Here is a 50,848-nt window from a genome sequence, read left to right as displayed (position 1 = left end):
CCCCAGCTTTATTGAGGTAGTATTGACAAATTAAAATTATATATATTTAAGGTGTACAACATAATGTTTTTGTATATTTACACACTGTGAAATGATAACCACAATCAAGCTAATTAACATATCCATCACCTCACATAGTTACCATTTGTGTGTACTACATTTTATCATCAATATGATTAACAATCACTCGCTATTTCCCCCCAACCACTCCAGGCCCTGGCAACCGCTAATCTACTTTTTGCTTCTATGAATTTGACTATCCTGGACATAAATGGAATTATACAATATGTTGTGTTTTATGACTGACTTCTTTCCATTAGCATAATGTTTTCAAAATCCATGTTGTAGCATGTATCAGTACTTCATTCTCCTTTTTAAAAATTAGACTTTATGTTTTAGAGAAGTTTTAGGTTCACATCAAAATTGAGTGAAAGGTACAGAGATTTTTTTCATATGACCCCCACCCCCACACATGCTTAGCTTCCCCCATTATCAACATTCCCCACTAGAGTGGTACATTTGTTATAGGTGATGAACCTACTTTGGCGTATTATCACCCAAAGTCCAGAGTTTACATTGAGTTTACTCTTGGTATTGTGTATTGTATGTGTTTGGATAACGTTATGATGACACAAATCCACCATTATAATATACAGAATAGTATCACTGCCCCGAAATTCCCTGTGTTCCATTTATTTATCCCTGCCCACTAACCACTGGCAACAATAAATTTTTTGTTGTGTCCTTCGTTTTGCCTTTTCCAGAATGTTATATGGTTGATATCATTCTGTATGTAGCATTTTCAGACTGCTTTCATTTAGTAATATGAATTTAAATTTCTTTCACGTCTTTGCATAACTTGATAACCAATTTCTTCTTAGCACTGAATAATATTCCATTGGCAGGATGTACCACAGTTTGTTTATTCATTCACCCACCAAAAGACATCTTTGTTGCTTCCAAGTTTTGGCAATTATGAATAAAGCTGCTCTAAATATCTATGAGCAGGTTTTTGTGTGTACATAAGTTTTCAAATCCTTTGGGTAAATACCAAGGAACCCAATTACTGAATCATATGGTAAGAACTTCATTCCCTTTTATTGCCCCAAATCTTCCACTTTATGGTTTTGCCACTTTTTTTAATCCATTCATCAGTGGGTGGACGTTTGGATTGTTTCCACATTTTGACTATTACGAATATTATTGCTCTGAACATTGTGTACAAGTTTTGTGTGGACATACATTTTTATTTCTTTTGGATATATAACTAGGAGTGGAATTCCTAGATCATATGGTAATTCTGTTTTTAAAATTAATTAATTAATTAATTTATTCATTTTGGGCCACGCCGAGTGGCATGCAGGATCTTAGTTCCTCAAACAGGGATCAAACCAGTGCCCCCCGCAGTGGAAGCGTGGAGTCTTAACCACTGGACCGCCAGGGAAGTCCCATAGATCATATGGTAATTCTACGTCTGACTTTTTTAGGAACTACCAAAATGTTTTCCAGTTACCACATCATTCTCAGTGCCAATGTATGAGGGTTTCAATTTCCCCACATCTAAACCAACACTTATTATTGTTCATCATTTAGATTATAACCATGCCGGTGGGTGTGAAGTGGTACTTATTACCTATGGTTTTGATTTGCCTTTCCTTAATGATGTTGAGCATCCTTTCATGTTTATTTGCCATTTGTATATCTTTGGAGAAATGTCTATGCAAATCCTTTTCAAATTTTTAAATTGGTGTCTTAGTTCAGGATGCTATAACAGAATACCATAAATTGGGTGACTTAAACAACAAACATTTATTTCTCATAGCTCTGGAAGCTAGAAGTCAAAGATTAAGGCACTGGTAGATCTGATGTCTGGTACGGACAGTCTTCCTGGTTTGCAGATGGCCACCTTCTCATTATATCTTCACATAACCAAGAGGAAACTCATCTCTTTGTTTCTTTTTTTTGACAGCACTAATGCCATTCATGAGAACTACACCCTCATGACCTAATTACCTCCCAAAGGCTGCACCTTCCAGTTGTGGGTTAGGAATACAACATATGCATCTGGTGGGGTGGGGGACACACTCAGTCCATAACAGTGGGGTTCTTTTTATTGTTGAACTGTAAGAGTGCTTCATATATTCTAAATACAAATTCTGCTATGGTCTGAATGTTGGTGTGTCCCCCACCCAAAATTCACATGTCAAACCCTAATGACAAATGTAATGGTATTTGGAGGTGGGGCCTTTGGAAGATGATTATGTCATGAGGGCAGAGTCCTCACAAATGGGATTAGTGCCCTTATAAAAGAGCCCAGAGAGCTCACTTGCCCCTTCTGCCATGTGAGGACACAGTGAAAATACATCCATCTAAGAACCAGAAAGTGGACCCTCACCAGGCATGGAATCTGCCAGCACCTTGATCTTGTACTTTCCAGCCTCAAGAACTGTGAGAAATACATTTCTGTTGTGTAAAAGCCACTCAGCTATGGAATTCCTTATAGCAAAAGGACTCAGACAAGTTACTTATCAGATATGTTATTTATAAACATATTCTCCCATTTTGTAGATGTCTTTTTACTTTCTTGGTGGCACCCTTTGAAGCAAAACAGTTTTTAATTTTGAAGAATTCCCATTTGCCTATTTTTTCTACTATTGCTATACTTTTGGTATCATATCAAAGAAACCATTAATCTAAGGTCACAAAGATTTACACCTATGTTTTGTTCTAAGAGATTTATAGTTTTAACTCAGACATATTTCTGCATCAATTGATATGATTATTCAGATTTTCCTCTTCATTCTATTAATGTAGCACATTACATTGGTTTTCATATATTGAAACACCCTCACAGGACTGGGATAAATTCCACTTGGCCACGGTGTATAACTAGCATATTATCGCTAGTGTTGTGTTGAGGATATTTGCATCTATATTCATAAGGGATACCAGCTTTTAGGAGTTTTTTCTGGTTTTGTTTTTTGTTTTTGGCTTTGATATCAAGCTATTGTTGACCTCATAGGATGAGTTTGGAAGTTTTCCCTTAAATTCAATTTTCAATGTTTGGGAAGACTTTAAGAAGTGTTGGTGTTCATTCTAGAATTCGTTAGTGAAGCCACCTGGTCCTGAGCTTATCTTTGTTGGGAGGTTTGTGATTATTGATTTAATTTCCTTTTTTGTTATAAGTCTGTTAAGATCTTCTATTTCTTCTTTAGCTGGTTTTTGTCTTTGTGTATTTCTAGGAGTTTGCCCATTTCATCAAGGTTATCCCTTGTTTGGCCAACAACTGTTTGTATTATTCTCTTATAATCCATTTTATTTATGTAAAATCGATAGTAACATCTCTACTTTCACTTCTGAAAGTGATTTAGTGATCTAATTCTTCTGTCTCTCTCTTTATACTCATAGACAAACGTTTATCAATTTTGCTGTCATTTTCAAAGAACCAACTTCTGGGTTTGTTGATTATTTTTACATAGAATTCTCTATTTAGTTTATCTCTGCTCTAACATTTAGTATTTTTATTCTTCTGATAGCTTTGGGTTTAGCTTGTTCTTTTTCTAGTTCCACATGGTGTAAAGTTAAGTTATTATTTTATTTTATTTATTTATTTTTGGCTGCAGTTGGGTCTTTGTTGCTGCACATGGGCTCTCTGTGGTGAGCAGGGGCTACTCTGTTGCAGTGCACAGGCTTCTCATTGTGGTGGCCTCTCATTGCAGTGGCTTCTCTTGTTGTGGAGCAGAGGCTCTCAGTTACGCGGGCTTCAGTAGTTGTGGCACACAGACTCAGTAGTTGTGGCTCATGGGCTCTAGAGCGCAGCCTCAGTAGTTGTGGCACATGGGCTTAGTTGCTCCACAGCATGTGGGATCTTCCCAGACCAGGGCTCGAACCTTTGTCCCCTGCATCGGCAGGCGGATTCCTAACTACTGTGTCACCAGAGAAGTCCCTAAAGTTAGGTTACTGATTTGAGTTTTTCTTCTTTTTTTAATGTAAATATTTATAGCTATAACTTCCCCTCTGATTTGGATGCATCCCATAAGTTTTTGTATCTTGTGTTTTTATTTCAATTAGTCTCAAGATATTTTCTAATTTCCCTTGTGATTTCTTCTCTGATACATTGGTTAAGAGTGTGTTTAATTTCCACATTTTTTGTGGATTTCCCACTTGCCTACTGCTACTGTTATTTCTAGTTTCATTCCATTGTGATTGGTAAATATACCTAGTATATTTTCAGTCTTTTAAATTTTACTAAGACTTGTTTTGTGGCTTACTATATATCTATCCTGGAGAATGTTCCATGTGCACTTGAGAAAAAATGAGTTTTCTGCAGTTATTTGGTATGTACTGTATATGTCTGTTGGTTTAAAGTGTTGTTCAAGTTCTCTATTTCCTTACTGATCTTCTGTCTCATTGTTCTGTTCATTACTGAAAGTGAAGTATTGAAGTCTCCAACTACTATCGTGTAAAATTTTCTACCTTCAATCATGTCATTTTTTGCTTCATATAATTTGCAGCTCTGTTTGTAGGAGCATATTATGAACAGAATGTTCGTGTGACCTCTAAATTCATATGTTGAAGTCCTAACCTCTAATGTGATAGTATTTGGAGATGGGGCCTTTGGGAGGTGATTAGGGTCAGATGAGGTCATGATGCTGGATACCTCGTGATGGAATTAGTGCTTTTATAAGAAGAGACACCAGAGAGGTTGGTCACTCTATTTCTCTGTGCTTGGACAAAGAAGTGACCATACTGACACCCTGATCTCTGAATTTCTGCCCCCAGAACTATAAGAAAATTAATTTCTGTTTCTTAAGTCACCCAATTTATGGAATTTTGTTATGGCACCCCAGGCTAAGACAGTGCATATATGTTTATAATTGTTATATTTACTTGATAGATTGAATCTTTAATCAATATCTCTGCCTGACCTCAGAGATAATGGGACAGAAACTTTAGCGACCATACACAACATGGAACACACACTTTTCAAAAAGAGTTTGGAGAAGTCACTAAACAAATGGATGGCTGCAGTCCTCAACAAAAAAATCAGCAATCCCTGAGGAGGAGAAGAATCTGATTTCCACAGTTACAATGTTATTTTATTCAAAATGTCCACCTCTCAACAAAAAATTACAAGGCATATAAAGACAAAGGAAAAGTATGTCCCATTAATATGTTAAAAAAGAATTTGACAGGAACTATCACTGAGGAAACCCAGACATTGGGTTTACTAGTCAAATACATTAAGCCAACTATCTCAAATATACTCAATGAGCTAAAGAAAACCATGGACAAAAAAAACTAAAAGAAATTTTTAAAATATGTGAACAAAAATGAATGTCAGTCAAAAGACAGAAATTATAAAAAGGAACTAAAAAGAAATTCTGGAACTGAAAAGTACAATAACTGAAATGAAAAATTCACTAGAGGAGTTCAATGGCAGATCTGAGGGAGGCAGGAAACTTAGTGAACTTGAAGATAAGGCAATTAAAATGATCTAGTCTGAAGAGTACAAAGAAAAAAGAGTGAAGAAAAATGAAGAAAGCCTGCGAGACCTGTGTGACAACATCAAGCATACCAATATATGTATAATAGAAGTCCAGAAAGAGGAGAGAGAAAAGAACAGGAAAAATATTTGAAGAAATGACTGCCAAAATCTCCCCAAACATGATGAAGAAATGAAATATATACATCCAAGACTCTCAATAAGCTGCAAGCAGGATAAGCTCAAAGGGGTCCACACTGAGACATGTAATATTTAAATTACTGAAAAGCGAAGAAAAGACAGAACATTGAAAGCAGCGAGAGGTAATCAATTTGTCACATACCAGGGAGCTTCAATAAGATTAACAGCTCGTTTCTTATCAGAAACCGTGAAAGACAGTGAGATGGTATAGTTAACATCCTGAAAGAGAAAAACAAAAACAAAATATTGACAAGTTGTTCTATAGCTAGCAAAATTATTTTTCAAGAATGAAGAAGAGGGGACTTCCCTGGTAGTCCAGTGGCTAAGACTCTGTGCTCCCAATGCAGAGGGCCCAGGTTCGATCTCTGATCAAGGAACTACATACCGCATGCTACAACTAAGAGCCACGTACTGCAACGATGATCCCGCATGCCTCAGCTAAGACCCAGAGCAGTGAAGTAAATAAATAAGTAAATATTTTTAAAAAGAATGAAGAAGAAATTAAGATATTCCCAGATAAAAACTGAAGGAGTTTACTAGCAGACCTTCTGTTGTGAGTTCGTTAAATTAACGTTTGGGGCTACTTAAGAGCCCCAGGGTGTTGGATGGTGAACTGCAGTTGAAAAAAAGGTCACAAAGGAATTGAAATAGAGAAGTTTATTACTCACAGGTCCTGGAGGAGGTACACAGCACACCTCAAGGGGCCATGCGGGGAGGTCAAGGGTGCAGGCAGAGAGCACAGCAGGATGTAGGGCACATGCCTTTATTATGGTCTATGGGTACAGTATTTTGGGGTTCCCATGCTAAGGCCAGATTGGTTGATTCAAACCAAAAAGAATGGAGTTTCAGTAAGCTTTGTGGAGGTCTTATCAAAGGAGAACACAAGGGGAAGGCCCTAGGAGGCAGGGGAGTCTGTTTATTACATAGGCCATGGGGGGGGTGGTCCTACCAGGAACTTACATTTACTTCTGACTTTCTGGGTACTTATGGCATGTGCTTGGTGGGAGAGCTAGTGTTAATTCAAGGCCCTTGCAGGTCACTTGACTACACAAAATGGATGCCAAGGCAGCAATATTATGAAATAGTTTAGCTAAACTCTCAATACCTTCCTTATAAGAAATGCTTTAGTCTAAAATGAAAGGACAGTAGATAGTAACTTGAAGTCATAAATACATAGGAAAATATAAAAACCAGTATTATTGTACTTGGTTGGAACCCCTATTTTTTCTCTATGACTTAACAGCAAAGCATAAAAAAGAATAAATTTATGTTAATGGATACACAATGTATAAAGGTATAACCTGTGACAATAATATAAAGAGGGGGAAAAGAGATGTACAGGAGCAGACTGTATACTAGTGAGACTAAATTGGTATTATTCAAACTATGTTGTAAAATTTAAGTTGTTAATTGTAATCCCCAAGGCCAACACTAAGAAAGTAACTAAAAATATACAGAAATGGAAAAAAGAGAATCAGTCATATACTACTAAAAATTAAACTAAATACAAAGCAGATGCACACTGCACATTATGGAGGGGGGAAGATGGCCCAAATGGACAGAGAGAGAAAGAATTTTTTGTTTAAAATTTCTTCTCCTGCCTTAAAATATAAATTTTATTTCATCAAATACATTCTTTTTTTTCTTTTTCTTTTGGCTCTGCCGTGTGGCTGGTGGGATCTTAGTTCCCTGACCAGGGATCAAACTCAGACCCACATCAATGAAAGCACTGAGTCCTAACCACTGGACTGCCAGGGATTTCCCATCAAATACATTCTTAAATACGTTTTTATAATAAATTCTTATTTACCAATGGAAATTGCCTTTTTATATATTTAATTCTAGAGATACATATATTTTTAAATTTCAAAGAATTAGCAAAGTTTTAAGAAATATCTCTCCACACACCATTAACATGTATCATTTTTTTTAATGGGAGATATTTTTTTTAAAAATATTTATTTATTTATTTTGGCTGCGCCAGGTCTTAAGTTGCGGCACGCAGAGTTGCAGATTTCTTAGTTGTGGCTGGCATGTGGGATCTAGTTCCCTGACCAGGGATCGAACCCAGGCCCCCTGAACTGGGAGCGCAGAGTCTTACCCACTGAACCACTGAGGAAGTCCCAACTTGTATCTTTTTTAAAAACGTATTTATTTGGATTGAGTAAAACAATATTGGCTACATTTTTTTTTTGGTACCAGATATTATGACCAGCAGTATGGAAAGAGAGATAAAAGATATGAATTAGTTCTAAAGCATATCATAGTTTAATTGGTGAGGCCAGAAGAGTGTAAAATGTAAAAATATAAAATAGTGAAACTAGGGAATTCCCTGGCTGTCCAGTGGTTAGAACTCCATGCTTCCACTGCAGGGGGCCTGGGTTTGATCCTTGGTTGGGGAACTAAGATCCTGCATGCCTCGCAGTGAGGCCAAAAATAAATAGATACATAAAATAAAATAGTGAAACTAGTTAGAAATGTAAAGCAAATATTCTCAAAATTCTAGCATAATCATAGGTTTTTATTAGTTTCTCCATTTGGGAGGAGAGGGTAGTGACATTACACTTCTCGAAAACTAAAAAGAAATGCAAAGATGGGACAAAATTTTTTAAAAACTCAAGAGGTAGTGTGGACCAAGGATTTTGTATCCAGCCAAGTTTTCCTTCCAGTACAAGGCCATAGAAAAATAGTTTTCAATATGTATGCATTCCCATAATCCTTCTGGAGGAATCTAGGAGAGGGTAAGCTACATCCAATCAGGAGTTTACTGGGAGGGTTTCCCTGGTGGCACAGTGGTTAAGCATCTGCCTGCCAATGCAGAGGACATGGGTTGGAGCCCTGGTCAGGGAAGATACCACATGCCGTGGGGCAAATAAGCCAGTGCGCCACAACTACTGAGCCTGTGCTCTAGAGTGCACGAGCCACAACTACTGAAGCCCCTGCGCCTAGAGCCCGAGCTCCGCAACAAGAGAAGCCACTGCAGTGAGATGCCTGCGCACCACAACAAAGAGTAGCTCCCACTCGCCGCAAGTAGAGAAAGCCCGCGCGCAGTAGCAAAGACCAAATGCAGCCAAAAATAAATAATAAATAAATAAATAAATAAATTTATATTTTAAAAAAGTTTACTGGGAAAACTTCAGTAAAATGACTGAAAGTCAGCATTTAATATACTTATTATATATTATTACATATTATACATATCCAATGGTTTACCCAATTTTCCTCAAAATAACATCTTGCAAAATTATAAGGCAATATCACAACCAGGATATTGACATTGATATAATCTGATGATATTTAGATTTTCTCAGTTTTACTTGTACTCATTTGTGTGTGTATCTACATGTCTCTGTGTGTTTAGTTCTATACAATTTTATCACATGTAGGTTTGTGTATCCACCAAGTTTGTCAAAATATAGAAGAGTTCATCACAAGAATCTATTGCATTGTCCTTTTATAACCACCCACATCCCTCCTGTTCTTTCATTCCCCCATCCTTAATCTCTGGCACCCACTAATCTTTTCTACATCATATAATTTTAGTATTTCAAGTATGTTATATAAATGGAATCATATGTTACCTATTGAGATTGTTTTTTTCTTTCCAATCAGCATAATTCCCTGGAGATTCATCCAAGTTGCTGTGTGTGTCAATAGTTCATTCTTTGTTTTAAAGTTTTAATTGTTGATTATTATTCCATGGTGTAGATGTACCATGTTTTTTTTAACCAGTCACTTGCTAAAGGACATCTGAATTGTTTTCAGTTTTTGGCTATTTCAAACAAAGCTGATATGAATATTTGTGGACTTTCAATTTTACGGTTCAATACATTTTTTATTTCCCTTGAAACTTCCTCTTTGACCCATGAATTATTTAAGTCTGTGGATTAATTTCCAAGTGTTTGATGTTTTCTTATTGTTTTGTTTTTATTGATTCTAGTTTGATTCCATTATGGTCAGAGAACATATCTATATGATTTCAATTCTTTTAAATCTTTTGATGTTTTTTTATGACCCAGCATACAATCTATCTTGGTGAATGCTCTGAGTCCTTAAAATAATGTATATTATGCTGTTAGTGGGTAGAATGTTATATAGTTCTAAGACTAAAATAAAAGTAAAATGAACAATGTCACTAGGACCATACTTGTATTTACATTCTGGTATATCTGTGTAAGTTTTCTATAGGGGATATATCTACTCTATATCTATATGCTTAATATGTCTATATACTAAGTCATTGGGCATATGCATCTTTAAAGCTAATAGGTATTACCTATGTTTCCAAAGTAGTTATGATTTTCACTCTCACCAGCAGATGAAATTACCATTTCTCCAAATCCTCACCAACTCTTGACATTTGCCAACTTTATTTTTGCCAATAGACATTTGTGAGCAGGTGTCTGTGTAGTTCTGGTTCACATCCCTGATTACTAATGAGGAGGAACAATTTTTCTTATGTTTATTGATAATTTAGGTTTTCTTTTCTGTAAAATGCGTATGGATTTTTACACTTTTCAACTCACTTATTTGAGTTTTTCTGACTGAAAGGAGTTTGCATTTTGGAGATATTCATCCACCCTTGTGCCAGTTATCAATTTATTGCCTCACAGCTCCAAATTTAACTTTCAGTACCTGCTGTACTATAATGGACTGGCTTCTAAGCATTTTCTCGTTTAGAGTGAGCATGATGTTGAGCTTTTCAATAGGCTTCTCTTACTGGACCTGGTGTGCAGTGTTTTGCTTTTTCTTGCCCCTCCTGTATGAGTGTTTAGTAGTGTGGGTATGTGAGAACATTCAGTGCTGTTCTGCCCCAGCCATGTACCTAGAGAGCATAGTCTCTTGGAACTCTGCAGCCCAGCCAAGGCCAACAGACTAACTTCCTGATGCAGATAATGTGAACTGTAGTCCTTGGGCCACAGCAGCTTCTGACTCTCCCTAGGTGCCCACACACAAGCTGTGGGTCACTTATGCCCCGGCAGTTTCCCATGGCCCTTTCAATGCAGACACCGTGTTCTCAAAATCTTGTACCAGCACCTCAACTATACCAGTTGCAATTCAGTTGTGTCCCAAAGGTTTGTTTCCTGTTTGTTCAATGACTATAGATCAGCTCTGGCCCTGGAAACCCACCAAAATTCTCCACCATCCAGTGGGCTGAAACCACACCTTCTGTGAAACTTGAACTGAACCCCAGAGTTAGAGATGGGGCCCACCTTCAAAATTTATCTTTTCTTTGATATTCTCGCTCAGCCTTTGGGTACTCTTCAGAGTTCTTTTACATCTTGCGGTTACTCTTCTACCACAGTTTGATATTTCTTTATACTCCATCTTGATCTAGAACTGGAAGTAAAATATATCCTTTAATAGCCACATTAAATATTTACCTTAACTGGAATTAATGATGCATTAGGATTTATTTCTATACTCTTATAGAAATTAATCTTTGAGCAAATGAGAGGGAAATTGCATATCACTTCTGATAATGTTTCACTGAGTCACAGGACCATAACTGGTAGGAGAGAATGGGAAATTTGTTATCGAGCTGGGTAGCCAGGTGCCCAGGAGGAAAATGAGAATTTTGGAATTCTGTCAGAATTATGGTACATCAACAAAAGAATAATATATAAGAATAATATGCCACCATAAGAACACAACTCTTCATATCCGAGAAGCTCTCAGGGACAAAATATATTTTCCAGGAATGCCCACTGAAATATATCCCATCTTATATGCTTTCTTAAAACATGACACTCTCCCATCAAAATATGCCTGCCTAGTATGATCCTTGACATTGATCTTAGTAATATTTTTTCTGATCTGTCTCTTCATGCAAGGGAACAAAAGCCAAAATAAAACAAATGGGACTACATCAAATTAAAAAGCTTTTGCACAGTGAAGGAAACTATCAACAAAACAAAAGGGCAGCCTACTGAATGTGAGAAAATATTTGCAAATAATATATCCAATAAGGGGTAAATACCCAAAATATACAAAGAACACATACAACTCAACATCAAAAAAACAAACGACCTAATTAAAAAATGGGCAGAGGACCTGAATAGACATTTTTCCAAAGAAGACATACAGATGGCCAATAGACATATGACAAGATGCTCAACATCACTAATCATCAGGGAAATGCAAATCAAAACTGCAATGAGTTACCACCCCACACCCGTCAGAATAGCTATCATCAAAAAGACAACAAATAGCAAATGTTGGCAAGAATGTGAAGAAAAGGGGACCCTTGTGCATTGTTGGTGGGACTGTAAATTGATGCAGCTACTACGGAAAACAGTATGGAAGGTCCTCCAAAAGTTAAAACTAGAACTGCCATATGATCCAGCAATTTCCTCCTGGGTATTTACCCAAAGAAAACAAAACCACTATTTCAAAAAGGTATATGCTCCTGGTTGTTCACTGCAGCATTATTTACAAGCTAAGATATGGAAGCAACCTAAGTGTCCATTGATAGATGAATGGATAAAGGATATGTGGTATATATATTCTATGGAATATTAGTCATAAAAAATGAAATCTTGCCATTTTTTGATAACATGAATGGATCCAAAGGGTATTATGCTCAGTGAAATAAGACAAATACCATATGGTCTTACTTATATGTAGAATCTAAAAAACAAACAAAATGAAAACACTCATAGATACAGAGAACAAATGGGTGGTTGCCAGAGGAGAGAAGGGGTGTTTGGGGCAGGGCGATAGGTGAAGGGGATAAAGAGGTACAAGTCTCCAGTTATAAAATAAGCCATGGAAATGCAATACACAACATAAAGAATATGGTCAATAATATTGTAATAACTTTGCATGGGGATGGACGTTACTAGATTTATCATGGTGATCATTTCATAATGTATGCAAATCACTATAAAATCACTATATAGTACACCTGAAACAACATATTTATTGTATGTCAACTACATTTCAATAATAAAAAATAAGTGCTTCAGAAAATTTAAAAAGGTGTAGCTGCTTAAAGCAATAGAGAATGGCAGAAGTGAAATTATGTGACTTCCAAGGCTAGGTATGGAAGCATCTTTTTATTTATTTATTTGGTTGCACTGGGTCTTAGTTGCGGCAGGTGGGCTCCTTAGTTGTGGCTCGCCTGCTTCTTAGCTGCAGCCGGTGGGCTCCTTAGTTGTGGCCAGTGGGCTCCTTAATTGCGGTTTGCCAGCTCCTTAGTTGTGGCATGCAAACTCTTGGTTGTGGCATGCATGTTGCATCTAGTTCCCTGACCAGGGATCGAATCCAGGCCCCCTGCATTGGGAGCTCGGAGTCTTAACCACTGCGCCACCAGGGAAGTCCCCTGCAAACATCTTTATGGCATATTGTATTTTCCAAATAATGGCCACAACATATCCTATTCTACAGCTCTTATTTTGTGACACTTCTTTCACTGAGTTGTAACTGCCTCATCCAAAGGAGTACGACACAATGATGTTATGTGATTTGAGGCTAGATCATAAAAATTACATGCACTTCTATCTTCTTTGGGACACACTCTTGGAACCCGTCATCATGTTAAGCAGCCACATAGAGATATCACATGTAGGTATTGTGGCTGACCATCCTGCAGTCTAGTTGTCGAATCAACTGCCAGGCATGTGAGCAAGTGAGTCTTTTGATGATTCTAGACTTCAGCCATCAAGTGACTCGTAGCTTTCAAGCCACCCCATTTGAGATAAACTGTTGCTGCCAAGCCCTGTGCAAATTTTTGTAGATGTGTGAGCTAAATAAATGATTGTTGTATTTTAAGACAAGTTTGGGGCAGTCATTATGCAGCAATAGAAACTTGAACAATTGCCAAAACATGTTAAGTGTAAAAGCAAGGCACATTTAAAATATACATAGTTTATGTATTTTAAATAAACAAATGGAAAAAGACTACATTCGAGTTATATATATATTTTCATAACATATGTAGTTTCATATGGACAATTTACATAAATAGGTCACTTCCTGATGGATTTGTACCATAGACTGGGGACTGTTTGGGGAATTTGAGTCATAGGCTTTTTCAGGCTAGGATAGGGTTTCATTAACAGAACATCTCCCTCAAAGCTTTCCCTCAGGAAGCTTTCAAACTACTTGCTATTGTTTAATTACAATGCCAAAGATCGTTGGGTAAATACAGTTTTAAGCCTGATGATTTATTTTGCTTACTGGCCCCCTTGCTCTTTCAGTTTTCTAGCCTTTTAAAGTTCCCAGGCATTAATTATACTGTACGTAAAATATCTCATTTTAGTGGCTATTTCCTCTCTTTTCTTTTAAACCCCAAACTTCTCACCTCCCATACTTTCAGCTAACCTTGCTTACCACTTCATGAAAGCACTGAAGGAATCAGAACACTTCCCAAGACTTCTTCTATGTCATTAACTCACTTCCCAGCATCTGCACCCCATATCCTGCCATTTTATTGCCAGGAATAAGCCTCCCATGGTATCACCTAAAAAACTAATCCTTCCATCCACTCATCTTACCCCTCTACCTATATAAGGTCATTGCTCCAGTAATTCTCACTTCTTTGTCCTGAATCATCCACTCGCTGCCGCCCCGCCCCCACCCGCCCGGTTTACTGGATTATTCCAATCAGCATACAGAATTGCTATTAATTCTCCCATCCTGAAAACAAACAAAAACACTCCTATTCCTACTGCTACACTATTAACATACTTCTTTGCTTTCTTTTGCAGCAAAACATCTCCGAACAGTGTATCCAATTTCTATTCTTATCAGGCTTTCACTTCAATCACTCTAAAACAAAGACACCAAAAATAACTCTGCTCTTTTCAAGTTCAACAGTAACATCAATATTGCTACATCCAGTAGCCAATTCTCAAGCCTTGCACAATTATGTAACCTGACAATGGTATCTGATACCATTGACCATCCTTCCTTTGACTCACTTTCATTTGGCTTCTGTAATGTCAGACTCTGTTTTCCTTCCATCTCATGGTCTTCCTTAGCGTCTTTTGCTGGTCTGTCCTTTTATCCTTGAACTCAATGTTGGAACACACTGTGGATCAGTCTTTGCTATTCTTCTGCTCTCATTTACATGTAGGTCCTTAAAAATCTTAGCCTGCCTCATTTTAAATAAGTATAGGCAATAACTACAAAATTAATATAATCTCTACCATAGTACAAGCTAGAACAACCAAGTGCCCACTCAACATTATCATTTTGTGTCTAAAAGACATTTCAAATACGTTCAAAACTGAATTCCCAGTCTTCTCCCACAAAACTGATGGAACTGTAGCTTTCCATATCTCAGCTGATGGGAACACATCTTTCCAGTTGCTTGGAACCAAAACCTTTGAGTTAATGTCACCCTGGACTTTTATCTTCCTCTCACAAGTGACATCTAGTCCCTAAACAAATCTTGCCTGCTCCATCACATTTACCATATATCTATAATCCAACCACTTCTTACCACTGTTACCATCCTGGTCTGAGCCACCATCATCTTTCATCTGAATTAATGCCATAGCCTCCTACCCACTTAGTTTTTTTGTTTGTTTGTTTTAACACAATAGTAGCATGTCAGATCATGTCCTCTGCTCAAAACTCTCCAAGGGTTGCCCATTTGCCTCCGAATAAAATCCAAAATGCTCACAATGACTTACAAGGCCCTACAAGATATGGCCCTGTTATCTGACCTCCTCTATCAATCATCTCCTTGCACAGACCTCTACAACAGCTTCCCTGATATTCCTCAAATACACCAGCATAGTCCCATTGTGAAGCCTTTGCTCTAGCTTTTTCCTCTGTCTGGTATGCTCTTCCCTTAGATAACCGCAGACTTACTCCTTCATACCTTCAAATCTTGACTCAAATCTTTCCTTCTCCATGGTCTACGCTGATCATTTTATTTCATACAGCAACAAATATTATCATTCATATTCCTCTCAACTCCTTTTGAATCTCTCTCTTTTTTTTTTTTTTTTGTGGTATATGGGCCTCTTACTGTTGTGGCCTCTCCCGTTGCGGAGCACAAGCTCCGGATGCACAGGCTTAGCAGCCATGGCTCATGGGCCAAGCCGCTCCGCAGCATGTGGGATCTTCCTGGACCGGGGCACGAACCCGCGTCCCCTGCATCGGCAGGCGGACTCTCAACCACTGCGCCACCAGGGAAGCCCCTCAACTCATTTTGAATGACCTTTCCCCCCCATACCATTTGTTCTAACGTATTCTACAATTTATTATTATTCCATCTCCTCCTGCAAGAATTGCTCATTAATACAGTATATCCTAAACACCTATGATAGTAGCTGGAATACAGTAAATACTTAATAAATATAACTAATTTTAGAATGACAGACTTGGGTGGGGAAAGCATTTTAAAGTCATCTTTGCTAGGAGGCTCACTGCCTTTGCATGGTTGGGGCAATGGTCTCATTTTTTGTTCAGACTGCTACTTTAAATCACTATAAGTGGCTTTGGGGGTAGAGAATCAGTTTGGTGTTTTGAATCCCACAAGTTTCAAAATTGTGAATTTACCATCAACCTGGATTGAGCACCTGCAGGCCTGACACAGCATCTCTTAACAAAGCAATGTCACTTTCAATCTCTGCTAGCAGCCTCTCTGTAGCTAACTCTACACTAAATTCATCTCTTTCACAGGACATTACTGAAAGCAGCAAGAAACATCCAACACACACATTCTGAATCACTCCTTCCATTTCCCCTAACATTACAGCCTTAATTGGTACAAGATCTTCCTTGTAAGATGGTAAGGAGTCTGCTCATTTCAGTTTCCTAGCCTAAAATGAGCAGATCCTCATTCTCCATTGCCCTAAGTCAATGCCATATTTCAGATTTCTTTTACCCACAGCACTCCACTTCCAGGTACAGACTTTTATATCCATAAAAATTATTGATGTCAATAACAAAATGACAACAGCATCAACAAATAAGAAGTTTAATTTTATATAAAGAAATACAGAAGGCAGGCAGACCCGAATTGGTATGGCTGTTTCATAAAATCAGCATAGGTGTAGACGTGTTCTGTATTTCCGCTCCAACATCCTTAATACCCAGATACCATTCTCAAAGTCCCCATAAAATTGCCAGAGGTGCAGATTAAATATCCACATTGTAGGCATGGAAACAAAGAAAGTGCAGAGAGGAAATAAGGATTTCTTAAATGTCCTATTCATACAAATACCACTTAAATCTTGTGGATCTGCAAGGGAGGCTGAGATAGCGTTTCAGCCAAGAATTCTATTACTGAAGAAGGGAAAATGAATACTGGGTAGGGAAACAGCAGTCTCTGACAGATTCTTATCAGTTTTCATTGCAAAATAGTCTATAATGTCAGTTTTTTAGTTTAATTCAAAAGCTGTGCATTCAAGTTTTATAAAATTTCCTACTATAAAGATTTATTTTGGCTATCCAATTTTTTTTAAATTTCTAAGTAACATTCTTGAACTGTGGTCAGAGATGGTAGAAAATATAAGCTTTTGGACTTTGTTACAATTCACACCTCTTCAACAATCCACTGATTGTTAAATGTACAGGTGTTTTTTTTTTACACTATGAATTTCCTCATACAGCATACGGGATGAGATGTGAATGAAAGCTTTCTCATATTCATTATAGCATACAGTGCCCCCCCACTCCAAAAATCAGGGTTAAATGTTAATGAAAGATTCTCAACATTCATTATACTAATAAATGTCCTCCTTTCATGCAAATTCTCTAAGATAACATGAGTCATAATGATAGCTTATATCTGTGATATGCTATGTTGAAGGCACTGTCCTAAGAACTTTATTATGTAATAACTTACATAATACTTCCAAGAATCTTATGAGGAATTATTAGCCTTAGGTCTATCTGATAATTGATTAAACCAAAGCAGTGGTTAATTATCATGTTAAATGTCACAAAGGAAATCAACTGAGTCAAGATAATGTTGAAAAAGACATATGCCATGGCTAAAAGTCTTCCTATATTTACATTAACAGAATTATTCTCTATTATAATTTGCTGAAGTTTAGTAGGTTTTTCTACATGGATTACATTATCATTATCTTTCCCCCATACAAATTCACTGATGCTGAACTTTATGAAGCAAATGTGTTTACATATTCACATTTTAAGAATTCTTTGATGATAATGAATTAATGACCAGAGAAGGCTCTCTATATTAGTCACAAGCATCAGATAATTCATATATAAACTTGTGAGCCATGACTGAAGTCTATTTCACATTCCTTATATTCAAAAGATTTCTCACTGATATGAACCCTTTGATGTTGAGTTAGTTGTGAACCACGGGTAAAGGCCTTCCCACATTCCTTACACTGATATGGTTTCTCACCAGTATGAACTCTCTGATGTCGAGAAAGATGTGAGCTCTGAGTAAAGGCTTTTCTACACTCTTTGCATTCATAGGGTTTCTCACCAGTATGGATTCTCTGATGTAGAGTAAGTTGAGAACCGTGACTAAAGGCCTTCCCACATTCCTTGCATTCATAGGGTTTCTCTCCAGTGTGAATTCGCTGATGTTGAGTAAGTTGTGAACCACGAATAAAGGCCTTCCCACATTCCTTACACTGATATGGTTTCTCACCTGTATGAATTCTCTGATGCTGTATAAGTAGTAAGCCACGAGCAAAGGCCTTCCCACATTCATTACATATGTAGGGTTTCTCACCAGTATGAAGTCTCTGATGTTGAGAAAGATGTGAACTCTGCGTAAAGGCCATTCTACATTCTTTACATTCATAGGGTTTCTCACCAGTATGAATTCTCTGATGTTGAGTAAGCTGTGAGCCACGAATAAAAGACTTCCCACATTCATTACACTCATAGGGTTTCTCACCAGTGTGAATTCTCTCATGTTGAGTAAGTTCTGAGCCACGACTAAATGTCTTTCCACATTCTTTACACTCATAGGGTTTTTCACCAGTATGAATCCTTTGATGTCGAGTAAGGAGGGAGCCACGATTAAAGGCCTTTCCACATTCCTTACACTGATAGGGTTTCTCGCCAGTATGAATTCTCTGATGTTGAGTAAGTTGTGAGCCATGACTAAAGGTCTTTCCACATTCCTTACATTCATAGGGCTTCTCATTGGTATGAATTCTCTGGTGTTGAGTAAGCTGTGAGCCACGGATAAAGGCCTTCCCACATTCTTCACATTTATAGGGTTTTTCACCAGTATGAATCCTCTGATGTTGCATAAGTAATGAGCCACGAATAAAAGCCTTTCCACATTCCTGACATTCATATGGCTTTTCCCCATTATGAATTTTCTGATGTTGAGAAAGCTGTGAGCCACAAATAAAAGCTTTGCCACATTCCTTACATTCATAGGGTTTTTCACCAGTATGAATTCTCTTATGAAGAATAAGTTGTGAGAGCTGCGTAAAGACCTTTCTACATTCTTTACATTCATAGAGTTTCTCACCAGTATGAAGTCTCTGGTGCAGAGTAAGTTGTGAGTTCTGAGTAAAGGCCTTCCCACATTCTTTACATTCATAAGGTTTCTCCCCAGTATGGACTTTTTGATGTCGGGTGAGTTGTGAGCTTCGAATAAAGGCTTTCCCGCATTCTTCACATTTATATGGTTTTTCACCAGTATGAATCCTATGATGTAAAATAAGTTGTGAGCTCTGAGTAAAGGCTTTCCCACATTCCTTGCATGCATAGGGTTTCTCACCAGTATGAAGTCTCTGATGAAGACTGAGTTGTGAATCACGACTAAAGGCCTTCCCACATTGCTTACATTCATAGGGTTTTTCACCAGTATGAATACTCTGATGTTGAGTTAGGTGTGAGGCTCGTCTAAAAGCCTTCCCACATTCCTTACATTTATAGGGTTTCTCAGTAGAATGACACCTGGGAAGTTGAGATAAATAAGTATGCTGATTGAAAATAGACATTTTTTCATATATGATCATCCCTTGACTGAAATATTCCTCCTGATTTTCTTGTTGCTTTTCCAATGTGCCTTTGACTTCCAAATAATCTCTGGAATTGGACTCCTCAAGATCACAGTTTTCAAGCCTGGCACTCATTTCCCATTGGGATAATTCTATTTCATAAGTATCCTCTTTTGGAGTTAAGTCCTTGTTTGCACCCCTTGAAGGCAAGTCTGAAAAATAAGAGAACATCAAAAATTTCTTTTGTCATTTCAAAAGACCTTCCACAGTAGAAAAGACTATATGTGAAAAAATATATATGGAAATAATATCCATAGGAAATAACTGGCTTACCTCAGTTTTTCAAATATTGTGTACTACATACCTTTCACATCACAACCTGATACATGCAAAGTTTCATAAAACAATACCTATTCTGTTTTCTGTTCTATACTACACTATTCTAGTCATCTTTCTCTCTCCACCCCACCTTCTCTCTCTCACACAAAAAGTCAAAAACCACTAAACTGATTTCATGCTGCAGTAATGTGTTGCTACCCAGAGTTTGAAAAAACATTAGCTTAGAGTGATTTCATATATTAATATGTATAAAGGGCACATGAGTGGTCAGAGAATAATGAAAACTATACTTAGAAGATAAGGGAAGGGACTTCCCTGGTGGTGCAGTGGTTAAGAATCCACCTGCCAATGCAGGGGACACAGGTTTGATTCCTGGTCTGGGAAGATCCCACATGCTGTGGAACAACTAAGCCCATGCACAACTATTCAGCCTGCGCTCTAGAGCCCATGAGCCACAACTACTGAAGCCCACGTGCCTAGAGCCCATGCTCCGCAACAAGAGAAGCCACTGTAATGAGAAGCCTACACACCACAACAAAGAGTAGCTCCCACTCGCTGCAACTAGAGAAAGCCCTTGCGCAGCAACAAAGACCCAACACAGCCAAAAACAAATAAATTAATTAATTTAAAAAAAGAAGATAAGGGAAGAGATTAAGAAAACCTTTTAGGTCAGTAGTTCTCAAATTTTGGTGGGGATCAAAATCACCTAGGGACCTTAAAGATTCCCAAATATCCACACAAAACTAACTGAATCTGAATCTAGTGAATCGGAAAAAAGAGCTTGGAAATCTCTAGTTTTAATGCTTTCCACTAACAGATTCTGATCAAATTCAGATTATGATTAACTATCTTTGCCTAAAATTTTTAAATAGCTTCCAAATTAAACTTCTAAAATAAAATCCAAATGCCTTCCATGACTTTGAGGAAGCTCTCCATGGTTCCTACCTAAGTATCTGATTCCCCATGAGCCTTCTCAGCTTTGCTCACTATTTGCCAAACATATTAGATTCCTTTTAGTTCTGAAAATCACAAAGCCTATTTCAACTTACAACTACCTAGAGCCTGTCCTACGTCTCTGGACTGCTCTGAATGAGATACTCTATATAAGCCAATTCTCATCCTAAGGTCTCAATTTAAATGCCAGTTCCCGAATCTTAAACATCTATTTCTGGTAACAGAAGACTAGGTAATTTAAATGAACCTTTCTAATGATGAGAGCAATTATACAAATTGGACAAGATATAAAATGGCACCTGACTGAAGGCATTAGAGAATTCATATAAGAATAAAGAGTTGGGCTTCCCTGGTGGCGCAGTGGTTGAGTCTGCCTGCCGATGCAGGGGACACGGGTTCGTGCCCCGATCCGGGAAGATCCCACATGCCGCAGAGCGGCTGGGCCGGTGAGCCATGGCCGCTGAGCCTGTGCGTCCGGAGCCTGCGCTCCGCAACGGGAGAGCCTACAACAGTGAGAGGCCTACGTAACGCAAAAAAAAAAAAAAAAAGAATAAAGAGTTGGTGGGCTAAAAGTTGAAAATATGAAATCTCAGGGAAATAAGCCCAACATTTGGGCCTACTTTTCCATTTGGGGAGGTCTTACAATTCTAGAAAAGGCAAGTGAGATGTGGAGAACTAAACAGTGTTTTGGACCATTTCATGGGTCTTGGGTGACAATAATTGGAGAACAAGGCTCAACATAAATTCTTCATACTTTGGGTTGGGAGCCCAGAGGGCTACAATGAGGAATAGGGAGAAACAGTAGACCAGTCTGGGCAGGGTCTGAAGTATGAATCATATTTGAATCATCTCAAACTCAGATATCTGGACTGAGGTTATTCAAGATCACTTGCCATAAGCAAACCTAAATCTTCACTGAAGATGAAGGCTTAAAATTGCTTTTATAATTTCTCTTTACAGTGTCTAGCTCTCAATAAAAATTGACCAGGTGAATGAGGATACAAGACAACTTAACTAAAAATCAGGAGAAAAAAGACAAAAGAAATGGACCTATGAGGGCTGTAGTTATGTATCCACCACCACAGTAATGATAAACAACAACAGTTCTATTATTCCTAGATACTCTTGTGCCATCCCTTTGCAGTAGATCTCTCTTCACCCTAGGGGCAGATGCCTGGAAACCACTGATCTGTGTCTTCCCCAATACCTCACTACAGATGCAAACAAAAGTACATCCATCCATACTATATCTAAGATAAAAATGCAAAAAGTGAACATATACCTCTCCAACTGCCTAGCCTCTTGCATACTACTTCCTAGGTACTAACCATGGTTATCTTCTTTAGTTCTCCCTATCCTTACCAATTAAAATACCAAGTTGCTTTTGTTTACTTATTTTTACTTCACCCTGTTTTGTTTCTTTATGCCCTCCCATGTCTTTTCTTATTTACTCTTCTATCCAAGGCAATTCTATTTGTTCATCCCATAAGAATATCTTTTATCATTTCTCAGGCACTGCTTCAGGTCAAAGACATAACAAAAGGCTTCTGTAATCTTACAGAATGCTGGGGATGTTGGAGAGCAAACAAAGCAATTATCCAATATAAGGGAAAGAGTCTGGAGTGATAAAGTTCCTGGTATTCTATTTTAAAAAGAGTAGATTGGATGGACATATAGATCAAGAAAAAGAACACAAACAAAATTCTCATACATTACGTAATGGGAATGCAAAACAGTACAACCATGATGAAAAAGTTTGGTTGTTTCTTATAAAGATAAACATATACGCAGCATATGATCCAGCAATCATAGGTATTTACACTTATATCCAGATAAACATCTGTACACCAAAAATTACAGTAGCTTTATTCATAATCGCCAAAAAAATGGAAACCCAGATGTCCCTCAAAAGGTGAGTAAATCAACAAACTCTGGTATTTCCATGCAATGGAACAATACTCAGCAATAAACAGAAACAAACTATTGATTTATGCAATTATAGATAAATCTTAAATATATTTTACTAAGTGAAAAAAGCCAGACCCCAAAGGCTATAAATTTCGATTCTCATTTGTATAATATTCTGGAAAAGGCAAAACTGTAGGACTGAAAATAGGTCAGTTTTCATAGGTTGGAGGGAGAAAGGATTTGATGACAAAGAGACAGCATGAGGGATTTTAAGGGTGTAATGCAACTGTTGTATATTATGACTGTGACAGTGGATACACTTGATATGTAATGGTGCATCAGATTTCCTGAAGAACACACAACAAAATTTGGATAAAACATGACAAACCCCTTTCTAAAAGTAAGCCAAGCATAAAAGAAAGTAAAGAAGATCCACAAGGGACACAATGAAATAAAAAACAGAAACTACAGAGGTAAACATGTTTTGAAGCCACAGCTATCTTCAGGACATTTGCTGTCTTCAATGGCCTACATTTGAATCTTAATGATTAAAAAAAAAATCCAAGAGACAAGGCCTTGGACCAATAATAGGTCAGGGGTTATAAATTAATCTCTTCACAAAATTGGAACCATCCAAAGCCTACAGTTCAGAGGGAGGAAAAAATTCCTCTGGAGTCAAAGGAAAAAGACAAGGAAATCTTAGTCTTAGCAATTTTAAGAAATCTTTTACTCTGAGATGGGGAGTCATTGGAAGGTTGTGAGAAGCAGCATGACAAAATCTGACTTTGCTTAAAAATGATCCTTCTGATTGTTTTGTTTAAATTTTTAAAAAAAGATAGTCAGTGGGAAAATACAGAAGCTAGGTGGATAGAAGTTAGGAGGCTATAGCAATAATCCACATGGCTCAGGCTAAAGTGTGGAGGAAGGAGTGGAGAAAGTGAGATGTCATTGCATTCTGGATATATTCTGAAGGTATAATGAAGAGGATTTGATGATGGATTGGACATGCAATATAAAAGAGAAAAGTCAAAGAAAACTCTTAAGTATTTTGCCTGAGCATCCAGAACAATAAATGTGCTGTTTACTGAGAACTTCTTATTATAGTAGAAGGTTTGGAAGAGAATATCTAGAGTTTGGTTTTGAACTATTTGGTTTTGGACTTTACATGGTAAAGATGTTGAGTAGACAGGCGTATATGGGGTTCTGGGGACATACATGGATAAGATTTATAAATTTGGGAATTGTCGACAAATAGATGACGCTTGAAACTATGGGATTTGATGAAATCATCCAGGGAACCTTTGGATACAGAAGAGATGGGAAGAGAAGGGAAGAAAAGATAAGGGAAGTTTGAGGATTGAGCCCTCGGGCACTTCAACATTTAGAGGTCAGGTGGATGAGAAGAAACTAGCAAAGGAGATTAAGAAGGAGCAGCCAAAAAAAAAAAAAAAGCAGCAGCAGCAGCCAATGACAAGGAAGATGGAGAAAAATTAGGAGAGTGTGGACTCCAAGAAGCCAAGTGAAGAAAGTGTTTTAAGGAAGAATGATCAATTATGTCACATGCTGAAAGATGAGGTAAATGGTGACTTCTAATTTAACAAAGTCTTTAGTGATATGGAGGATACTAGTGATCTTCACAAGATAGTTTTGGTGGAGAAATGGGGATAAATTTTAATTGAAGTAGATTTAAGAGAGCATGGGAGAAGAGCTGGAGGTAGGGAGCATGGAAAATTCTTTTGAGAAGTTTTGTTTTAGCAAGTAGCAGAGAAATGGGGCTGTAGCAAGAGGAAAATATGTGTTCAGAGATTTGTGTCTGTTTTGTTTTTCCTTTTAAGATGAGCGAAGTTACATGTTTGTGTGCTTGTAAGTAGCTCTCTGCAGGAAACAACTCTTTGCAGGAACCAGCACTTTGCAGAAGGCCTTTTGCCTTGTCACTTCAGCAAAGCTATATTTTAACTAACTTTTATACCAGATGCCCCCATGCTTAACTAACCTCCAGCCCAATCACACCTTTGAAATCTACTGTTCACACAATGCCCTGCCTAATCTGTTGATTCTTTCCTTAAAGAAGCAGAAATGAAGAATAAGTAATTAACAGATGACTAGATCCTTTCCCCAGCCTTCCCTTCAGTAATCCCACGAGCAAACTACATGAACAAGACAGCATCTAAAGGAAGATCACAAGAGTCAGTAAGTCTGCACATAATGGAAAATGACGAGGAATCTGACCCCCTACCTTAATGATTAACTGAGATTGTTTCCCCTTTTGTCCCTTTAAAAACGTTCATGGTCAAGCAGAATCTTCAGTTGGTTCTGGGACACAATTCCTCCTTCTCTCCAGGTTGCAAGCCTCCTGAATAAAGCAACCTTTTCTTTTCTAACCAACACTTATCTTTCAAGTATTAGCTTTCGAGTGGTGAATAGCCTAACCTGAGTTTGGTAATATGCTGATAAAAACGATTATAACAGATATAGACAAGCTGATGTTTCAGGAGACTAAGAGAGAAATCACTTCAACAATGTCCTCAAACAGATGAGTAGGACTGGCATTTAGTATATGAGGTACTGGCCTTAGATAAAGGCACAGAAAGTCATCTATGATAATAGGAAAAGAGGCAGAATGAGTATGGGTGCAGGGAGGTAGATTGATGAAGTTTAAGTTTGTAGAAGTTCTTTATCAGTTTCCAGTGAAATCAGCTCGGGGCAATCAACTTAGAGTCAGGCAATCAGAGGAATCAGAACAGTCATGGCCTAAGGCAACTAACAACTTAGCTCTGAAGTAAATAAGCAAAAATTGATAGCCATACAAAGAGAAACTGATAAATCCACAGTCAAAGTAGAGGACTATACTATTGTGATATAATAAGAAGCAGTATATTTGGACTTTGTCCCTGTTTTCTGGGAGAAAGTTCCTTAAACTCTCAGAATTTCCTGAGTGATAAAGGTAAAAAGAATGTTTTTAGTTATTCATAACATGTCCCTTTCAACCACATAAGTTTATGTTAATGAGGTGAGTTTTGGAAAGCCCCCAAGGACAGGAGCTGGTTGCCAGGGGAACCAACCATGTAATTAAAGCATTGGAACTTTCAGCCACTCCCCACCTCTGGAAAAGGGAGAGAGGTTGGAATTTGAATTAATTGCTAATGGCCACTGAGTTAATCAATCATGCCTACATAATGAAGCCTCATGAAAAACCCTAACAGAAGGGGTTCAGAGAGCTTCTGGGTCAGTGAATACACTGAAGTGCTAGAAGGGTGGTGCACCTGGAGAGGGCACAGTTCTGCAACTCTTCTCCATGCCTTCGTATAGTGTAAGCCTTACAGTTGGCTTTTTTTTTTCTTTTTTGTAATGCAAGAGTATGACTTAAGCTTTGACTGTCAAGGCATTCACTTCAACCATGTCTGGATCCAATAAACACATTGCCAGGCACATGATTAGATAAAGAGGAAGGCTGAATCAGGCTGTCTCCCCACACTGAGGCTCCTTTGTTTTAGAGATCTTGATTGATTTCAATAACTGACCATTTGGGCCACCTGTTTAAGAATTTAAACTTTGAGTTCAATGTCTGTGCTCCTAAAAGGCAACTGATGACTGATGGTATTATTGGCAAGATCATATATAACTGTCGTTGAACATTAAAAAATATGGAAATCCACCCAAGTCATTTTACAAAGTTAAATGAACTCAGGTAACAAAACTGGACAAAGAAAGCTCACAAACAATCCAGTCTGTGGAAAACTAATCCAATCTCACAAACAAACGTAGGTAAATTTTTAAAAGAAAATATTAGCAACATAGAATCCAGCTGTGTATTTAAGGACTAATACATCATTATCAAATAAGGTTTACCCCACAAATGCAGAAATAGTTCAACATCAGAAAATGTATTTTAAGACCATCTATTAAAAACTCTAATGGCTCTTCCTTAACCTAATTAAGGGTATTTACCAGAAACCGACAGAAACATACTTAATAAAAAAATTTTAAATTAAACATTAGAAGCACTCCCAATAAAGTTTGAAAAAAGACAATAATTGTTTTCAAATTGTGATACAGTCAAATACTCAGCTCCTACTGATTAGTTTTCACAAAATGGTACAAAGAGAAAAGAAAGGGATCATACATTATATGTAGAGAGCAAAATTATCTACCTAGAAATCCAACATGATCCATCACAAAACTATTAGATATTTCTATAAGGTTATTATCAATTTACAGAAAGAAATATTTTGCTCTACCTATATATGTATGTATATATATGATTTTTGTCTGAGAACAAAATATTCCTATTTATAATATCAACAAAATTTATAAAGTACTGAGGAATTTACTTAACAAGAAATGTGCAAGACCTTTTAAAAAGGCAATGAAACTTTACAGAAGGACATAAAAACTAGATATAGCATGTTCAAAGATAGAAGGATTCAATATTGCAAATATGTGAATGGTACATCAGATTTCCCCCAAACACCATGAAATACTGGACAATTTATATTAAATATCCCTTTACAAGTATGCCATGCTTAAAGGAAAATAAAGCAGATCGAAAGGGGGCAAAATGAAGAGATCATCAGATACTAGAGGTCAGCATGCTCTGAAGTCACAGCTACTCTCAGGACATTTGTTGACTTCTTCAATTGCCTAAAAGTTTATACCTTACTGGTATGAAAAAAACCCAAGAGACAAAAAGCCTTGGGCCCACTAAAGGGCAAGGACTAGCATTGAACCTCTTCACAAAATCAGAACTGTCCAAGGCCTACAGTTCAGAGAGAGAAAGGAAAAGAAAAATCCATCTGATCTCAAAGGAAAATGACAAGGTACATTTTTGTCTTGCCCTAGACTCTCAGTGAAAAGAAGAAAAAATGCTATGGATAATTCATCATTACACAAGAGCCCCTATGCTTGCAAGAAACTGCAGAATTAGGCCGGTTCCTCAGAAATTGTAATTGTTGAATGATATATGTAATATAAATGCTTAAAATATATTAAAATATAAAATCAAAACCATGAGGAAGAGAATATATAGAAGAAAAGTAAGATCTAGGGGAGAGGGAAAATAACAAAGTTCTAGAAATAAAACAATATAATCAATTATATTAAAATCTTAAAAAAATAAAACAGCCAGAGAGAAAATACAGATTACTTACAAAAGGAACAACAATGAGACAGATGGTAGACTTCTCAAGAGCAACAACAGAAGCCAGAAGACAGTGGAATAATATCTTCAGAGTGCTGAGAAAAAAATAATTGTCAGTATAGAATTCCATACCCAGTTAAATCATCAGGCAAGAATGAAGATGAAACAAGGTTATATTGCAACAACAGAAATATAAATGAAGAGTATTTACTAACAATAGGTCTTGCTTAATGTATTTCATGATAAATAAAATGATCACAGTATGAAGGTATGATGGAAGATGAATAGTGTGCAAATAAAAGGATATTCATGTGAGTAAATCTACAACCAAGTATTGCCATTTTGTAAAACAAAAATAATGCCCATTTGGGGAGGTTAAAAGAAAACAGAACTAAAATATTAGCCAACAATAACATATTAAATAGGAAAGATTAACCAAAATTAAAACATTCTAAGATTCTTTATATTGTCCTGGGAGAAGGGAGACATTAACTATAGCATTTCTTAAGTATGTACTTGTTAAGTGACACAAACAATAATGATAATGATTAAATGACCAAAACAGGCAGAAATACTCTCAAAATATTTAAACTCACCAGTAATCACAGCAATATGTTATTCAATTTTTTATCTACAAATTGACAGATATTTTTAAGTGATGATATCTAGTGTTGGTCAAAGTATAGAAAAAGAGTAAGTCATATACACGTCTGACAAGAATTTTGTGAAAATAAAATATGTATTTTGCATAGAGATGAAAATATCACATCTCTCTATAAACCTCAACTCACTGCCACAGCAGCCACTGATTTATTTCAAGGTAGACACAGTCCTTGATATCTGTTTTTTAACTTGTTGGCCTTGAAATCCTAGGGATGAGAGTGAGGCATATAGTTTATTACAAGACCTCTACAAAGTAGTATGTATGCAGACCAAATATTATATGTGGTTTGAATAACTATGCTTTATTATTAATAAAAACAATATCTAGTAAAATATTTAATTTCCATTTAAAATGTATATTTTTTCAAACATCATTATAATTTAAAAAACTACAGGGGCTTCCCTGGTGGCACAGTGGTTGAGAGTCCGTCTGCCAATGCAGGGGACAGGGGTTTGTGCCCCAGTCCGGGAAGATCCCACATGCCATGGAGCGGCTAGGCCCATGAGCCATGGCTGCTGAGCCTGCGCATCCGGAGCCTGCACTTCACAACGGGAGAGGCCGCAACAGTGAGAGGCCCGCATACCGGAAAAATCAAACAAACAAATTACAAAACTGCATTTGCATTAAGATGAATAAAATGCATGTGATAAAAAAATTAATGATAACCAGTAAAAGCATACAAATAGTGTACATCTTCCAAACTAAACAAGGGAGGAAGTGGAGTTTAAAAAAAACAAAAAACATAAAAACTGTACCCATCCTGATTAAGGAAAGATTTTAGAAGGAAGCAAAGAAGATCAAGAGAGTAATCCAAAAGCATAAAATAGGAGAGAAATAAATCCAAGCATACTGGCAATAACAATTAAATTTTAAAAATAAATTCTCAGATAATATCATATTACAGTAGTTACCAAACATGTCTGAACATTTATTTGAACAACCTAAGGAACTTCAAAAAATAATATCTCTGTCCCGTGCCCATAGATTGTGACTTAAGTGGTCTGGGATGTGGCCTGGGATCTGGAATTTTTAAAAGGACTCCTGCTATTTCCAAAGTGCAAATAAATTTAGAAATAGGGACTTCTCTAGTGGTCCTGTGGTTAAGACTCCACACTCCCAATGCAAGGGGCCTGGGTTCCATCCTTGGTCAGGGAACTATATCCTGCATGCCGCAACTAAGAGCCTGCATGCCACAACTAGAAGATTTCACATGCTGCAACTAAAGATCCTGCTTGCCACAGTGAAGATCCCGTGTGCCGCAACTAAGACCCGGTGCAACCAAATAAATAAAAATAAATAAATACTTTTCTAAAAGTTTAGAAATAATTTCTATATATTTTTCCAAAGTGATTATGCCAATTGATACTGACATCAGTAAGGTACAGAACACTTAAAAAAACAGATCTACTCACATATAATTCATATACCTACAGTTCATTCATTTAGAGTACATACAATTCAACAGTTTTTAGTATATTCATAGTTGTACAATAATCACCACAATCAAATTTTATAACATTTTTATCACCTCAAAAATAAACCCCTCAAAAATAAACCCCATACCTATTGGCAGTCATTTTCAATTTCCCCATTTTCATTTTCCAATCCACCCTCACCTCCCAGCTCCCACCCCAGTGCTGGGCAACCACTTATCTACTTCCTGTCTCTGGATTTGTCTATTGTGGACATTTCATATAAATGGAATCATACAATATGTAGTCTTTGTGTCTGGCTTCGTTCATTTAGCATGTTTTCAAGGTTCATCCGTATTGTAGTATGTATCAGAACTTCATTCTTTTTTATTGCTAATATTCCATTGTAAGGATATACCAATTTTACTCATCTATTCATCAGCTGATAGACATTTGGGTCATTCCACTTTTTGGCTTTTATGAATGAGGTATACAGCACTTCTGTATTTAAAAGTTGTAAACACTTGGTATTGACATACTTCTCAATTTTTGCCAATCTAGGGCGTGTGAAACAATTATTTCACTGTGGTTTTAATTTGCATTTCCTGACTGCTAGTGAGATTAAACAGTTTTTCATGATTACTGGCTATTTGCATTTCCTTTTCCTTGAACTGCCTATAAATGTCTTTTACCAATTTCTCAAAAAGGTTATTTACCTTTTTCTTAACCATCCATAGGAGCTTTTTATATTCTAGATACTAACTTAATTCTTGTCAATATGCATTGCAATTATCTTCACCCAATTCACAGCTTGTCGTTTACTTCATGATGTCTTTTTATAAAGAGAATAATTTTCATACAAATTTATCAACCTTAGAACGATTATTTTTAAAAAGAACTAAACAGAACCTTTAGAAATGTTCAATTTAGTTCTCTTTCACATCTGTTCCTTTATAAAAATCTTTTATTGCTTTTCATTTTTGTAATTTAGTTTATTTCTTTAAGGATTTCACCAATAGTTTATATTTATTTACATTTAAAAATTCTAATATGTTAAATCTTTTACCATGCAATCTGTTGTTTCCTTAGATTACCTGTCAACTCACCTGTGACCTGTTTCCTCATGGGTTTGATGATCTTTGTGAGCTCTCTTTTGTTGATTAATTTGTGAGAATTCTAAAAGCCCTCTTACTTTCCTCCAGAGAGAATTTGCATTTGCTTCGGCCAGGATTCAGAGGGCACCACCTTAGAGAATAAAATTTCAACTCCTTTTTTTCTATTCCCCTATTTCTTATTACTCTATGATTCACTTTTCTTTAAATATAATGTTTTTCTGTTCCTCCTACAAAGTTAATGCCCAGCCCAAGCCCTTTACACCTACTACTCCAACTGCCTGGAATACTGTTCCTCCAGATACTGGCCTGACTCATGCCCTTACTTTGGTAAAGTCTTTGTTCAAATATTACTTTCTTAGAGAGGTTTCTCCAAAATCTGCCTATCTAAAATAACCTACCCCCCATTCCCCATTTAGTTCTTTCTCTGCCTATTCTACTTCACCTTTATTCATACTGTTTATTGCTACCTGCAATTTTTATATTTATTAAATAAATAAGTATATGCACATAAATATGCACACACATACACATATATTTTTGTTTCCTTATTTATTTTGTATTTCTCCCACAAGAATGTAAGTTTCAGCAGAATAGGAACATTGTTTAGATCATTATTTCTCCAATGCCTACTACAGTCGTTGGCATAGAATAGGCCCCTCAATATATAAATATATTTTGAATAAATGAGTACATTTTAAAAAACGGAGACAAGTGATATAAGTCTAAATACAAAAAAAATCTGGAAAGGAACTGACTCCCAAGTTTACATAAAAGGGTTGTTACAGGGGGAAAAGAGAAGTGAAGGGTCAAGAGACAATTAAATATCGGCGACTTGAAGAGTCCAAAGACTAAAGTCATCATTTAGATGGGAAAATCACTTATTAAAGTTCTAATTGATATAGGCTCTGTCCCTTACATTGCTACAGGAAAAAAAAAATTAACTTTCTTCAACAATCACAGGTTCTTCCTGAGCTATTTTCCAATAAAAGGTGGTTCTAGCATATTCATTCAGTGTAAAATACAAAGTTCTTAAAATGTGATATTCAATTGCAAAACACAAATAAGAGAATTTTTTTTGTAATGGATTGTGTTCACTTGAATTGGTAGTGAAATGCATTGATCCACACTGTCACTATATAAATAATGTAAGCTCTTCTGTTGTCAGAAAAACCATACATTTCTATACCTATTAAAAAAATATTTAGAGTTGCTTTGGCAGATCTAAATTGTAACAATGAATCATAGACTGTTTTTTCTGGCAATATTGCAAGTATCCCAGAATTCAATTCTCTCCCTTTGTTCATCAAGGAAGACAGGAAGGAAGACAGGCAATTATATTTGAAGGCTGGAGAAGATAAATGTGCCCAATGAAACCATCCATGTCTACTTCCAGTAATTTGAAACTATTCCTTGGAGAATAATAAGAAATTCAGTTAATCACTTAAAAACAACCTTGAAATAACAGAAAAGAAAGCAGCCATTCCAAAGGTAGATCCTGAAATACTAGGGGTAGATATCCTTACCTAGTGACACCAAGTTACTATAGTTCTCCAACATCACATCTCTATACAAATCCCTTTGAGCAGAGTCCAGGCATTCCCACTCTTCCTGAGAGAAGTCAATGGCAACATCCCTGAACATCACTGATCTCTGAAACACAAACAGAATACTAGTTGTGGGAATAAAGAAAATATTTTTTCAATGGAAGGGGAGATGATAGAGAGCTCTCACGAAGAAGGCAACAGAGCAAATAGGCTGGGAAGCCTCTTATATGGATAAGACACTAAAGAAATTGGTGCTTCTGAAGTTCCTTTTTATGCCTGTTGCTGTAGCTATTTCCTGCATATAGAATATCTCATTTTACACATAAATCTGAGAATTAATAAAGTAAATGCAATGTCCCAATTGAAATAAATAACATGCACAAGCACCCTGTACAATAGGTATCTTACATATCATGCATTCTCAACAAATGCAAGTTTCTCTTTCTTCTTCTCTATTTAAGAAGGAAAAAATTTGGTATAATTTTCTGTAAAACCTTATACAATCTCTATCTTATAAGATTTGCATAAAATTAAAGAATTTATTGAAACCTCAGGTTCATCATTATATCAGAATATTACATCATAAGCATCTTCCTTATTACCAATAATTTAGTAAATATTTTAAATAGACTGTAGAATAGCTCCATATAATGAATATATCTGACTTAATAAGTGTGCATCATTGAACACTTTAGGCTACATAAAAACCTTGTAAGCATTTTTTACTTTTGGGAGTTTATAATTCTCAATGGCATCATCATGTAAATAAATGATCTTTCTTGTTACTATTTATCACTTTAAAACTTACCTTTTCTTTATTCTAAGCAACAGAAAGGTAGAAAAGATCATCTAAACTTACACATTCAAGATTAGCACAAAATGTTGAATCTCAAAATGATCCATGTTACTGGTATTCATCAATCACGGATTCCCAGGGAAGATCCCTGATCTCTCTGTATTCAATCCCTAAAATGTTCCTTATCTTAAAAGCTCACAAAGCACGAGTTTTGCCAGGTATGGACACTAAGCCCAGTCAAGACCAAATCCTATCTTGTCTAACCAGGAAATGTAGGTCTAAAGAGAAGGTCAAAGTTTTCTCATGCGTGGTATGTACAAATCTTTAAAAATCTGGGACTCTGCTTTTGTTATATCAGTGTTCCCAGTCAAAGATGCTCATTGGACTATTGCATAAGTATGTGAATATAGGTTAGATTAGAAAGACATACTTAGGGAAGCCACTGTCACTTATAAGAATGGAAAAAACTGGAAAGCACACTCATGAATGGGGTGACTTAGGAAGGAACTTTTAGGAATAAGGAATGCAAACATGCATGTATTCTGTAAAAAAGTGATTATTTAAAGAGGGCACAAGGAAACACTGATTTACCTGAGCCATGGTTTTTACAGCTGCAAGAAATGATCAATTATCTTCTGGGTTCCTATCTTAGAGAAGCACAGAGTCTGGAAAAGGCAGTACTGGGGAGGAGAAACAGAACCATTAGACCATGCTTTTTGCAAAGCTCCAAATGGGTAAGTTAGAATTATCTTTTTTTGTTTTTTTTTTTGGGGGGGGGTACGCGGGCCTCCCACCACTGTGGCCTCTCCTGCTGCGGAGCACAGGCTCCGGACGCTCAGGCTCAGCAGCCATGGCCCATGGGCCCAGCCGCTCCGCGGCACGTGGGGTCCTCCCGGACCGGGGCACGAACCCGCACCCCCTGCATCGGCAGGCGGACTCCCAACCAGTGCGCCACCAGGGAAGCCCTAGAATTATCTTTGTTGTTCTCCTCTTCCTGTCTCTTTCACCCATCCCCAAAATATACACTAAGCAGGGGAGATACAGGTGGTGATTCTTACCCTGGTCAAACTCAATGCTCTCTATATATACAAAGAGGAAACATTTACAATTTCTTTACTGTTTCTGAAATGAAACTTATAGGTAATAAAACACACTTATATACATTATACCAAAAACAGAGATAATGACCAACTGTTAAATTTTAATATGTTAATGACCATACACAACTACATAGAAGGCTCAAATAGTTAAACACTTAGGCTTACAACTACTTAAAATGAACACATTTAGATTTATAAGATTACAATATTCAACTTAATATGGCTGACATATTTTATTTAGAGTTGACATTTTAAAATAAAGGCCATATATGTATGTATGTATGTGTGTGTGTATGTGTGTGTACAATCAATGAAATGCATTACCGACAAATGAAGACTTCTACAAGTATGTGATACTAGCAAATCATATCACAAGCAGTGTTGCCATCAGTGCTGTAACTTTTTTAAATGGTTTAAAAAAACTCAGTAAATTTCTGAATAAAACAAAGTACAGTCTTTTCTCAGTCAAACTATGGTAGCATTCCTGGAAGATTTAGCTAACAGTAAAACCATGCAATAATAGTAAAATAGATAAGTGCAGCAATTCACAAAAATCAGGCAAAAAATGCTTTACGTGAGAGGTGCCGTGCCAGACCCAGATAATTATAAACACATTTCCCCCCCAGCTATGGTCCTCATTTTGCAGGTCACCGACAATTTCTTTGTTGTGCACTTCAGGACATCTAGAAGTTGGCAAACTACTGTCCACCGATTATTTTTAAAAATAAAGCTTTATTGGAACACATCTATATTCATTCACTTATATACTGTCTTTGGCTACTTTCACACTATAATGGCAGGGTTGAACTGCTGCAAGAGAGACCGTACGGCCCATAAAGCCTAAAATATGTACTGTCTAGCCCTTTACAGAAAAGCTTTCTAAGCTGTGATCTAGATCCATGGTTTGCTTCAGTCCTTCAAAACCCAGAAGCCTTCACCCTCAACCCAGTTATTTAAACATTCAAAAGAACCCAGCTATATTTCGAAAACATCCCTAGGGACAGTCACTGCCCCTACAGAGAATCACTGATATAGGTGATCAATAAATATTTAATTAGAAATTCCACTTCTTCCAGCTACAATAGATAACTGTGCCCATCGTAACAATAAAAAAGAATTCAGATAAGACGTAAATTCAGAATTTTTAAAAAACTCATCACAGAGCTGAAGACACAAATAAATTTAAATGAACTAAACTCCAAAAAGTGCCAAGTTCTTCATAAAAGACATGTATATGGATGCTCCCATCCCTGGCTGGGCTTAAACTAAATTTTACTTACCTTAAAGGTAAACAGTCCAACCATTCCAATAAAAAGACAATGTCAAGGCAAGATAAAAAAGCAAATTCCAACTGTATGACCTTTACAAGAAATGCACTTTAAATATAAACAGATGGGTTTAAAGTTAAATGGAGAAAGAAACTAATACAACATTGTAAAGCAACTATACGCCAATAAAGATTTTTTTTAAGTTAAATGCAGAAATATATACCATGCAAACGCTAAGCATAAGAAAGCTTGTGTACCTGTATTAATATAAGGCAAAATAGACAAAGAGTAACACTGGCAATAAATGATAAATTCATCAAGAAAACACAGCAATCCTAAATGTGTAAAGACATAACAAAAGAGCATCAAAATATATATAGTAAAACTTGAAAGAACTAAAGGAAGTAAGAGACAAATCCACAATCAGATTTGGAAATTTTAACATCTTTCTCTCAGTAATTGATACAAGTAGATTCTTAAAAATCAGTAACAAATGAAACTGAGTTATTTGTAATGAGGTGGATAGACCTGGAGTCTGTCCTACAGAGTGAAGTAAGTCAGAAGGAGAAAAACAAATACCGTATGCTAACACATATATATGGAATCTAAGAAAAAAAAATGTCATGAAGAGATTAGTGGTAGGACAGGAATAAAACACAGACCTACTAGAGCATGGACTTGAGGATATGGGGAGGGGGAAGGGTAAGCGGTGACGATGTGAGAGAGTGGCAGGGACATATACACACCACCAAATGTAAATTAGATAGCTAGTGGGAAGCTGCCGCATAGCACAGGGAGTTCACATCTGTGCTTTGTGACCACCTAGAGGGGTGGGATAAGGAGGGTGGGAGGGAGGGTGATGCAAGAGGGAAGAGATATGGGAACATATGTATATGTATAACTGATTCACTTTGTTGTAAAGGAGAAACTAACACACTATTGTAAAACAGTTATACTCAAATAAAGATGTTAAAAAAAATCAGTAACAATATAGAGGATTTATACAACACTATCAAGTACCATGATATAACTGATACCATACCCAACTGTCAAGAATACCACACTCAACTGTCAAGAGCTGAGCTGTGCTAGAGACAGCTGAGCTGCTGGTTGTCAGAAAAGCTGACGAAGACAACAGCCAAAATGACAGTACCAGTCAAGCCTTTAATGTTTAATCACTTACTAATCAGCTAGTATAAGCAAGAGGCTAACCCAGAGACAATGCTGACTCCCCCCACTGTTCCATTTTCCCCCATGGAACAGCACCTAGAGAAGGTCTAATGGATAAACACAGATTTATGGAATCATCTCACTGCCAAGGGAGTACCAAACAAAAGACCCCTCCCACTTCATGGAGAGGGAGATGGGGGAAGGGCTAGGAGTAGAAGAGTATTGAGTACTGAGTCACAGTGGAGAAAAAGTATCTTCAAGGTTTGCCTCCCTATACATGATAAGGAAGTTGGTGCCTGATAAAGAGGTATGGTAATGGAGGCACTTGGGGTAGGAAGGCAGATGTGCATAAGAGCATGGCTGGCTGGGAGGCCTGAGGCCTGAGTCCTTGGACTGCAACTCCTTAGGATAGTGCAATGCATGGCTAGGCACTAAGTCAGGTGTGGGAAAGAAACAAAGTATCAAAAATATTTTAAATTTGAATCATTCAGAGTATATTTTCTGGTCTTTGTCCACACACTATTAAATTAGAAATAACAATAAAAGTTCTAGTAGTACCTCCAAATATTTGCAAATTAAGCACATTTCTAAATAACTCATAAGAAGAAATCACAAAAGACATTAAAAAATATGCTGAACTGAATGACAATGAAAACACAACTTACCAAATTTTGTGGGCTGCAGCAAAAACAGTATTTAAAGGAAAATTTATAGCTTTAAATGCTAGGAAAAAAGGAATGTGCACCATCAGTTCCCACTTAAGGAGCTGGCAAAAGAAAAACAAATGAAGCCCAAAGTAAGAGGAAAATAAATAATAGAAATAAACACAAAATCCACAATGGATCCAAAATGGATTTTAACAGAGAATCAACAAAGCAAAAAACTTGTTCTTTCAAAAGATTAATGGAGTTGATAAGCTCCTAGCAAGTCTATGAAGAAAAAAAATTACCAATGTGGAGAAGAGAATACTGATCTTACAGGCATTAAAAGGATAATGCGACCCTATGCCAATAAATTTGACAGTATGAATGATATGGACAAATTCCTTAAAACACAAATTATCAAAAGTCACACAAGAAGAAACAGAAAATATAAACTGCCCCATAGATATTACAGAAATCAAACTTTTATTAAAACAAAATAAAACACCCTGTCTACAGAGAAGACCCAGATGGCTTCACCAGTAAGTTCTACCAACATTTAAGGCAGATATAATACTACTCCTTCACAAACTTTTTCAGAAAATAAGAAAAGGAGTAGACAATCTCTTTTATATTTTGAGGCAAAAAACCCATAATATTAAAACCTGACAAAAATATTGCAAGAAAAAAATTTTAGCTCAATATCTCTCATGAACACACACAAAAAATTATAAGGTGGTATCAGATAGAATCCATTTGACTTTGGAACTGTATGTTTTGTATAACTATAAGACAAAATTAAATCAAACTGGAAAAAAAATCCCTAAGAACCAAAAGCAAAGTGAAACAAACTTACCTGTTCATAATACTAGCAGGGTAAACACAGAAAGGAAGTGGTTATTTCAAGGAATTTTCAAATACGTACATCTGACATTAGATTCCTAGTGCAATACAGCCTACAGACCACATAACTAATAACAAATAACCAAATAGCTGTTTTACAGTAACTATACTATTATTAATATTAATAAATAATACATTTATTAAATATTGTTAACAAAAGTTTTATTAAATAAAATAATAAATTATTAATATTGGCATTGTTATTCTATTTTATTTTATTTTGTGTGTGTGTGTGTGTGGTATGCGGTCCTCTCACTGTTGTGGCCTCTCCCATTGAGGAGCACGGGCTCCAGATGCACAGACTCAGTGGGCCATGGCTCACGGGCCCAGCCGCTCCGCGGCATGTGGGATCCTCCCAGACTGGGGCACGAAGCCATGTGCCCTGCATCAGCAGGTGGATTCTCAACCACCGCGCCACCAGGGAAGCCCCGGCATTGTTATTCTAAAACAGACAATTCTGAAATGATTACACACACATACATCAATGAGAATAAAGCAAGTATGTAATTATCTTAATGTTATTAAGAATAAAGATTTTCAGAGTACAAAAAGAAATACAAAGGTAAAAATTAAGAAAAACTCTATAACCTTTAAATTCAATTGGAAATATCATTATAAACTCAGAATGTATTTTTCTCCTTCTAAAAAATACATATTTAACCAACTCTGTAAAGACCTACAAGCAATAACAACCAGAAGCAATGAGAACTCCTACTATCCTAATTGTGGCTTCTTAAAACCACTTCTCACTAAAAGGAACCAGGGCTCCATGTTTAACACAGGAAAATGGACAAGATGGGCCTAGAACATCTTGTCACACAAGAAAGTTTGGAATCTACCACAAACTCCAACAGTAATCAAAAGGAATTCAAAAGGAGCCAAATCAGAGGTAGTAAAGAGGATCCCACTGGCAACAGATGGACAGTTTGAGTATTAATAAGAATAACTGCTATAGACTGAAACATACCAAATATATTTGAATCTACAAGTTCATAATGATAATTTAAAATGAAAACACACGATAAACTTTGGAAGATGCTGAAAAATGAGAGTAAAATCAAGCTTTTATTCTACTTTTTTTGCATAAGGTATACTTCTGAGTAACCAAGACATTGACGAGAGGATGGCTCCCTTTACAGAAGTATCCCAGCTAATAAATGCAGAAGTGATAGAATTAAATAATATTTTGTGACTTCTGATAAAATAATGGATTCTAAATAAAGGTTATCAATGGCTGCTAACATCACATAATAGAAAACAACCAAATATTCACTACTTCATAGATGTATATATCACTATGTATGAAGGATTAGCATAAAACAAAAAAGCAAAACCACAAAAAACCTGAACCTGATCAAGCCTCTAGAAATGCCAGTTTACAAGAAATACAGGGTTAAAGGAACATGTTAAATAACACCACATATATGCAATCAACAAAATCCAGAATATGGGTAACTCTGTAAGAAAACTCTGTTTCTGGAACAAATAAAACTGAAAGAAAAGAGAAAAAGAAAGATTTAAGAAATATATCTTCTTATTACATTAAACGGACATTCTTTGGATCTTTTTTGGGGGACAGGTTTTTTTTTTTTTAATTTAAGTATAATTGCTTTACAGTGTTGTGTTAGTTTCTGCTGTACAATGAAGTGAATTAGCTGTATGTATACCTACATTCCCTCCCTCTTGGACCTCCCTCCCACCCACCCCACCCCCGCACTCCACCCATCTAGGTCATCACAAGCACCGAGCTCATTGTTTGGATCTTGATTCTAACAAACCATAAAAAAATATTTATGGGCAATAGGGAAAACATGAACACTAACTGGCTATTTTATGACATTAAGAGAGTACTGAGTTCTTTTTTTCTTTTTAATAGTAATGACATTGTGGTTTTGTTTTTAAAGTAAAAAGTCCTTATATTTTAGAAACACCCACTAAAATACTTGTGAATGAAATTATATATCTGGAATTTACTTCAAAATAATCCATGCTTTTTTGGGTTGGGGGAGAGAGGAGTAGAACCATAGATGAAACATGTTTAGCCTTAAACTGATATTTGTTGAAGCTGAGTGATGGGTAGAGTACACAGGGGTGCCTTACACTATACTTTTAGCTTTGCATATGTTTGAATTTTTCCATAATAAGAAGTAAAAAAGAAAGACTTGAAGGATAGATTCCAAATATGAACTACGATTCATTCCAAAGGAGGGTTTCTGAGTAATTTTTACTTTCTTCCTTGTTTGTTTCCTTTTGTATTTTCTAAATCATTCCAACAAACATGTACTACTTTGATGTCATAAAACCAGGAAATAATAGCTTCCTGAAATTTAAAACAAGGACATTTTATGGTTAAAAAGAGAAATTCTCAATAAATTCAGAGAAAAAAGAATATTTAACAGTATAAAGACAGACTCTAAGACTTTTTTTTGAAAATTTGGGTAATGGAGAAAAAAGTAAGAAAGGGGAAAAATGAGGAAATGGGCCAATTTTATTGTTACTCAAGGTTGTGATTTGGGTAGAATTTATGTCAAAAGCATTCAAATAAACTAAAAGTAGGCCACTTCTAGAAATTTGCTCCAAAGATAAACCATAGAAACAATATACAGTTATCAACAAAACACTGGGGAAAAAACTACCAATGCCCACCTGCAGGAGACTGGCTGAATAAAGCAGTATACCCACACAACATAAAATGAAGCTATTAAGAAGAATGAGGAGGATCTCTATAGGCTGCTTATGCAGTGATCTCTGGGATACATTAAATATGTGAGAGAAAAAAAAAAGGAAAGTGCAGAACAGTATACAAGGAATGCTCCTTTTTGATTAAGAATGAAGATGATAAAAAAATACATACATACACAAACACATACATATAAACATATATATATCATTTGAAAGAAAAATAGAAGAATAAATCAAAGAGAAGCACAGGTAGTTATCTACAGAGGGAAGAAAAACAAGGTGGAAGAGACAGGAATGGATGATAGACTTCTCTAAATTCACCTTGTTCTACAGTTTTGATTTTAGAAATATGTAAATATCTTATTTAATGTTAAAATTAAATCAAAGTGGTGGGAAAACAATTCCTAAAAGTAGAAAGCAAGGTGAAACAAATGAGCCTGTGTCTCTCAAGTTGATGACTTAACTATATGAAAGGTGTTATTATAGATGACTTTAAAAACACAGTAATTTGATTATAGATCCTTAGTGGATTATATCCCATTGAACTCCAAGAAGTCTTGGTTGTTTTCTATATTCATAAGATTCATAAAAATGTTGGTATCATTATTTTGAAACTCTTTCTCTCAATCCAAAAGGAAGCAGAAAATATGGAAAAAGAAATAAAGAAGAGATGGAACAAATAAAAATGGAAAGATGATGGATTTGACCCAAACTATACCAATAATCACACTAAGTATAAATGGTAAAAACACTCCAATTAAAAGACAGATATTGTTAAACTGGATAAAAACACAAGATCCAACTAAATGCTGCCTACAAAAAAATACTTTATCAGAACACAAATAGGTTAAAAGTAAAAGTATAGAAAAAGATATACCATGCTAACACTAATGAAAAGAGAGCTGAAGTGGCTATATTAAATATCAGATAAAGTAAATGTTCAGAGCAAAGAATATTACAAGACCATTTCATAATGATAAAGGAGTCAATTCAACATTAGGACATATAATCTGAAACATTTATGTACGTAATAACAGAGCTTCAAAATAAATGAAGCAGAAACTGATAGAAACTACTGTACAAAAAGAAAGAGGTAAATCCAACAAATTCAATACAGGTACAGAAGATTTAAACACTACCAATCCATCTGACCTAGCAGATATGTACAGAACATTCCACCCAACAGTGGCAGAATACAGTCTTTTCAAGTGCACACCAAACATGTACTAGGACAGACCACACATTCTGGGTCATAAAATAAATCTTAAGAAATTTAAAAGAATTCAAGTCATACGAAGTATATTCTCTGAATAAAATGGAATGAAAATAGAAATCAGTAGCAGAAACACCTCTGGAAGATCCTTAAAATGTTTGAAAACTAAATAACCTGTTACTAGATAACCCATAAGACAAAGAAGAAATAAAAAGGCAAATTAGGAGGGATTTTGAACTGAAGGCAGAATAACTGAGATTGGCAGTGATAACTTTTAAGCTGGGCATATGATAGTACAGAGGTACACTTCTGTGTACCTCTGAAAATTAACAAACATTTAAAAAGTTAAAAAAACAGAATGCTGCTATGTCAGAAATAACACAAAAGAGCTCTTCCTTTTTAAATTTATGGATCTCAAATCCATTCTTCCTCAATTTAACCACTACTGGGAAGCAACTATCACAATTAACTGCACATATTCCCTGCTCTCAATCTACAGAAAATTGCCTTGCCCGTCAATCATTTGAGAAGGCTTACCTAGGAAATTTCAAAAAGAAGCAAAGATTCGGGACTTCCCTGGTGGCAGAGTGGTTAAGAATCCGCCTGCCAATGCAGGGGACATGGGTTCGAGCCCTGGTCCGGGAAGATCCCACGTGCCGCAGAGCAACTAAGGCCGTGTGCCACAACTACTAAGCCTGCACTCTAGAGCCCGCGAGCCACAACTACTGAGCCCACGTGCCACAACTACTGAAGCCTGCACGCCTAGAGCCCGTGTTCCGCAACGAGAAACCTCTGCAATGAGAAGCCCGTACACCACAATGAAGAGTAGCCCCCACTCGCCGCAGCTAGAGAAAGCCCGCACACAGCAACGAAGACCCAACGCAGCCAAAAATAAATAAACAAACAAAAAAACCCCCGCAAAAACCCAAAGATTCCTATGTCCTGAAAAAACAAAGGCATTTCACGAAACAAAGAGAGAACATCTACGCACCTTGGAGCTTGCTTCTGATCGTATAACAGCCATTCTTTCTTCCTCTGGGCGCTATTCTCAGGGAAAGAAAAAAGAATCATGAGATACTGGGCCTTTCTTAGGGTATACTCTAAATTAGAACGCCACCAATCTACCCCTCATTTAACATAGAGGAAAGTCAAAAGGAAACTAGAACAGTTCTGCACTTTCTGCATTAGAAAGAAGGGCCAAGTTCACAGCCATCTTGGGCTAGAATTTGCTTCTGAATTCAAAGCTGTCTGCTGGAGACGGAGTCCTGAAGGGGAGTGCTACAGGTTCTCAAGTATATGGCTGACTCCTCTAGCACACTCTCTGGAAGTATTCCCACTCCTGGAATACCATTACATTTCCAAGTGACCTGTCTTGAAGGTGCTATCAGCTCTAAAATTCTCATCTCAAGTCCAGATCTGTGCCTTAGAAATAACTAATACTCTTCATTCAGGGGTTCAAATTTCTGACTTCTTCCTTCCTGTCACTTCTCTGCATCCAAAAACCGTTAACGCTATAAGGTGAGAGAGCACCAGCAAGCAGCAGGGAAGCTATATCTACAATCCCAGGGCAAACTAAGGATGGATATGAAAAATGAAGCACTACAGGCAATGTGTGAAATGGGGGGTGGGGGGTAGAGTGTGGTAATCACTGTGGTCAAAAGAGAAATAAGTCAAGTCCTCAGAGGAGGACAAAGCCACAAGGGATTCTTAACCCATAGGCTGACTCAGCCACAGAATGAACCCCAGAAATTACCAAAATGCAATTTTACCTCTGTACCGCACTAAACTCCCATAAGATCACAGATTATAAAATATACAAATGACTCACAAAGTCACACACAATCACATTTCCACAGTCACACAGCCAGAGTCACAATCACCAAGTTAATGCTACACTGTCTGACCACCTAGTCTTAAAACACAATCATACATAAGCGTACACACAATCACTCAAGCATATACAAGCACCCTGTTGGGGACACACACAGCCCAAAATAACCTTTCACAACAGCACTTTTACTCTGTTCACAGTCATGAAAACGGCAGTCATCCAATCAGATAGTCAGAAAAACACAACCAAGTACCAGGTCAAGGAAACAAGCAATCACAAACATCGTGTCACAGAAACAGTGTCGTAACACTTCGAAGTCACAGGCAAACCCTAGTAACACACATACAAAACCTCAAAGTAACACAAGCACTTCCAAACACCCTGTCACAACACCGTCGCACACCTCAGAGTCATAAGCACGCAGTTCACAGGCAATTACACTGTCACATAAGCACATTTCCAGTCAAGCAAGCACGCGGTCACAAACAAAGTCATAGCCGTACTATCACAGACTCAGAGCCAAAACAACTCACACTCACACAAACGCTTACACACAAAACCACAGCAGCACACAACCATTCGCCCATACAGTCACCAATACCAGGCTGGCTGTCGCGCGCGCGCGCGTACGCACACATACAACAAAACACCAGGAGACACGGCCACCCACGTAATTCCAGTGACGCTTCCTCAGAGCGTTTCCACCCTGGCATTCCGGACATATTCACCTCGACAGAGCGTGCAGTTCAGGGTCCAGGACCTGGTGCCAGGGATCCCAGCCCGGTTTCGGGTTCGCCCGCCCTGCGGGAGCCAGGCCAAACTCCTCCACAGACGCAGCCCTCTTCCCACGCGAGGTCCCCAAGTCGCGCGAACAAACGGAAATGAAGCCGCGTTCGCGACGCGGTGGCTCTGGGAAATGTAGTCCAACTCCGGGCAGGCTGTGGCTGGCCAGCGAGAACGTTAGGAGACCCAGCCCACAAACTCTCCTTTGGGTTCGAGGACCCGGCTGCTAGAACTAACTCGCCCCAGCTGCCGCGCCCCGGAGATTTCTGGGAGAGCCCGCCTGCGCTCAGTGCGCAGGCGTGGGGCGCGCTCGCCTGGGGCTTTTGGCCCTTGAAACCGCGGCGAGTGTTGAGTGGGCTCGGGGTCTTACACACGTCAGGAGAAAGTGGGACCCGCCGTTGGGACAGGTGCAGGGGACCAGCCTAAGCGTCAGACTGGCATGAGACCCTCTGTGTGCCTTGTCAGGCCCTTTGGTGCTTGTGAATATTTGTGAGACAACGCGAGATACTTTCGGGTGGACTGGTAGTCCCTCAGTGGCCGAGTGTATGGTTATTTCTGCCTGTGCGTGAGTCTACGTGCTGTCAGGTGTGAGGTTATTCGTACTTGAAGCTGCACGGTAATAGCATTTTATAACTGTGTGGGATTGTCTGACATATTAAGGGACCTCTACTTTTGTAATTTGTTTAGTGCCATAATTGAGTGTGGTTGTGTGACTGGTGATGATTTGTGTCAATATAAAGGTACTTCTCTTGTGCCTATATCTTCAGAATGTCTGTTAGGAGTTTGACTAGCAAAAGAGCATATATGTGACTGTGAGAAAACGATGGATGGTCAAATTATTTCTTCCTTGAACACTAATTTGATGATCTGGAAAAGGTTATTAATTTGGCAGATAATTTAGACATGATTTTTCTATTGGATCAAATAAATGTATTATAGGGAAGAATGTAAAATCAACATAGTTGGGTTTTGTTTGTTTTATTTTTTAAGAAAGATAATTTCAAAGGTAGCCCTAGGGTAACCGCTTTTTCCTCTGCCACAGCCCTTCAAAGTAGGCATTCTTTCTTTTCTACTATTAAGGGGACATTATTGGGTAAGTTTGAGAGGCCGTCCAAATAATAAAACAATAAAATAACTTTATGCATAAGAAGAGTGAATTTCATTAGAGTCCAGCATTAGTCAGATTTCCTGAATTCTAGGTCAAACCCTTGTCCCCATTTTCTTTTGAACATACCTTGGCTCACAGAGAGAAAAGAACTTAGGGCTGTAGGTCTGTTGGCAAGCCTGGACTTGTCTTCGCTTGCGTCAAGACCTCATGGCCTTTTTTAAAAAAATAATCACAAACTTGTGAATTTCCAGCACAAAGGAGATGGAGCTGTCATTTCACCACTCCTTCAGAGGGGAAAGCTAATAAAGCTTGTCTGATTTTCAGGACCATTTACCAAATACTTTGATCTCTTCCAAATAATGTGAATGGAGTAGCAAGTTTGGTGACCAAGATTGTTGAATGAATGAACCTGTGTGCTTGATCCAGTATAGCTATGTGAAATAAATATGGTCAAATTGCACTGACTTAGAGGGAGTCGAAGTGTTAAAGTGGAGCAAAAATTTTGTCTGAGTATACATGGGAGATGTAGATTGGTTTTTTGTTTTTTGTTTTTTTTTAAAGAGATGACACATTCTGGTTTCAAATTGGACAGCATGCATTGATCTCAAGCTACCTCTGTTTGATTTTGGGTTATCTCTTTTGGGTTTTGAGTAGTTGCGATGATTGCTTGCATGAGAAAGGAGGCTATTGTTTAAAGTAAAAAAACAGGAATTATTAACCTGAGATGAATAGGTTCCATGTGGATGGGCTTCTTATTGTATATTAAACTTGTGACATTTTGTATGTATAGATAAATGTGATTTTTCTTTTTCAGAGAAAGTATAGGCAGATTTATCAGATTGAAAGAGGTACTTTGACCAAAAAAGTGAAGACCTTTAAAAATATAGACTGCAGGAACTGAGGAGGACTTTTTTTTAGCATACCATGTAATATACTTAATATAAAAAATAGTATATATTTTTTGGAAGGATATGGCTCCTGTCAATGGTAACCTTTGAGGCTAGAAGAGAGGACTTACAATAAAGGGGAAGAAGTGACAAAGAGGACTTTAAGCATTACTGATAATCGATTTTTTCCTAACAAGGAAAACATATTACTCATGTATTTTAATTTTAATTTTAAAATTCAAAAGAAAATGGAGATGTTGAAGATTTTGGAGCAAGAAAGTGAGTCAAGAAACATAAACTCTGTGGAAGCAGACAAAATCCAGAAAAACATGCAGAAGACTGCAGAGAGGAAGGAAACTCAGGCAATAATTTTTCATAGGCCCCAGGTGCCTTGTTTATCAGCTGGCAGTTTCAGATTTATGTTATGGCCTATTTTAACCTTGTAGACCCTTAAGGATTAGTTACTGCTTCAACCCAGCAACTAGAGCCCTGTGGTAGTGGTTACCCATGAACAGCACTGGTGAGTATATTCTTTTTCCTGGCATTGGATCATTTTCTTTGAGACTCTTTACCAATGCTGGCCAATGATTTTGATCTTCTGCCAATAGATTGGGTTTATATCAGCACATATGACTCAGACATTTAATCAGTGATCTCAGGAAAGTTTTTAAGGTACTCTAGTATTTTTATAATTATTTTTCACTAAGTTTTTATTTAAAAAATTTTTAACCTATAGGAAAAGCAAGAGAATATTATAATGATGTACACTATATCCTTTACATACATTCACCAGTTTTTAACATTTTTCACCATTTTCTTAATCTCTGTCTACACCTATTTACATATTTTTGTTTGTTTTTTGCTCTGTTGATGAGTAAGTGCAACATTATGAGTATTCAATATCAAGAAAACACGTAAGAAATTTAACATTGATTCATAATATCTAATATATAATCTGTATTTCAATTGCCATAGTTGTTTCCCTGATATCCTATATGTGCATTTAAAAAAATTGATACAGGGCTTCCCTGGTGGCGCAGTGGTTGAGAGTCCGCCTGCCGATGCAGGGCATACGAGTTCGTGCCCCGGTCCGGGAAGATCCCACATGCCGCGGAGCGGCTGGGCCCGTGAGCCATGGCCGCTGAGCCTGTGCGTCCGGAGCCTGTGCTCCGCAACGGGAGAGGCCACAACAGTGAGAGGCCCGCGTACCACAAAAAACAAAAACAAACAAACAAAAAATTGATACAGGGACTTCCCTGGTGGCGCAGTGGCTAAGGATCTGCCTGCCAATGCAGTGGATGTGGGTTCGAGCCCTGGTCCAGGAAGATCCCACATGCCACAGAGCAGCTAAGCCCCTGTGCCACAGCTACTGAGCCTGCGCTCTAGAGCCCGTGAGCCACAACTACTGAGCCCACACACTGCAGCTACTGAAGCCCATGCACCTAGAGCCCGTGCTCTGCAACTAAAGAACCGACCACAGTGAGACGCCTACGCACCACAACAAAGAGTAGCCCTCGCTCGCCACAACTAGAGAAAGCCCGCGTGCGGCAACAAAGACCCAACATAGTTAAAAATAAAATAAATAAATTTATTTTAAAAATATGATACACAATCCAAATCAAGGTCACATTTTGCATTGGATGGGCCCTTTTTTAAAAAAACAATAAATATTTATATTTCACAGTTCTGGAGGCTGTGAACTCCAAGATCAAGGTACAGGCAGATTTGGTTCCTGGTGAGAGCCCTTCCTGGGTAACCATCTCACTGTTTTCTCACATGGTGGAGAGAGGTCATATCTTTTTAATGTAGAGCAGTATTCCCCTTACCTGTTTTGTGTTTCACAATGACATTTTAAAGAGTTGAAGAATCTAGAACGTTTGTCTTGTACAGTGCCTAACATTCTGGATTTGTTTGTTTTGTCATGATTAGGTTAAGTTTAAATATATTTGACAAGAATACTAGGGGTGGTGCTGTATACTTCCTATTGTATCACATCAAGAAGCACATAATTTAAGTTTGATTCATTATTGATAATACTAAAGTTGATCACTTTGATTCGAGTAGTGTGTGTACCTGATTTCTCCATAATAAAAGTTCCTTCTTTTCTTTGTAAGTAAAGAAGTAATCAGACAGGAATATTTTGAGACCATTTCACATATTACATTTTGCCTAATGTTTTTAGCATCCTTTAATGATCCTTGCCTAAATAAGTTATAAAATTAGGGCTTGCAGTGGTGATTTTTAATTTTATCATTCTCTTATATAAAAGTTTGCCTTTCCCCCCTTTTCTTCTCTATGTCTGGTTTTTCTCTTTTGAGTATCTCTGACTGATGGATTTTTTTGTCATTTGAAGTATTTTAGTGCAAGGAACAAAGTATTTTAGTCCATTTATTACCATCATTCTTTGTGTTGCTCAAATTGTCCAAATTTGGCCTCTCAAGCTGGCTTCTGTAATCCCCATTTGTCTTTGAGCAATTCCTTACTTTTTGACACAGGTATTCAAGACTTAAATTGTACATTCTCTGTCCCAGGCCTGGAGTTAGCCACTTTCTGAGGAGATTTTTTGAGATGATCTTTTCAAATATATATCCTTAACAAAGATATAGTTATTTGTGGTACACATGCAATGGAATGTTATGCATCCAATAAACTTGGATTTATAAAGATAATAAATTTTAAATTAACAAGAATGAATCTTAAATATTTAATTCAGTATTATACTGGTGATACCTACCCATGTTCATTATTAATGTGCTATATAATATATGTGAATGGCTGGATAGGTAGTCCTATTCTATTGTTTAGATTTACCACAATTTATTTAAATAATTCCCTATGATGAACATTATGTTGCCATTTTTTTCAACATAATAAATTATACTCCCATCAGCACTCTTTTGCATTCACTTATGGGCACCCGGTCAGATTGTTACTTCTGAGAAACCAATAAAAATGAAGAGTTAGGTTAAAGATGAGGATATTTATCAAGCATTATAATATAAAAGGTATTAGGTACTTAAGAAAGATACAAAGATGAAACGTTGTTTTTAGCCTAGCAAAGAAGATAAAAGCTGTACTGAAGTAATTCTAAGAGTATATAAAAGTCATTTCCAAGTTACAAATACATGTTCTGGAAGTTCAGAGGAGGGATATATTCTTCCCACAGGGACTACTGTTATCTCATGTACAAAATATAAAGGACTCAAAGAATCTCTTGATATTAATGGATTTTGTGAGGTCAGCTTTACTTGCAGTTTTTCTTTTGATGACCTTATTAAATCAAAACTGAAGATAGTTGAATAAGGCAACTTGATAGCTGTTTGGGATAGTTTGGTCCAATTGGGCTGGTTCAGAAGTAAAGTTAAATAGACTAGCACTATTTTAGGTACCTAAAGGTTTAAATAACTTCCAGTAATTATGTTTTAGGCAGGAATTGAACACACAACTGTATATTTTCAAAAACAAAAAACTCATTCAAATTTCAAGAACTCACAATAAACTCCAGTTAGAAAAAATATAGCAATAGTTTAAAAATTATGCAGTCTCTATTTCTTTTTTTGTTATTTGGAAACAGCTTCTATTTAACCAAGTATAAAAATGTTAGAAAAATATACATGTTCTTGAGCGTAATAAATGGTCATTATTGAAAATTTTAGAAATAAACTTAAGAAAAAGAAAAAAACGTAATCACTGATAATCTCATAGCCAAGAGATAACCACATTTTAGGTTTATCTTTCCAAATGCCATTTATATATTTTTATAGTCACAGAAAATAATGTCATATACTGTATACTGTTTA

At 37.0% G+C, this 50,848-nt stretch overlaps 1 protein-coding gene across 5 annotated transcripts; it reads right to left on the bottom strand.

Moving 5' to 3' along the window:
- Positions 1–5,828: 5,828 nt before the first annotated feature.
- LOC131744941 (zinc finger protein 420) lies at positions 5,829–45,321 on the bottom strand. Of its 5 annotated transcripts, XR_010837748.1 has the most exons (7): positions 44,999–45,321; positions 43,431–43,481; positions 34,054–34,142; positions 32,646–32,772; positions 18,279–19,805; positions 10,817–11,026; positions 5,829–5,905 (listed from the first exon to the last, which is right to left on the bottom strand). XR_010837748.1 is itself a non-coding variant. In XM_067019032.1 (6 exons), the coding sequence occupies exons 3-6, from the start codon at positions 34,060–34,062 to the stop codon at positions 5,898–5,900; spliced, it is 1,671 nt and encodes a 556-aa protein (XP_066875133.1). In that variant the 5' UTR covers positions 34,063–34,142; positions 43,431–43,481; positions 44,999–45,321; the 3' UTR covers positions 5,841–5,897. The 5 variants fall into 5 exon arrangements, 4 of the variants coding, with proteins under 4 accessions (XP_066875133.1, XP_058900985.1, XP_058900986.1 ...); XM_067019032.1 differs by lacking the exon at positions 10,817–11,026 and having other exon boundaries at positions 5,841–5,905; XM_059045002.2 differs by lacking the exons at positions 5,829–5,905; positions 10,817–11,026 and having other exon boundaries at positions 16,607–19,805.
- Between the last annotated feature and the right edge of the window lie 5,527 nt (positions 45,322–50,848).

Source organism: Kogia breviceps, chromosome 18 (genome assembly GCF_026419965.1).
Source record: "Kogia breviceps isolate mKogBre1 chromosome 18, mKogBre1 haplotype 1, whole genome shotgun sequence".
Lineage (NCBI taxonomy): Eukaryota > Metazoa > Chordata > Mammalia > Artiodactyla > Physeteridae > Kogia > Kogia breviceps.
The sequence above is the reverse complement of the archived record's forward strand: the minus strand, read 5'-3'. Positions and strand labels throughout refer to the sequence as shown.

Coding starts and splice junctions, on each gene's coding strand:
- LOC131744941 (XM_059045002.2), bottom strand. Junction 19,806..32,645: donor TAGTAACTTGGTGTCACTAG/GTAAGGATATCT, acceptor CTTATTTTTCAG/ACTTGCCTTCAAGGGGTGCA.